Below are 72,089 nucleotides of genomic sequence, written 5' to 3'. Positions count from 1 at the left end.
GAGTTGGTGTTTCTGAGTTTCCATATGATGAATTTCCACACAAGTCACTGTACAGCTTACGAACAACTACGACTTTATGCTGTGGTGAAGATGGCAAGAAACAATTGGCTTGAGCTGTGCTTTACCCAGAGCACTATGTGACTTACATGGTGACGAGCCAGCTTTCCAAGGCTGCTGATCTTGCATCTTACTTTGCAAATGTTTTCTAACTCTCTTGCTAGTTTTGGCCATTATTTCTTCTAATAACAATTGTTGCTTATGTTGACTCAACTGTAGGAACTTTTGTTTGTGCTTGTGTTGACTTTTTCTAGCTTCTTCCAGATGCGGCTTCTTAAATTCTTCATACTTTCCTTCACTCTTTACACTTTCCCTTCTCCTTTCCTGTCTTTCTACTGATGCTAAAGGCATCCTCTTTTTTTAACCTTAAAAATACATATCTCTGACTCAGATTGCGTGACTTATGTTACAAATTTAATTTTTTGTTTTTATAATATTGGTTGAAATTGGTAAATTATAACAGCAAAATTAGTTACATTTTCACACAAAGGAGTAAATTACTGAACAAGATAAAGTTAGCTCTTACATTCCTCTTAATATAAAAACTTAATTACATGAAAGTAGTGTTACATGAAAGTATGAACTTTCATACTGTTGTATTATATTATTTATCCTACCTATAATTAACATACTTCAGTTTTATGCTGTTTATGCAATACATTAAGTTATGTAACTGTAAATAAATAATGATATACTAATTATTACCTGCCAATTAGTTGAAATGAATGTCCAAAGTCTCCAATAGTTCACATTCTCATCACATAAAAACAAATGGCCTTATAAAAATGCCCACAAATTATGCATGGAAAGCAATAATGGGCAACAAAACATTGTTGCCATACAATAAAAATCTAGCTTTTTCAAACAATATATAAAAGTACCAAAGTTTGAACTTTTAAATATCATAAGTGTGACCTACTTTACACAGAATACCCATTAGATTTTAATAAAATAAGGGAAAATTTTTCTTGTTGATAGGAATTAATGCAAAAAATTAAGTTAATACCTTTAAAATTCAGTTGGTATGTATTATTCTTTCTGTTTCTTTTATTATGATCTTTACGACTACTAAGGAGTTGAAATACTTTTAAAATGCTTTCATTTTGAACATGATCCTTTGACACATTTTGTCCTACTCTAGCAATTGGGCCAACCACTATGCAGTACTGCAGTATACTAACTTCAGTATCTTGAAAATTTCTGGCAAATTAAAACTACTATATGTGACAGTCAAAGACTGGGAACTTTCCTTTCATTGCCACTATTGCTTCTAACTCCGTTACACAGTTACAGTTCACAGCCGTTCCTCACTTTGTGATGTCTGCCTGCCTTACTTTTTCGTTGATAGGGCTCGGTGTTGATGTACTGCATTGTTATATTGACTGAGAAATGGGTGTGGAACTTCAACACTGACTACTGTAAATGATGTAGCCGACAGTTGCACAGTTACTTTTCACAGTCCTTTAATTTCACTGTTCACAACCCCACAATGTTGCAGAATTATATGGTCAGTTCACTATTGGTTAATGTTTGATAAGTCTCATTAATAGTTTGCAGGCAAAATGTCAGCATACTGCTACAATAGTTTACCGTAGAACATCTATGAACCGTAAAAACCTAACCACACAGTTCTTGCAGAATAATACGGTACATGTGAGACTATTGAACAGACACTGTCATTGGTTTAACTCATGGCCTATTTGTGTTACACTTATTTCAAGGTTAAGTTGATGCACTGTTGTTGACTTAACCAGTACAGGTTCCTCATCTGAAAATTGGCCGTGGACTGACTGTCTTAGGACCAAAATTTGGGTCTTTATATATCCTCACAATAGTAGGTACTGAAACTATACAATGTTTGATGTTTAATTTTCAGAAATTACAATTAAAACATAACTCATTCAATTAACTGAATATATCGAAAAATTCCTTCTTTTTAACAATTTCTTCTTCTACAAGGGTTAAGCCGAATTATTTATTTAAATGATGAAATTAACAGGTATACAAACAATACTTTTGAAAAACTGGTAAATACTTTGAAATTAATTAAGGGCTGGCTTTGCTAATATATTTTTGAATAGAGCCAAATAAATACTTTAAGAATCCTAGTGGTTCGTTTCCAAATGTTTATAATTATTTCGCCCTATAACAAAAGATAATAACTAGGAATAGTCAAAATAAATTAGGAAATTAATTACATTCATAAAACTAAGCACAAAATTAAAGACCTGGTGGTATATTTCTTAAGACTGAGGGCCAATCATTCTCTTTTGTGAAAATGCAGGTTATACTCATGTATATGAATGGTAATTAGACAAAATTGAAAATAAAATGAATTCAAGGAGGCAAATGGCAAAACAAGAGAGGAATTAAAGAGATCCCAGCTTGCTTCGTCACAACAGCTTCCCTTCATATGAATTTCTCCGTTTCGTAGTGTGTTTTGTGATAAGTTCATTATTTGTGTCATTTATTTGCTAGGAAAATGTAAATATTTATGAGTGTATTATGAGATTAAACCTGTGAAACATGCATTGAAAAAATATCTCACACGATGAACAACATGTCTGTGGGGGCTGAATCTAGTCAAACAACTGGGTGCTGAGGAGATATAATATTTTATTTTCTATTGTCTAAGAAATTAAAAGAGCTGCTGTATTCAGTAAAAAACAGTTTTGGCATCAGGGTACCCAGAATTTATAATATTCCGAGTGGAACTGCAACTACATTGGTCAGTCCATGCATACAATTCCATTATGTTGTGTAGAAAGCCAGTGACACTTTAAATATAAACATTTGGACAGATCAATAATTACTGAGCATGGCCTCAGAAACAAGTATGAAATTATGTTTCACCAAACTTCAATTTTAATGTGTTTGTAGAACACAGTACATCTTTGTGAGATTATGGCTTAAATTATAATCTTGTTCCGCTGTCATTTGAACTGTTACTAATTTGGTTATTTTGGGTTCTTGCACTTGAGTTGGAAGGTTAATTATAATGGTTAAGGACTGCAATTGACTCAGCAGTGGCATTGTGGAACTCCCACATTTTTGTTCCTCTATTATGGATATATTTCTGTGCTGTAACATCTCAATGTGACTTTGTGCTTTCTGTTATGGAGTTCAGTTTCTATCCAGGCTAGAATGATATGGTTGATTCAGTAACTATTTTTCTTTCAAGTAAAGTTATATCTTCAGCACAAAAGAAATTGGTAAAGCCACAGAATATACAAGCATGATAGCTTTTGTCATTTAACTTTGACGGGAGTTTAGGGTATTTATTTTAGAGTAGAGAAGTATACAAGATTGCATTTTTCAAGAAGTCGGGACTCTTGAAAAAGAAGAAATATCATAGTTTAACATCCCAGCAATGACAAAGGTGTTGGAGATAAGAACAAAGTCGGATTGGGAGGGAAATAGGCTGCCGCTTTGTCAAAGAGACCAGTCTTACATTTGCCTTAAGTAATTTCAGGGAAACCATTATATACCTAAATCTGATTAAGTCAGATTGACATCTGAACCTTTGTCTTCCCAAATGAATGCCCTGTGTCTTACCACTGTACTATTTTGAGTAGGCACCAAAAAAAAAAAAAAAATGGAATGACACAGATATTAACCAGCAGGTGAGAGTTTCTCAGACACAATTATAAAAACATGATACAATGTGCTGAACTGAAATATCTATTCATAAATGTCTCCAAGAGGATGTGATAAGGTACAGAAAATGTGATAAGAGAAACAACTGAAAGCAATAAAAATATGTAGAACATGAAAAGAGAACTTATATTAAGTTGATGCCTAATTTCAACAGTTATATTGTTAAGAGACACAGTACTTAGCAACAGGGAGGAAATTGTATAAGTATTCCAAGATGTCTTTAAAGGTACACATAGTTCAAGAGGTGAATTAGCAACACAAATTATAGCAGAAGTAATACATCTTCTGTTATTCCTGATCGGGATTTGTTTTGCCATCAGAGCTATGACAATAAGCTTATGTGAGATGTAAAATGCAATTTGCAGCTGCACTGAGGATTTCTTGGTAGGGGGAAAGCACCAAGTTGGCTTGGATGGAGAGACATTGACAGAAGTAGAAGTAACTGCAGGCATACACTCGGGGAGGTATTGGGAACATTATTGTCCATGTTATAAGTTAATCAGTGTGCAGACAATACTTATAGTAATGCCAGGATTTTTGCATTTATCTGTAATTAAGTACTTAACAACCTGAAAACACTCCACAAATATATAGTCAGGTCTTGATAAGATTTCAAAGTGGTGCAAAGATGCACAACTTGTTTTAAATGTTCAGAAATGCAGAAATCTTCACACAATAAAGAATCCCATGACTATGATATCAATGAGTCACAACTGGAAGCAGTCAACTCATATAAATACCTGGGTGTAAAAATTAATGAGTGTATGAAGTGGAATGAACACACAGGGAAGGCAGGCAGCAGACTGCAGCTCATTGGCAGGATAATGGGAAAACACAGTCAGTATACAAAGGAGACTGCTTATAAATCATTCATGCTTCCTTTATATCTGCATAGGAATGACAATGCCACTACACTACACTGTCAGCATGGATACTTCAAGGGCCATTGGCAGTTCTATAATAACTGCAGAACAGAATCCTATGAGAGGCGATGAAACTTGCCGCGGAAGTCAATTTATGGGGAGCAGAGAGACTAAAAAAATGTAGAGACATGCAAGGGAATGAACTTAGCCCATGGCCAGCTTGTATGGCTGAGTACTGGCCAAAACACTCCACATGGAGTGTGGGTTGAGGTCCATGGTGGTTGAACTTAGTGTCAGCATAGACCTACTCGGCTTACTGTCGCCTGTCCATACCATGCAATGTGTGCACCCTCCACGACAGGTTTCTGCACTGTTCTGCTGCACTGCCCAAGCCAGATCATCTGCCTTGATCACAATGTCTGCTGGCAGGGGTACAAAATCTCTCCCCACTGAAAAGGCCATGTAGAACTGAAAATGGCCAGGCTTGGGCCACGACCTCTGGCACAGAACCAGAGAGGGCACTGGAGTATTCGACAATGGACCAACCACCAAAGGAGGCAAGGTTGACACCACCATTTCCACTTAAAAGTGGAAGGACTCAGAGGCTCAGGCAACAATGGGTCCTCGAACGGCAGTGACAAGGCCACCTCCAGCGGTGGAGGGCGGGTGGGGTGGGGGACAAGTGGAAGGGGAGAAGGATGGGTTGAAGTCCATGGGCTCCACATCAGCAGGTGCAGATGCGAGCCTGACTGGGGTCCAAAGTTGCAGGTGATGGGAGGATAGTGGAGGGGGTGGCAGTGGAAGGCATGCCCCTGCGTGTGAGAGCCCACCCCTGGGACAGCATCATGATCATTCTTGTCACTCAGTTGACCTGAAGGCTGTGGAAGTGATGCCCATCAGTGTGTGGGCTCAAGTGATTTGCACGATGGGTCAGATGGTCCCTACTGACTTCCACCATTAACAACAACCGAATTTTGTGACCCACCACAACACTCGGCAGCAGCCGCAGCCACTGGTCGAAGGACTATGTCCAAACAGCGACCCTGGGAGGGAAACAAAGTTGGTCATGGTGGTCCATGGCATATGAATTGGTGCAGCAAATCCAGGAGACCCTGTGTCTGACACCCATTCAAAAGTTCCACCAGACTGCACTTGTTGACCTGTGTCACCTAGTATGTAGCCAGAAAACTCAACACATCTTCATGGGAAGAGACAGGCACAGAATTCTCCATTTTGGTCTTGAATGTATTCACAAAGTGCTCCACCTTAGAGTTAGAAGCCGAAAGAAATGGGGCTGTACTCAGTTCTTGGATACCACTGTGAATGCAAAAGTCTTCAAACTCCTCTGGCACAAATTGCCTACTGTTATTGGACACAAGGGTCATAGGGGATCCCTCAGCGGCAAAAATAGCCAACTGCATGATCAGTGGCAGTTGATGACATCAAGGGTAGCTTGGTTATGTATGAGAAACTGGAAAATGCATTGACCACCAACAACCACATGTTGCCCAGCAATGGACCAGTGAAACTGCTGTATACCATCTCCCAAGGGTGCTTTGGGACCAGCCAAGGAGAGGTCAGGTGCAATGGCTCAGCCTGGTTCTGTGCACAGGCCCCACAAGCCTGCTCCAGGAGTTCGATGTTGTACTTGATCACCAGCTTGTAGACATGATGTCACGCCACCCCCTTCAAATGAGTTACAACCCACTGTGATGCATACAGCAACTGGAGTATGCAAAGATGCAATGCCGGAGGATGACCACTCAGCAGTGTTGCTCCTCTATGCCAAGCATGAGGATCTCCTGGACAATGTTGAGTTGAGCACGTAGGAGAAAAATGTACGTCATGCTGGATCTGCATTTGAAGAGATGTTTTCCCGTTAACCCAACTGGACAGCCAAAACAATTTTCCAGACTAGTGGGTCAGAGATCATGGCGGTCATGACTTCTTGTGCTGTCAGCAGAAAATCTGACAGAGTTTGCAACAAGGCATCATCCAGTGCAAATAAGAAAGCCTCATGCTGATAGACCTCCGGATGGTGGCACACTGGTAGCCACGACAGAGCATTGGCATTGGCATGCTTTATCGTAGAGTGGTAACGAATATCGTAGCAGTAGTTACTGAGAAAGAGGGCCAACCTTTGCAATTGGTGGACAGTCGTATCTGGCAGCTTGGAATGAGGACCAAATATGAAAACCAATGGTCTGTAATTGGTGCTGAGGGGGAAGCTCACCCCATACAGGAAAACATGGAATTTTTTTTAACTCCAAAAATAATAGCAAATGCCCCATTTTCCACCTCTGAATAACTATGCTGTGCAGTGGAAAGCATGTTCAATGCATAGATGATGGGCTGTTCAGTGCCACCCACATCAAACTGGACAGGACAGCACCAATGCCATACTGGGACACGTCACAACAGGCCAGGGTTAAAGATTTACCTGACATAAATGAAGCCAGGCAGGGAGCAGAGCACAAATATTACTTGAGAGACTTGACGATCTGTAGGCCAGACAAACTTCGTGCCCTTCTGGTGAAGCTAGTTAAGAAGCTGACAGATGTGTCCCAGGCAATGAACTGAGCATTATACAAAACCTAGCCCAAGAAAGACTAGAGCACCTTCAGGTTCTTTGGCACTGGCAGATTAATGATGGTTTTGATGTTGTCATCTGTAAGGATGAGGCCATCTTTCCTAAGCACATGACACAAAAATACAACTTTGGGGAGAAAAAGACTGCACTTCTCCATCTTGGAAAAAAGGCCACTCTCCAGGAAGCACTGGAAAATGACTGAAGGTTTGGCAGATGCCCATCTTGAATATGCCTCTTACCCAGATGTCATCAGGGTAGCTGATGTAACAGGGAATGTTCTGAATTAATTACTCCAAGTACCATTGATAAATTCCAGGCACAGGTGGCGTTCCAAAAGGCAAGCAATTAAATTGGTAAAGCCTAAAAGAGATGTCGAGGACCAAGAAAGTCTGAGAAACTGCATCCAACAGCAACTGCAGGAAGGCATCGTGCAAGTCAATGCCCAAAAAATACTGGTCCCCCAACAACTTTGCCAACAATTCTGCCTACCCTGAACTGGATGTGAATCTGTGACAGACTGCACGTTGATCATCAGTTTAATATCACTACAAAGGTGGTCCACTGACTCAAAGAAATAGGAAAAATGACACCTTGGTCCTGCCTGCAAGTTGGTCTTTACCTTGTCGCATGTGGTGAAGGGAATGGCACAGGGACGACAAACTTTACGTGCCATCCACCAACAGATTAAGAGAAGCATGTGCCTGCCAGCTCGAAGTATTTTAAAATAGCGGGCTGTATGATCACATGATCAAACTCATGAAAGGGAATGGGCTGAGATACTAATTGCACCTTGTCAAAGGTCTGAAACCCAAAGATAGAAAATGTGTCTAGACCAAAACTATTTTGCACCAATGGTGAATTGATTGCTATTATACGAAGACAGGTCCTGTTTACTGTAAGATACCTGACGTAGTGTCTGTTGCAACTCTGGGCACCTCAAGAGGCTAAACATGTTAAAATTATTGAGGCAGACTGTCACTGCCGTGTTGACTTGAAATCCAGTCAGTCATCTATCCACTGCCAGCGTCAGCAAAATATGCAGGGTGACATGTGTGGGGTGTTGGAGACAGCTCCAGAGTCCAGTGAAAACACAGAAGCATCTGACGACTGTCTCAAGGCTCACTGACTGTCACAAACTGTTTCCAGATACCCTGTCCATGGCCTCCACTTGTGGGCAGACATGATGAACAGGCAACAAATGACAATCAGGGCTGGACCGCTGGTTCATCCAACAACCAGAAGAAAAATAATGCTGAGGACTGAAAAACCCCTGTGGGCAAAACTTACAGGACTGCAACAAATGCGAACCTGTCTACTCGGCATGAGCAAAGACTGGCAGTATCATGACACCACTGCACTGGAGTCATCAACGGTGTCAACACATGGCAACTCATCGGGAGGCGAGGCCACCTGAGGTACCACAGGGCTGTGGAGGCTGTTTAGCATGCATACCTGACTGACTTACCTAATTACCAGAAAGGATACCCTCTCATTACCACTGTCAGTTCATGTAGTATGGGCAGTAGGAGCTAAAAAAGAGTCAGACAAGGTCAGTGCCTGAGTGGGAACCTCAAGATTAGGTGCTAACTGGACAGTCACATTCCAAATTAGCAAGTCCACATAAGAGGTAGCATATCTGGGACACTTCAGAATGACATCTCTGTGAGAGGCCCTGCAAATTAGTGATGCAGGCTGCACATGACTGCCCAGGACACTTGTAGTGCTGATTAAACTGCAACCAACAAAGCTCATCAAAGGGAAGTTTTTTGGGCTCAGTTGAGGGCTTCAATATTTGGACAGCTCGTATAAACCTGCAGCCTTATGAACTGGATTGATGCTACACCTTGCCTGGCAGTGCAGCAAGAACTGGCACAGTTTATTCTCCCACCTCTTTGCAAATTCATTAAAACTCTCAAACAGCAGTTAGAGCAATGAAGAAAACTGCACAATGGCCACCTGGCCCACTGCTGTCAGGCCAAGAGCATGAAACAAATCTGCATTCTGGTTCAACATGACCTGCACCTGCTCCTGCTGGTGGTGTACCTTATGTAGGCATGACGGTTGGTTGGTTTGTGGATTATTAAAGGGATGAAACTGTGTGGTTATAAGTCCTGCACAGTTGTTCCTGCTAGCATTGCAGAAATGCTGGGTCCATGGTGGCCCAAAATTAATGCTAGGTAAAGGGAAACAAAAAATAGGAACATCACACATGTAAGGATTTCTTTCATCACCACCATTTTAGTGTCTACACAGATATGATAATGTTGCCACACAATACATTCAGTGTGGGTGCTTCATGGGCCAGTAGTGGCTCAGTAATAACCAGGGAACAGAACCCCATGAGATGAAGCAAAACTCGCCAAATGATTCAATCCATGGGAAGCAGAGCGTTCAAAATGACTTATAGACATGCATGGGGATAGACTCAACACATGGCTGGTCATGGACAGGTAACAAGGAGCACTTGGCAAGAACACTTGGCATGAACAAAAGGCAAGGTCCATGGGGGTTGAACTCAGTGTAAGCAAAGGCCTGCTCAGCATACTGCCTCCTGCAGATAAATACTTCTGTCAGTGGGTCTACTGATACTATGTGTAGTGTACACCCTCCATGACAGGTTTCCACATTATTACATTGGGCTACCCACACCAGCTCACCTGCCTTCATTTCAGTGTACAATGTTGGAGACTCTAAATATCCTGTCTTAGAATATTGCTTAAGTGTATGAAATCCATACCAAATAGGCCACAATGGAGATATTTAATGTAAACAAAGAAAGGTAACACAAATGACCACATACTTGTTAGACTCACAGGAGTGTGTCATGTTAATACTGAAAATCTTGGAAATTGGCAGATGCTTACAAACAGATGCCAATTACCACACAAAAGCCTACTTAAAATTTCAAGAGCCAATATTAAGTGAAAAATTAAGAGTTCTTGAGTCCCCTATGTGTCACTTCTATAGGGACCCCAAAGACTAGACTAATCTAATTACAGTGTGTACACAGACATTTAGACAGATATTCTTGGTACATTCCATACACAACAGGAATGAGAAGGAGGACTAACATGTGATATGCTTCTAAATACCTCCACTACACATTTCAGCTCACAGTGGTTTGCAGAGAATGTACCTAATGTAGAGAGCATCAGAAAACATGCAGGAGTGATGCAGATACATATAATGGAAGTCATTTGTGGAAATGTTTAGAGCAGGCCTTTAACAGGCTGTGAGTATGAAATGCCTGATGGTGGTGATGATGATGATGATGTTGATGATGTTGATAGTGCAGTAATGATAATTTTGATTTGTATTACACATGTAAATGTGTGTTCTTGCACAAACTAATGAATTTTGTTCATGATCTGTGTCCACCCTTTAATTATAAAAGTAATTTTGAGATTATTATTATTAATAATAATAATGTTGTTCTAGTATCATATTTATACTAACATTCTTTTTCTTCCATGTCACGACAGCTCCACCATTGTGGTTTTGAACCGCATGGATTACCTGACAGAGGTCCTCTGCCAGCTGTCAGATTCATCCACATGCAAACTCTGCCACAGTGTCACCATTCCAGATATCAAGCAGGATCTCCAGTCCCTCCTCAAATCCTTAGAGCTATCCAGAACCTCTCCCCTGAGTCTGTCTCTCTCCCCAGCCTTACCATTCTCAGCCCTTCTACCATCTATAAGCTTTCTAAGATCCATAAATCCAACCATGTAGGTTGCTCCATTGCGGTTGGTTGCTGAGCACCCACTGAGGGAATCTCATGGTTGTTGTATCTGTAATGTATAATCCCTCACAGAGGCCTTCACAGACTGAAATTACCTTCCCAACCTTGTACAGAAACAGATCTCCCAAGCCTTGCCTCTCCAGTCACTTACAACCTCCCACATACTCACTGTCCAGCCACAAAGGGGCTCTCCCCTCATGACTCAGTATCACCTAGGAGTGGAGCAACTGAATCACTTGCTGCACCAGGGTATTGACTACCTATCATTGTGTCCTGTAATGAGGAATAACCTCCCCGCTATCTGTACCACCCCTCCCACAGTGGTATTCCACCACCCAGTGAACCTAAGCAATATCCTTGTCCATCCCTTGCTCCCAACCCTTGCCTCATAGCTCATAACCTTGGAATAGATTTAGATGCAAGACTTGTCCCATACATTATCCTGCCACCACCACCTACTCCAGTCTGGTCACAGACACTTCCTAACCCATCAAAGGTGTCATGTGACCTACACACTAAGCTGCAACCACTATGTTGCTTTCTACTTGGGGTGACAATGAACAAACTGTCTGTCCACATGAATTGTTACTAACAAACTGTAGTCAAGAGACAGCTGCTGAACATGCTGCCCAACACAGTGTGCTGCACTTCAATGACAGCTTCACAGCCTGCACTATCTGGATCCTTCCTATCAATGTCATATTTTCTGGACTGCGCAGGTGGTAACTCTACCTACAAGATATCCTATGTTCCTGTAAACCCCCTGGCCTTCATTAGCCCCTGTCCCCCACCTACCTGACCCTTTCTCTGCTTCCACTCCAGCACTACACAGCCTTCAATTCCACTAATGCAGCCACTAGCCCGTTTTCTTTTCTATAATACTCTCCTTTCCTGCTACCATTTCTCCCCACAGCCCTCCCCATTACACCTAGCAGCTCTACACTGTCCCTTTCATGTCCTTGCATACTCCCACAAGCAGTACTATATCTTTCTCTCCTCGCCTCTCCAGCCAACCTCAACCCTTTCATCCCCCCCCCCCCCCTTCCCCACCTCGTGCCACGCCGGATTGCTGCTCCCATCACACACAGAGGCTGGAGACAGTGATCATGTGTGTGAGTTGTGCTCGTGTGAATATGTGTAAGTTTTTTTCTTTGGAAGAAGGCCATTTGGCTAGAAGCTTAATTATATAGCAATCTTTTCATTGTGCTGTTTTGTGACTTAACGTCTCCTCTATATGGTAATTAGCAATCTGCCCTTTACATAATATTGTTCTTTTTCATTTTCTGTTATTTGTTAGGTTGTGTACTCTCCATATTCCTTGTTTAATGTTTGATGTTTTAACTGAGTAGTGATGTTCTTGCTTTAATACCTTTTTTATTTGGGTCTTTTGTTCTAGATCATTTCTTGTGTTCTTTTGTTTATATCTTTACCTGATTATCATTATTTTCATGTGAAACTTTCGTTAATTTCATTTTGTTTCTTTTTTACATTTTATATGTTTGAATACACTCCTGGAAATGGAAAAAAGAACACATTGACACCGGTGTGTCAGACCCACCATACTTGCTCCGGACACTGCGAGAGGGCTGTACAAGCAATGATCACACGCACGGCACAGCGGACACACCAGGAACCGCGGTGTTGGCCGTCGAATGGCGCTAGTTGCGCAGCATTTGTGCACCGCCGCCGTCAGTGTCAGCCAGTTTGCCGTGGCATACGGAGCTCCATCGCAGTCTTTAACACTGGTAGCATGCCGCGACAGCGTGGACGTGAACCGTATGTGCAGTTGACGGACTTTGAGCGAGGGCGTATAGTGGGCATGCGGGAGGCCAGGTGGACGTACCGCCGAATTGCTCAACACGTGGGGTGTGAGGTCTCCACAGTACATCGATGTTGTCGCCAGTGGTCGGCGGAAGGTGCACGTGCCCGTCGACCTGGAACCGGACCGCAGCGACGCACGGATGCACGCCAAGACCGTAGGATCCTACGCAGTGCCGTAGGGGACCGCACCGCCACTTCCCAGCAAATTAGGGACACTGTTGCTCCTGGGGTATCGGCGAGGACCATTCGCAACCGTCTCCATGAAGCTGGGCTACGGTCCCGCACACCGTTAGGCCGTCTTCCGCTCACGCCCCAACATCGTGCAGTCCGCCTCCAGTGGTGTCGCGACAGGCGTGAATGGAGGGACGAATGGAGACATGTCATCTTCAGCGATGAGAGTCGCTTCTGCCTTGGTGCCAATGATGGTCGTATGCGTGTTTGGTGCCGTGCAGGTGAGCGCCACAATCAGGACTGCATACGACCAAGGCACACAGGGCCAACACCCGGCATCATGGTGTGGGGAGCGATCTCCTACACTGGCCGTACACCACTGGTGATCGTCGAGGGGACACTGAATAGTGCACGGTACATCCAAACCGTCATCGAACCCATCGTTCTACCATTCCTAGACCGGCAAGGGAACTTGCTGTTCCAACAGGACAATGCACGTCCGCATGTATCCCGTGCCACCCAACGTGCTCTAGAAGGTGTAAGTCAACTACCCTGGCCAGCAAGATCTCCGGATCTGTCCCCCATTGAGCATGTTTGGGACTGGATGAAGCGTCGTCTCACGCGGTCTGCACGTCCAGCACGAACGCTGGTCCAACTGAGGTGCCAGGTGGAAATGGCATGGCAAGCCGTTCCACAGGACTACATCCAGCATCTCTACGATCGTCTCCATGGGAGAATAGCAGCCTGCATTGCTGCGAAAGGTGGATATACACTGTACTAGTGCCGACATTGTGCATGCTCTGTTGCCTGTGTCTATGTGCCTGTGGTTCTGTCAGTGTGATCATGTGATGTATCTGACCCCAGGAATGTGTCAATAAAGTTTCCCCTTCCTGGGACAATGAATTCACGGTGTTCTTATTTCAATTTCCAGGAGTGTATTTTTTGTATATTACTGGTTTTATAAGAAACTCATGAATAAATCTCTCTTGGTATTTTATTAAACTAAAAAAAATTGAAGCTTTATAAACTAAGTCACCAACATCGTAAGAAAGAAGGTAACATTAGATATAAATGTAGCTCAAAGCATTTTTCACAGTGAATCAGTGTGCTCTTAATGAACTTCTCTCCCTGCCTAAGGGAAGGAAAGAAAGATAGAAAAAATATAGCAATTTATGCATGGGCAAGGTACTGGTAACGTAATTCATGCAATGTAATTCATACAATTGTGGGCACTGTTTCAATCCCCGAAAATAGCCATTGGCTGTGCAGTGTCCATTTTATCTTGCTCTACATCCATTATGGTTGCAGCTATCCAGGAGTTCTTGTCTGATTCTTGAACTGAGATAAGGAAATGGTTACTTGAATGGATGTTGTCTGCAACTTCTCACTGGACAGCTTCTTTCTTGAGATTTTTAGTACTTGTTCTGTGGCACTGGCAGTGATAGAGACCTGTAATAGATACTGACTGAACAGCAAAAGTTGGTAATAAGCTGGCACACAGTCTCTATGTAGCTGTATTCATTTTTTGCCAGTATACCATGAATTAAATATTCTCACTCTTCTTTCAGTATCTGGTTTGGCTGAGAACTTGGTGCATTCAGTGAATTTTTCCAGTGACAGCAGGAGCATCTGTATGTTGAGGCAGCTAATGCTGACCTGTGTCACCAACACCTCACACAGAAGTAAAAGAATTTGCATATAGTGCCACAGATTATCTTTATGGTGGTGATAACAATATGTGACTTTTTCTTTGGAAAGTAAAGAATCTGTAAATTTCTCTGAAGTCTTCTAGTTTGAATGCTTGCTTACATGCACCACTGACATCATAGCCACTGCATCAGTCGTAGCTGAAGTTGCACACTCTGACCTCCTTGATTAAGTAAATTGATAGGTCACTGCAGAGGACAGAATTTTTGTATTCTCAAATATAATTTCACCCTTGTTTGTAAGGCAGTGCTAATCAGCTACATTTTGTCCAAATGTTTATATCTAATGTGCCATTGATGTTCTGCACAACTTTTCAATATTCATGGACTCACCAATATAACTACTGCTCCTTTCAGATGGAATGTTATAAATACTAAGAACGTTGATGCAAAAACTGTCTTTTCCTGAGTGCAGCACCCCTTCTAATTACTTAGGCATTAGAAACTCAAATAGTTTATTTGCTCAGTGCTGTGTCTTATTTACCAGATTCAGCCCCCACAGATAGGTGGCTCTTCTTGTCAGGCTTGACTATCCTCATGGTATCATTTCTAAGGAAATGCTAACTTTGTCTCATTCAGCACAGCCATTCTTTCAATGCATGTTTCACTTGTTTAATATCATAATCCACTCACTAATATTTATAGTTCCCTAGCATGAAAAATAACATAATAAAGAAAGCTTATTATAAAGCAGTCAATAAAATAGAAAACTTCATGTGAAATGAAACAGTGCATGAAGTTGATCAAAAATATGCAAAGAGATAAAAAATGAAATGGTGCTGCAAGTAGATATCAACTGTTGTCCAGTAAATGCACCAGTATGTGTAAAATTAGTTTGGGTTCAGCTGAAAAACTTCCTAAATTAAGTAAACACTCAGATTAACATATCAACACAAAATGCTCAGATTATCGTATTAAGGATCTAAAAACACCTCACATTTCATTGACTTAAAGATTTGGCTTTTAGCTAATTTTGCTTACCTGGCATCCCTGTTGTCTTATAGAATCATGTTTTGGCACAATGCAGGTAAAGTAATTGTAATATTTGAAATAAAAGTGACTAATAAGAATATTATGTAATGAATATAACTACACTTTTAGAGAAGCCTTTCTGAAATGAGGGAATTGGTACACTTGTTTCCCAGCACTTCTACATGTCAACAGTATTTGTCATTAACTGTGAAAATCAATTTCAGTTGAACTTTGATTTGCATAAACACGACATAAGGTACAAAGTTAATTTAGATATGGATATTGTGGTCTTGGGATTCAGAGAGAGTTCTGTGTTTTGGTATAAAAGTTTTCAACAGGCTTTCAATGTATGTTATGCAAGAAACTGGTTGCCTCTAAGAATTCAAACTTTAAAAAAGGAAAAGAAAAGAAACACCTTATTAGGTGCTAGTCCTGCAAGTTATGTGACCTCCTAGATTTAAGGGTTGGAGATTCATACATTAATTTCGTTTATACTTTATGTGTTATAGCTCCCACAAAGAAAGAAACCTTTAGAAATGTAAAACGAGTCCCATTATCTGTGTGGAAAGTAGCAACATTCTTTGTAAGCTGGCTTCTATTTTTTTTCACTTTGATAACTGATGTTCCATCACAAGCATGAAAGTGGTCATTTAGGTAATATGATAGCACTATTTAATACAAACCAGGAAGCAACAGCTTCTTAAAAAGTACTGGCTTTTCTTCTTTGCTAGTTTGAGTTAGCAGAAATATTTGATGGCATCTTAATGCTGGTTTAATATCAGTGCATTTCCTAAAAACTTCTTCTCTTTTCTAATGTTTAACTTGATTCATTCAGTTGTAACTCACAACATAAAAACACAAGACAACACCCCCAGAACAAGTATATCTAACAATCTCACAGGACAATAATTCACAATGAATACAATGTGTGGCATAGTCGTGTGACAAGATAGGAACAGTACAGTTCTATTGAGTGTAGTAAATATCATGATAAGTGATAGCAGACTGAGGGCAATCACTGGGCGGTGATCACAAGCATAGATTCCATGTCACAGGTGGTGCTGGGGAGTATCTGCACAACCATTGTGCATTGTTGCATGTCATGTCTTATGTGCCAGTTGTGCGTCAACAGCCAATGCTGGAGACACTGGCTGGTGCCTGATGTATTGGTGGCAGCCTAGTGGGTTCCACATTCCTTCTTCTGTGGAGAAGCAGTGAGCTGCATCTTGGTGAGTTGATCCTGCTTGGCTGGGCGTCCAGGCAGTGCTCCAACCCAGGATGATGTATCAGAAGGGTTGATTGGCCCCTCTAGTTCTACCAGCCCCAGTCTGTGCAAATGGGAGCTTATGGCCACAAGGTCACCACCTGGCAACGCAGGCAGAGCCTTAGTGCCTCTGACACTGGTAGCAGAGGCCACTTCATGTCTACATTGGGTTCTGCTGCAGTGGTGCTAGTAGCGGGGAGTGTATGCCCCAGGACAACCAGGAAATCTGAGAAAAACCTGGGAATTTTTTCCTCTGGGAGAAATACAGGAATTTTTTAAAATTTTGTGATTCTTTTAGAATTCTGGGAATTTTTCATTGTTTTAGTTTTCAATAAAATTCTTGTAATTTTTACTGGTAAGAATTGATACTCTAACAGAGAATTTTACTTTAGCCCACTAGTGCAAAATAATACTGCAGTAATAAAACATAAATGAGACAATAACACCAAAATAACACTTTAGTTGCAAAGAAAATGTTCCATTTGCAACAAAAAAACACAGTGCTTACACAAGCCTCTGCCAACAGCAAAATGTGTTAAAGAGTGTGCAATACTTCCTAACAATAAACTGCTTTCAGTGCATCTTTCTTGTAGGGCTATTTTGACAAGTGTGAGATCACAACTGTTTACATTTATAACAGGTCACAGGAATAAATTGTGAATAGTGGTTTCAGAAATGCTACTTTAAAAGTAAATTTCCTTTTACACAAGATGAGTTATGTTGTGTGTGGGAATGTGTGATGAATTTCTTAAGTCACATAACATTAGACTCACATCAGAATTTAACACTGAGCACTAGCCACTTCGAAAAATTTTGGGCCTGGAAGAGCAGTGCTTTATGCCGTTATTTAAAATTTTGTTGGCACATTTGTGTTTGATACATCTTAAGGAGGTAACATACACTAAAAAGCAAGTTTCAATGTTCGTTTTTCATTTTCATTTTAGTTCTCTCATAGATTACAAGTTATACAATAATGATGGCAAAAATTATAATTATCCTTAAAAAAGAAAGTCTGAGGTCAGTTATTGAGCAATTTTATATGTAATTGGCTTTACTATGGAAAAGTCAAAGTGCTCGATGGAACATGTATTCAGCCAGGTAACCCATGAAATGTTTGGTGCACAGCTGTGAAATTCATAATCCTACTTGTCAGAAACATTCAGCCACTGCAATTTAAGCTGATGCTCTTAGGATTCTGCCTAACCACACAATCAGAAAAGAAACAGCAAAAAATTTTTGACAACCAATATTATATGTGAAAGCTTAGCTTTTCTTGTGGTTATACTGTATGTATATTAATTTATGCCATTAACTTTTTCTATTTATGTGTTCACATTACAGTGATGTTGCTACTGGCTGACTGCATCATGTGTCTTATGCTCTGAATATCTTCTATCATTGGTTGGCAAGATCATGTGACATGAGCTATGACTGGCTGACAACAATGCATCACACACTCAATTTCAGTACTTCAGAAGTTACTGTGCTGTAATTGCTGAAATTCATGTTTATACTCCTGTGATATGAACATATACTGTGTAAATGTTGCCACAAATTGAAGACATTTCCAAAATGCATTGTTTTTTCTAGGTTGCATTTCCCTAAGTGCTGGGAAATTCTGTGCCAGTGTATAAAACCTTCACCACTCAAAGGATTAATAAGTTTTACAGCTCTGAGGGAAAGTATATTGTTAATTAACATGGAAAAAATCAACTTTCATCCAGGAAGAAGTTTATTTTCACCCAAGAAAAAGTGTATTTTTAACTGGAAAATCTGGGAAAAATCCGAGAATTTTCTTTCTAGTCCACGTATACACCCTGTCAACGTGAGATGAGGCCATGGTTGGTATTAGCAAACAGGGATGAGAACCAGAAAGCAGGAACAACTCAGAAGCAGGAGGAGAGATAGCAAATGGTCCAGCAGAAGAGAGCCTGGCGGCTGTGGTGGCCATTGCAGGTGGAGCTGATGTTGATGGCATGTCACTGTCCAGTCACTTGTGGCCAGAATGACATGTGGCATCCCAGCTACTGCTAGATGACTGCTGGAATCAACTTGTCCTGGTGTCTGAAGCCCCATGCCCACACATGGGTGCCCAGCCAGAAGTATGGAGACAGCACCATAGATGGCCCCATAGGCCTTGGCAGTATGAAATAGAGGAGTGTGCTGGGCTGATGGCCATGGAGGAGTTCCAACAGACTCTTCTCCCCTATAGACATCAATCTGTAGGAATTAAAAAAACAGTGTAGCACCACATCTTTAGGAGCATTGACCACACAATTCTTCATCTGTGTTTAAAAGTTCACATGAGTTTTTCAACCTTACCATTTGACTGGGGCTGGTAAGACGGATATAGCAGGTGTCGAATGTGATTTCTGTGGAAGAGCTACCCGAAAACCTGGGAGCAAGATTGTGATCCATTGTTGAAGGCCGCCTGAGAGGAAGTCCTCCAATGGCAAAAATTCTGCTGAATGCTGCAACCACAGTCTCTGAACTTGTGGACCAACAGTTGTCCATGTACAGAAAGTTGGAGTATGCGCCAGGAACAATGAGCCAGCTAGTACCCAGAAGGGCCCCCATAGTTGACATGAATCCACTTCCATAAGTGTAAGCACATCAGCATGGAGCTGCTTGCTGTTGTTCACACTGATCACAGTTGCAGACAAAATGTTTAACCTGCCGGTCTATGCCCAATGAGTATGCATTGTGTCAAGTGAGTAGTTTAGTTTGTGAGATATGCCAGGAACCTTGGTGCAAGAGCTGAGAGGTTGACAGGTGCGCAGTTTCCAGCAAAAATACATGGGGAGACTGTTGATCTGTGGTTGGTAGGACAACTACATCCACCTTGATTAGCTGGTGGTGGAGGTAGAAGTACTGCTGCAATAGGTTAGAATCCTGAGTGGAAATGCAGTCCGGCCTGCCCTCCTGTATGTACTACCCTATCTATCTTAAGATGTTATCCTTGGCTATCGCAAAGCCACCTGCTCCCCCACCCTGATGGGAAAGGTGTGAATGTCCAACTGGCAACACAAGATCTCATGTCAATCGAAATTCAAGTTAGGGCACACTGGGAGTCAGGAAAGGGCGTCCCCATTGGCATGTTGTGTAGTACTGTTGAAGTGAATTTTGTAATGGCACCTGCGGAGAAAGAGTGCCCAGTGCTGCAGTTGGCAGGCAGTCCTCTTGGGTAGTTTTACTGCAGGATCAAAGATGGAGATTAACTTTTTGTGATCCATAATGACATGAAACTTTGTTCCATCTAGGAATACTTGAAATTTCTTCTGCAGAAAGATGATCACAAGAGCCTCTTTTTTGATTTACAAATATGTCTTCTGCACTGCATTGAGTGTCTTTGACACAAAAGAAACCAGACGTTCAAAGCTGACCATGTCTTTATGTGCCAGGACGGCCCCCAGGCCCATTCAGAGGTGTCCACCACCATTACCAACTGTTTGCCCAACTGAAATGTAGCAAGACGTGGTGCCGATAGGAGGGCCTACCTCAGATTCTGTTCACAGGCCTTTGACCATACAAAATACATGCCCTTCTTCAGCAAATTGTTGAGCACCTGGAATAAATTTTCCCAACAAGGACTGATGGCTTTGACCAGCTTCTGTGTGGGCTAAATACCTTCAAAAGAAATTATGCATCATAGTTATTCCACCAACAGTTGGAGAAGGAGAGATTTTTTGAGATTGCATTTGAGGCCTGCGAACTGGAAGGTGTGGAACAGCTGCTGCAAGTTTCCTAAGTGTCCTTACACTGTGGCCCCCATCAGCACAATGCCATCTATGTAATTTATGCAGAGATTGCTGGGGCACTGACCACTTTGAAGACTACGTGTCTGAAATGATGTAACCCACGTGGCATGTTGACTGTCAGGACTTTCTATTACTCATCCAGGGATACCTGTAAGTAGGCTTCAGAGAGATTAATTTTTGAAAAATACAGCCTCCTGTAACTGCAGAGGAAAGCTCATTTGGTTTCAAGATGGGCACATATTGATCTCTGATTCACACAGGCATAGACTATTGTTTCACAATAACCAAAGGCATTGCCCATTCACTTGCAGACACGAGTTCTATGACTTCCAAGCCTGTCATTCTGTCTAGCTCATTCTCAATGCCATCCTGCAGTGTGAAGGGTAAGGAATGTGCATGGAAAAAATTAGGGTGCGCCAATTTCTTGAATGTAATGTGGACTGTAAATTCTTTGCTTTTGCTAGACCCCCAAAGAAAATGTGAGAGTATTCCTTACTGAGGGTTTCCAATTCCTGAAACAGTACTTGGTCTGAGACCAGGTGGACCATGTCATGGATGACAAATCTGAAAGCAGGAAGAATATTAAAATAGATTCCCCGTATCTGTGTTGTTAACCCCAGGGATAGTGAAATGTAGTATGACATTTTTATATGTTGTCATGATTGTGAGTTGTCCTTTGACTGGAACATATTGTTTGTTGTATGTCACAAAGCGGTGAGCTGTGGGTTGAAGGGGTGGCGTCCCCAGCTGGAGATACATTTGGAACTTTAAAAGGGATGCAGAGTGTCAATCTTTAGTTGAATTTATTTATTGTGCAAAATGAGCATGATGAACAGTTTCTTAGGTGACACCACTGTGGCATGAAACTCTGATGAATTCACATTAATGTCCATTATGTCCTGTTGAGCTGAGTGTTTTTTGTCCTGAACACAGCAGACAGACGCAAGATGTCCTTCCTTCTGGCATCCCTCAGACTGTGCTCATATGTCAAGGCTGTCTTCACTGGCATGTTTTCAGATACAGTCCAGGTGTAATGGAAACAGGCTCTGGTCAGGGGGCCCATACTTCTTTCCTTGTTTACCAGGTGGAATGAGGGTGCGGTGGATTTTGCACTCTATTGTTATCACATTTGCTGAGTGGCATAGTTGGATTCCTCGCCTAGGTCTGAGATGACGGCTGCTGCCATGACTCAGAATTCTAGTTGATAGTCTGCAGCGTGGGAAACTTGGAAGGATGTAGGCATTTTTAAACTGTCCTTCAAAGTAGGGTCCTCAAATTGTAGAGCTTTCTGATGCATCTCCTTACCCAGAGCCTCCAAAATAATTGCATTCCTGATTATCACTGCTGCATATGATTCCTTATTGACTGGAGTCACATTGTTGCATTTCTTACTGTGCCCCTGCAGTTCAGCCACCTAGGCATGGTATGACTGATTAGGCCATTTATGTCATTGATAAAATTCCAGGCGGGATGCAATGACATGGCAGAGTCAATGAAAGTAATTAGTTAATAGAGCTCACATTTCATCAAAGGTCAGATGTGGTAGTTCTGTGAGAAGGATCAGTTTGCAAAGATGCAAGAACGTACGGGTTGAGAGCCATGAAACGAAAAATGTTTTAACATGGGTGGATCCATTCCCTGGAATGCAGCAAAGTGCTGCTGGAGGCACTTTTTGTGTGCTTCCAACTCTTCTGCTGTCTCATTCTAAGGCTGGAACAGTGGTGAATTTGCAGCTGATGACTATGAGAGTAATGCAGACAACTAGGCTTCCTGATATTTCTCTCCCTGTAACTGCTGTTGCAGAAATTGCTGTAGCAACTTCCATCAATACATCTGGTAAGGTAGCCTGTTGCACAGGGTCAATGGTTATGTAATGAACAAGAAAAATGCCCTCAACCATTACCAATTATGCTATAACTCACAACATAAAAACATGAGTCAGGACCTCCAGAACAAGTATTAGGTTGATGAATAAGTTTGTAACATTTTTATTTTGCATGCTGATATTACAGTTGCGATGGGTTTATTTATCAATTGTCATTTTTAATTTGTAGTTCATTGTTGATATTTGAGACTACATATTGCCATTTCATCATATGGAGATAGTGAGTGGAGCTGTGGACACTTGAAAATGGAGTGCGAAGTCGAGAAATCAGAACATATCTGACACATTCTTCTGAATGAGTTCAATAGAGGGGTGACAGCAGCAGATACAGCCAGAAATGTTTATGCCTTGTATGGGAATGATACCATTTGACAGTGCATGCAAGAAAACAGTTTTCTCCTTTATCGAGGATCATTTTGACATTAGTGGATCTCCACAAAGGAAGATTTTCAGGGTTTGATGAAGATCATTAATCCACAATGATCCATGTCACTGTACTCAAGAACTGGCAAATGTGATGAAATGTGATCATTTCACCATGGTGAGACATTTTCATGCAATGGGGATGGTTCAAAAATCAGGTGTTTGGGTCTGCATGCTCTGAGCCAAAATCAAAAAAATCGGTGAGTGGCCATATGTGCATCTGTGCTTGCTCGTCGTCAATTGGCTCCTGAACAGCACCAACCTTTCCTATCCTGTATCGTTACCAGTGATGAGAAATGGTGTCTTTAGGCTAACATAAAGAGAAGAAAGGAATGGTTGTTACCAAACAAAGCAACACCTCCCCATTCATAGATCTGTAAGTATCCACAAAAGATAATATTATGTATCTGATGGAACAGTGACAGTGTGGTGTGCTAAAAACTGCTTCCCTAAGGTGTACTGATCACTGCTGGTATTTGTTGTCAACAGCTGAGACATCTTGCAGATGCAATCCAGGAACAATGGCCAGGAAAACTGCATGAAGTGATTCTGCTCCACAATAACACTTGCCCGCATTCTGCTAGATTGACAAAATACACTTTACTGAGTTGCAGTGAGGCACAATGAGAAGACTGTGACAGACACATCATATGTGCCAGTTGTGTGTCTATGGTCAATGTATAAGGTGTCAGCTGGTGCTTGATGCGTAGGTGTTAACACACCTGGTTTATCACACATTTCATATCACGAAAGTCTTTGCTTCATTATGAATATTTTTTTGTCATACAACTCACTACAAATTGTATTGAACTTTGTTTTGTACCTGCAGGATTGTCCTTTTTGTTGGCCAGTTATTCTTTAATGTTTCATGTATATATTTTACCAAATGATTTGCCAATAGCATTTTCCTTTAGAGCCAAGTTCCCTAGTTTGAGACTACATAAAACCTTTCCTATACCACTGAAAACATATTTACAATTTCAGCAATTGAAAACTGAAATTCATTCAGTTAGGATTACAGCACACCATTTGAATGAATTGTAAGAGGCTTTTGAAGCCCTTTAAAGTCAAAAGACAAAATTTTTGGTTTGTGCAATGCTCGCTTAATGCTTCAACTTGTATATGGTATTTTTTCATAAACTGTCAAACTTTATCATCTGTTGCATTCCTTCATTTGATTTTCAGCTCAAAGATGTCTTTAATGAAGATCTATCACTAATAGTAACAATGACAAATCCAATGAAACAGGAAAGATTTAAGTTTTTTGAGCCATTGTTTGAAAGGAAGATGTTACATTCTTCCAGAAGTATGCAAGAAGCAAACTGTAAGTACTGTAAGTAGGCCTATGTGAATTTTGGTGTTTTGATTTTTGTACAAAAACTATGTAATTATTTACAGTAACATTTCATAGTGTATGTTTATATATGAAGGGTCCTCTACAGCAGGGTCGTTAGCACTCTTGTCAGAAAAATTTAAGATGAATGTCGTTAAAATATAAAAAAAACTGAAATATGTGTGACATGGAACTCAGTTAAAATAGTGCTCCTTCTCTCCCATTTTCTCTCACATTAATGCATCCAGTCACAATCAGTTTCACAGAAGGTGAAATTGTAAAAGAACTCAGCAAACAGTGGCTAGTAGATTACTTATATTATCTAAATGTAGAAGATGAGTCAGTGGTCTGGATAATGGATTAACAGGTCCTGCTTAATGATTTAGATGGAAGGTCTAAATCATGAAATCTGTATCACTTCATCTCATAATCTGATAAAACAGAAGGCAAATCAGCTGACAAACTAACCTTCACTCTTGAGTCGGAAAGTAAAACACAAATGATTAAAATGTAACATATCACAATCAACATATGCACAGTCCAGTCACGTTAATGTGACAACTGTCTATGTTTGGCATCAGCTTGCCATACAAATGGCAGGTGGCAGCACTAGCAGTGGAGGGTATGTAAAGCTTCTGGGGTTGGTGGTGATGCAGAAAACAGTGCAGTCATTGTCATAATGCAGAAATGGAACAATTTATCTGACATCGAAAAGGACATGATCATTGGCTTCCTGAACAATAGTAGAAGCATTTCTGAAACAGCTAAGTTTGTAAACTGTTTGCATGCCATGCATGATAAAATGGCGCTATCCAAAACTGCCGCTGAGGCAACTGTGGAGTGTCATGGGCCATAAATGACACAGTGAATGGCAACTGTGGAGATGTATATGACACCTGGCTTATGTACCCGTGTTGAGACCTGTCTATCAGTGATGAAGGCTGGAAATTTCACAGCAAAGCCTCAACTGGACATCCTCAACATGTGTGGGCTGACGAGAATCCGCACGCAATTGTGCAATCACGTCATCAACACAGATTTTCTGCGAACGTTTGGGCAGGCATTGTTGGTGATGTCTTGATTGGGCCCCATGTTCTTCCACCTACGCTCAATGGAGCACATTATCATGATTTCATACGGGATACTCTACCTGTGCTGCTAGAACATGTGCCTTTACAAGTACGACACAACATGTGGTTCATGCACGATGGAGATCCTGCACATTTCAGTCGAAGTGTTCGTACGCTTCTCAACAACAGATTCAGTGACCGATGGATTGGTAGAGGCAGACCAATTCCATGGCCTCCATGCTCTCCTGACCTCAACCCTCTTGGCTTTCATTTATGGGGACATTTGAAAGCTCTTGTCTACGCAACCCTGGTACCAAATGTAAAGACTCTTCGTGCTCGTATTGTGGACGGCTGTGATACAATACGCCATTCTCCAGGGCTGCATCAACGCATCAGAGATTCCATGCGATGGAGGGTGGATACATGTATCCTCGCTAACGGAGGACATTTTGAACATTTCCTGTAGCAAAGTGTTTGAAGTCATGCTGGTACGTTCTGTTGCTGTGTGTTTCCATTCCATGATTAATGTGATTTGAAGAGAAGTAATAAAATGACCTCTAACATGGAAAGTAAGCATTTCCGGACACATGTCCACATAACATATTTTCTTTCTTTGTGTGTGAGGAATGTTTCCTGAAAGTTTGGCCGTACGTTTTTGTAACACCCTGTATGTCAATACATCAGTAGTTCTAATTTTGTGCTTGTAAGTTGTAGATTAATTAAAGTAAGTATATTTCTTTTGAAAGGAATAGAGCATTGATAATAAGTGATTACTGAGAACCATGTTACATGTAGCAGTATATCATTGTATTAAGTACAGGCAGAAAATATTACTAGCAGCAGCGCGTATGAATAAATACATTGACAATGGGTGATTAAAAGAATTATATTGCATGTAACAGTATATCATTGTATTAAGTCTAGATATACCAGATTAAACAGATGATTATAGTATGCATCGTATCATGTAAAGGTAGTTGTCAAGCAATTTACAAGAAACAGTAATTGTTAGCCTTTCAGACATCTATTTTCATGGAAAAATTATGTCAGTTTTCAACTGTTGAAATGCCCATAGACATAATGACTGTACCACTTGTAGCACCAAACATCATCATTTCTTTATAAGTCAAACTCATACTTTAGAGCAACTGAAGCGACATGAACATTTCAAGTCAGGAAACCATAAGGACGGATAAAGGGATTTGCCCACAATAATTGTCAAAGGCACCTTGTTCTCATAACATGAACGTCATCATCCCAAATTTTTCAGCAGCTTCTCGTAGAGACTGAGAGCCACCATGGCCACATGCCACTGTAGAATCAGATTTACATTGGCAAATTAAGTACCAGCAGGTTACTTCCAGAATACATACTGCGCAACAAGTGACAGATTTCTCGTTGGTCATCACCACATTAGACTTGATGTAGCAACATCAGATCAGACAGTAAATAAAATTGGGTACAGATAAGGGTGAAGTACTAGTGGTTATTATGAATGGGTTAATATTAGGAGTAAAATGGTTAGTTCAGCCACTCTAAAGGTATGATAAATATATATATTTCCTCATCAATTACGTATTAATGATTCAACTAGACTTCAATTGTAAGTAGATGTCTGCAAGAACCACAACTATATCATGAATTTGAATCCTCAGTCTTTATTTTTTCCTGTGTTACTCATTACATATGAATCGTTAGTGCTCATCAGAGTATCCTCAATAAGATATTGAGAAATTTAACCACTTTTCATTAAGAATCAGATTGTAAGCTATCATTTGTATGTATTGAAATCATTGACTTAACATACAGCAGTATTGAACAGTACCTAACTCAAACATTTTGTATCACTTTAAGTTGAAAGCTGAGCTGATTTTTCAGATTTGCGTAAACATTGTGACAAAGAACACCACGTATCTATACTAAGGAGATATCATGACTTATACAGATACCAGACATATAGCAAACCTTATCCCTATTTTATAGTACTAAGATGGCAAAAGAATAATTAAATAAGACTACCAATGGTTGATCATAATGGTCATTGAAGCAGTAAAAATAACGTGAAAATAAAACTGTGTGAATCTTAAATCCTGGGAATCTGAACACTTCTGTCCCAGTAACTATCTCCAACATAAAATTCCAATTTCTTTATGCTCCACAGAGGGATTACAGAAGTAATACAAACATAATAAATTTCTTTCTGATAAATGTTCCTTTGCCAATTACACAGCAGATCTGATACATGTTAAGGACAAGATCATGACAGAGTATTTTCATACTTGATAGTAAATCAATGTCTATCCAGTGACTTTCACATAATAGGTATAGTAAAAAATGGAAATGTCGTGTGGCTAGGGCCTCCCGTCGGGTAGACCGTTCGCCTGGTGCAGGTCTTTGATTTGACGCCACTTCGGCGACCTGCGCGTCGATGGGGATGAAATGATGATGATTAGGACAACACAACACCCAGTCCCTGAGCGGAGAAAATCTCCGACCCAGCCGGGAATCGAACCCGAGCCCTTGGGATTAACAGTCTGTCACGCTGACCACTCAGCTACCGAGGCGGACAATAGGTATAGTAACAGGTCAAACCGAATGAGAACACATATATAAGACTACAAACAGTCTAACCTAATTGCAATCACAACTCAGTTGTAAAGTGATAGAATGCACTATAACAGCACAGATATCTTAAGTAAACTTCTCTCCAACTCTAAACATTTTCTCAACTTTTCACAAATCATCAGTACATTGAGAGTATAACATTATCAGCATAGTGAGAGTAACTTTACAGACATCATTAGTAAATATTACACCAACTCTCCTCAAAATCCATACTCTGGTTGTATTATCAAACCACACATTATTAAACCTGCCCAAAGTTTGCACTCATATCCACATAACCAGAAAAAGGCAGCTTGCTTGGTATAAAATATGTGCACCAGTTCCTTTTGGCATCCAGTCTCTAACTATTTGTCTGAATCAGAAAGTGGAAGAGCGTGAGTTTGTACAGAAAAGTAAGAGAGGATGTGACTTGAAAAGAAAAGAGTCACACCATCTCGGAGCCTTGGGTTTGCCACCCCCAAATTGCAAAAAGAGCTTGCAACCTCCTGAGGAAGGACAGTTCTCATAATGTTATATGAGTGATGAAGACTGTTTGTATAATTTAAGCTCCGTAACATTCCCGAGTCCAAATAATCTTTTGGACTTAGGATATACAAGTCTATAAGCATTTGGGCATGGGTTTTCAATGATTTCAAATGGTCCTGTATAAATATCAAAAAATGTCTCCATTTCTCTTTTAGTGCTTTAGACTTGGTGTAACTTTTTGTCAAAACTAGATCCCCAACTTTGAATTCCATGTTTTTTATCTGTTTGTCATGCCATTTCTTTCTTTTTTCATAATAATCTTTCATAGTTATTCTACTTTTACAAGCTGAAAACTCTATAAGTTCTTTGATTAAGTAAGGTGGTTTTTGGTCAAACATGATCTCATAAGGAGAGTATCCTGTGGAAGTATGTTGTAGGCTATTCATAATGTCTTCTAATTCATTAATATAACATAACCAATTTGTGTGATCTTTCTGACAGTAAGTTCTACACAATCTACCAATTTCCCTCATGTACCGTTCAGTTGGGTTGCATGTAGGTGAATGGGATGATATTAAGATATGTCTGATGTTATGTTCTTCTACAAAGTCCTTCCAAAATTTTGAAGGAAATTGGCTCCCATTGTCAGATAAAATGGCCTTAGGTGTACCCACTTTAATGAAGTAGCCCTTTACAAAACTAGAAGCTACTTTCTTACAATTTGCTTTCTTTAAAGGATAAAATTTCACATATTTAGAAAACAAATCTACAATGACGAAAATATACTGAAAACCCCCTTTAGCTCTTGGAAGTTAATCATACAAATCTATCCCTACCGAATCCAACTGTTTATGTGGTACCACATTTTGTAAAAGTCCCTTGTTGGTTTTGTTACTAACTTTTGTTCTTTTACATCTATCACAGCAGTCGAGTAAGGTCCTAACTCTCCTAGACATATTATGAAAATATATACACCCTAGTATCTTTTGAATACATTTAAATGTGCCACAGTGTCCGAAGCTTTCATTTGTGTACTTTATCAAAGTATTTATGTGAGAATCTGCCCAGAAAACTTTCCAGGCATCACTATCTGTGCTGTGTCTATAAAACAGAGAATACCTTTGAAGACCTGATAGTTCATTTGTAGTTTCTCATGACCTTTCTTCCCTAAATAACTTTTAACAAGCTTCCAATGATCATCACCATTTTTATATCTTCGCAATTGATTACAGATTTTTCTAATTTCACTTTCCTCTTTGACATCTTTAAAATACATTATTTTAAACTTTCCCTCCTGACTATTGTTTCCATTATCATTTCCATTCCCCACTGGCATTCTTGACATGGCATCAGCAGTGACATTTTCCTTACCCTTTGTAAAATGAACTGTGTATTTAAACTGCTGTAAGAACATTGACCACCTGTTAATTTTCCCATGATACAATTTACACTCTTTTAAGTAAGTTAATGCTTTATGATCTGTATAAACTTTGACTTCATGCCCAAACAAATAATTTTTAAATTTTTTGAATCCCCATACAATTGCCAAAAGTTCCTTTTCAGTTATCATGTAATTTCTCTCATGTTTCTGTAAGGTTCTGCTTGCAAATGCTATAGAATGATGTTCAATTTTCCTGTTAATTTCTTTCTCTTGGAATAATGTACCCCCAGTTCATAATCACAACTGTCTGTCATCAAACAAAATGGTAAAGATAAATCAGGTCTATGGAGGATTTCACTTTCTGCCAGTTCTTTCTTGATTCTGTCAAAAGCTATCTGGCATTCATCAGACCAATCCCACACTGCATTTTTTCTTAACAGGTTGTTCAAACATGGTGCATTAAGTGCTTGTGTTTTCACAAATTTTCAATAGAAGTTTACTAATCCAAAATAAGACTTTAAATCTTTTTTATTTCTAGGTTTTGGGAATTTTGCGATGGCCTCAACCTTTTCTCCATCGGGCAAAATCCCTTTTTCATTTATGTAATGGCCAAGAAATTTTAATTCTTTCATTGCAAACTTACATTTTTCTAATTTCAAAGTCATACCCCTCTGTCTCATTTCCCTCCAATTTCCTTTAAACTTTCAATATGTTCCTCCCAGGTCTTACTTGATACCGAAACGTCATCCACATAAATAATTAACTTTTCTATGAGTTCTTTACCCAAAACAAAGTCCAATCCCCTAATAAATCCTGCCACAGATACATTCAAACCGAATGGTACAACACAATATTGAAAACATTTCCCATTAAACAAAAATGCAGTATATTTTCTAGAATCTCTTTCTAATTAAATCTGATGAAATCCAGAAGTCAAGTCAAGGCTAGTCACATATTTTCAAACTTATTTAGTAGTTGATCTATACTTTCAGGGTGGTCAGTTTCTCTCTCCAAATATTTATTCAGGTGTCTAGAGTCAAGCACTAAACGAATATCCCCATCTCATTTTGAAACTACCACTAATGGGTTATTGTAAAAACTACAACTTCTTTCTATTATTTTCCACCTTTCCATTTTCTGAAGTTCTCTTTTTACCTCCTTCCTCTTACAGATAGGGATAGCATACGGTTTTATGAAAAACGGGTCATGGGCTTTCAATTTTAGTCTACATTGATAACCTTTTACTCTCCCTGGTTTTATATCAAATATGTCATTATAATCCCATAAAAAATTTTCAAGCTCTCTCCTGTTCTCTGCATTAAGGCTACCAGTTTCAGATACCTTTTTAGCCACTAGTTTACTGTAATAATTAACACTACCCTGATCAATACGAAATTCTTCCCCTTCCTCACAATAACCATCACTTTTAGTCTCTTACATCTCTCTAATCGGAATACTTAGACCATGATCTTCCATTACAATACTCGTTTCCCCATGAATTCCTCTTTTTGGTTCAACAAATGTTATTTTCATGTCATCCCAGATAAAATTTACTTTAGCCTTAACAATCCAGTTCATACCTAGTATCAAGTTTTCATTCAAATCATCAGTTACTAAACATCCTTGTATAAATTGTACATCATTAATCTTAAATTCAAGTAAGACTTGTCTCGTAATCAACTTACTGCTTTTTCCTGTTGCCCCTTTTATCCTTACCCTTATTACTGGAAATTCTGTGAAATTTTTATTATTTTTGATCCTGTCTCTTAGTTTTCTCGATATTCCTGTAATTGGGCTGCCTGTATTCGGAAGACAGTTTCCTATCCAATCATTAATCTGTACTACAATATATGGACTTCCAAATTCTTTACTCATTTCATTGACCTAATTTTCAAATAAGAAATCCTCTTGTATGTCCCAAAAATTCACTCCTTTATCAAAATAACTACCTTTTATTACAGATTCTGCGTATTTACTAATCATATTACCACCAGGAGACTGTTCCACATTTTTCATGGCAATTTTATCATCTGAGTGCACACTTTGACAAATTTCACTTAAGACCTTACACTTTTGATCACCATATTGACATTTGCTACTATAGTCATTGACTACATTTAGTACTCTATCACTAATTAGCTCTTCTTTTCCATTTTCACAAACACATTCAGACACAACATCACTAACATCAACTGGTAACATTAATCTATCAGGCACTGCTCTACTGGTTTCTAACTCATTACTCAAACACACACCAGAAATTCCAGAATCATTCGGCATCAAATCATTAACTTTAACTTCTACATATACCATCCCATCTAATTCTGTAAGTTTCATATCATCATCAACATCATTATCATCATCATCTGAAACATTCTCATTACAAACATCATCATCACACTTAATACTATTTTCAATACCAAACTCATTTCTCTCTTCACACACTTCTTCAACAACCACAACACTGTGACTACTCTGTTCTACTGCATCCTCATTTTCCTATCTATTGTCTACTGCAATTTCATCTGGACTTACTCTGTCATTCTCATTTCCATTACCAAGCACATGAACATCAGCTTCCACACATACAGCACCAGTATCAGCATTTTCACTCATTTCACAGTCACTCAACATTCTCACTAAACCATTCTCATCAGATCTGTTCTCATCACTATCAACAACTACTACTGCATTACTACTGTTAAAGAAATTTGTCAAAATGTTTTCTTATAATTCAAATTCAGATTTTCTACTTTTTTCTTCATTTTTGTTTTCAGATAAAAAAATTTCCCAAAATTCCTTATCAAACTACATTCTATTCACTTCAGGTTGTATTCTGGGTACAAAATTTTGGCATGTCCTATTTGTTCTGCCCCTTCTAAGATTACTGCAATGTGTCTGATTGTAATTCTAATGTCTATTTCCTCATTTCGCCAGGCTCCGAAAGAGGCAGGTCTTAGTTTACCAGGCCATTTCTTCTATTTTCAAAATTGTTGCTATTGTTTCCCTGATTTTGCCCTCACTGCCTATTTCATGGTTCGAAATTCCTGTTCTCTGGTCTCTGCCTATCATTTCTCTCCCCATTTCTTCTGTCATCATTTCTGAATCTGCTATTAAAATGATAATTGAAAGCTCTGTTATTGTTATTCCTGCTATCATCAGGCCTGTCATTTCATCTGTCATTTCTCTCCCATACTAAATCTAATTTATCTATATATCTAAGAAATTGTTCAATTGTATCATCAGGTCTGTAGACAAGACTCCATTGTACCCATTTTGGCAATCTATGTCTTAATGCATCTATTTGGATCATTTCATCAAGTGGTTTATTAAGATGTACTAAAGTTCTTAACTGTTGTTCGCAAAAGGTTTTCATGCATCCACTACCCGGTTTGAAATTTGGCCCATTCAAAAATTCTGACTTAATTCAGGCTTGTTTAGTTTCTGACCAGAATTTGTTTGTGAAAGCTCATTCTACCTCATTAAATGACATTTCGGGATTGGTTCACCCTTGACAAAGCCTCCCCATCTAAAAACTTATTAAAAAATTTTATTTTCAGACTATCACTCATTTTATCACTCAAGTTGTCTTTTATCTAGTACATGAAATCAACTGGATGTATATTGCCCTCCCCTGAAAATGTTTTTATGTTAACATTATTCCACAATGGACTGTAACTACAGAAAGATTTTACAGTAACGGAATCTTCGATTTCTTGAAATTTAGATTTGAAGTTTGAAATTGCACCTAAACAAGTGCCTACATCTTCTTCCAACTCTGCAAAATTCTCATTTGCAATTTTAGTGAAATTTTGTATATATTGGTCTGTTTCTGTGAATTTCTTTACGAAATCTTTGTTGAGCTTTTTTAATTGTAACACTTCAACAGTAGCAACTTTTTCAAAATTTTCCATGGAATCTAGCCTTTCTTTGTATTTTTGGTATTCCTGTTTTAAGGTAACAATTTCCCCTTCTATAGTCGACACATTTTTGGTATTCTTGTCTACTTTTTCCCCAACACCTCTCTAAACTCTCTTTTTGTCTCGCAAATTTGATTTCCATGTTTGTCTAATATTTTGCCGATAGAATCAAGCTTTTGATCAAAAAAGGTTTTGTGTTCATCAAACAATTTTTCAATTGTCTATTTCTGTTCTTCCATTAACTGAACTAATCTATTCAAGGCTGATACATTACATTCAAATCTACAAAAGGGTGAGCATACACTACTGTGGCCACTATCCTCTCGGATTTCACTGTCCCGATTAACAACATTATCATCAGTAATATCTACGCTGTTTTCCAAGTTTCCGTTAACCTCCCTGTTATCGTCAACTTCCCTATTGTTGTTAATCTCCCTATTATCCTCCATAATGACAATCCAGATGAAAAAAATTTCCAAAAGTAAAAATTCAATTAAATTTTGCACTTACAGTTGGTTCTTCAAGTTGTATTTTCACATAAGTATCATTACGTCCTTTGTAGTGTTACTCACTTCTTCTTTGTCCTGTCCTCGGAAAAATGGAATATTATTTCCACAAGCGGGTTAACTCTGAAACAAAATACAAGATTAGTTTACAGACTTACATTGTATCTCAGCTCCATACACCAATTATAACATTCTATGGGTTAGTTTGACTCATCGTAGCTGGCAATCTGTCACAGCAGAAGTCCTGAAACAGTAACTATAGGTTTTTACTGTAAAGTAAAAACAATATTTCATCAAGTATAGTATTTCATCTAAATATTTATTACAGTTTAAAAATAAAGGTATCTTGACAAATCTGAAATAAGTTGTAACATACTTACAATAATGAAATAAATTATGCACAACAAGCTACACGCTCTCTGTCCGACATCACACAAAGTACTGACATACATTGCCGAAATGGCTGTAACTATTTATACTTTCTTAACAATCCCGAACAATCCTCAGCATTGTTTAGAAATATATTTTGATTAATTAACAATTAAATCTCTCATCCTAAAACAAATGATATATTTCAATGATTACCTTGACTCTTATATATAAAACACATGAGTGAATATAAATTAAAGATGTATAAATGCATAGGTATCAAATGTTAGCAATACACTTGTTATATTTACTAATTACAGAAGATTAGTATCATATAAAATGTTCCTACCAATTAATGGACTTCTACACATTAGTGTAATTAAGATTCCATAATTATTTTCTTCATAACTTTTTCATATTTCCGTACACCTCTATGTCAGAAATTACTATTTATGGTTAAAATTTACATGTTTAAATAGGTTTTTATTAGACTGTTACATTTCACAAGGGCATGCAGCTTTGCTGTGTGTTTAAATGATGATGGCGTATTCTTGGGTAAAATATTCTGGAGGTAAAATAGTCCCCCATTAGGATCTCTGGGTGGGGACTACTCAGGAGGATGTTGTTGTCAGGAGAAAGAAAACTGGGTTCTACGGATCGGAGCATGGAATATCAGATCCCTTAATTGGGCACGTAGGTTAGAAAATTTAAAAAGGGAGATTGATAGGTTAAAGTTGGATACAGTGGGAATTAGTGAAGTTCAGTGGCAGTAGGAACAAGACTTCTGGTCAGGTGAATACAGGGTTATAAGTACAAAATCAAATAGGGGTAATGCAGGAGTAGGTTTAATAATGAATAAAAAATAGGAATGTGGGTAAGCTACTACAAACAGCATAGTGAACGCATTATTGAGCCCAAGATAGATACGAAGCCCACGACTACCACAGTAGTACAAGTTTATATGACAACTAGCTCTGCAGATGACGAAGAGATTGATGAAATGTGTGATGAGATAAAAGAAATTATTCAGATAATGAAGGGAGACGAAAATTTAATAGCCATGGGTGACTGGAATTTGGTAGTAGGAAAAGGAAACGTAGTAGGTGAATATGGAATGGGGGAAAGGAATGAAAGAGGAAGCCGCCTGGTAAAATTTTGCACAGAGCGTAATTTAATCATTGCTAACACTTGGTTCAAGAGTCATTAAAGTAAGTTGTATACATGGAAGAGGCCTGGAGATACCAGAAAGTTTCAGATAGATTATATAATGGTAAGACAGAGATTTAAGAACCAGGTTTTAAATTGTAAGACATTTCCAGGGACAGATGTGGACTCTGACCATAATCTATTGGTCATGAACTGCAGATTAAAACTGAAGAAACTGCAAAAAGGTGGAAATTTATGGAGATGGGACCTGGATAAACAGTCAGAGCCAGAGGTTGTAGAGAGTTTCAGAGAGAGCATTAGGGAACGCCTGACAAGAATGGGGGCAAGAAATACAGTAGAAGAAGAATAGGTAGCTTTGAGAGATGAAATAGTGAAGGCAGCAGAGGATCAAGTAGGTAAAAAGACGAGGGCTAATAGAAATCCCTGGGTAACAGAAGATGTAGTGAATTTAATTGATGAAAGGAGAAAATATAAAAATACAGTAAATGAAGCAGGCAAAAAGGAATACAAATGTCTCAAAAATGAGATCGACAGGAAGTGCACAATGTCTAAACAGGGATGACTAGAGGACAAATGTAAGGATGTAGAGGCATATATCACTAGGGGTAAGATAGAGACTGCCTACAGGAAAATTAGAGAGACCTTTGGAGAAAAGAGAACCATTTGTATGAATATCAAGAGCTCAGATGGAAAGCCAGTTCTAAGCAAAGAAGGGAAAGCAGAAAGGTGGAAGGAGTATATAGAGTGTCTACACAAGGGTGATGTACTTGAGGAGAATATTATGGAAATGTAAGAGAATGTAGATGAAGATGAAATGGGAGATATGATACTGCATGAATAGTTTGACAGTGCACTGAAAGACCTAAGTTGAAACAAGGCCCCGGGAGTAGACAACGTTCCATTAGAACTTCTGATAGCCTTGTGAGAGCCAGCCCTGACAAAACTCTACCATCTGGTGAGCAAAATTTATGAGACAGATGAAATACCCTCAGACTTCAAGAAGAATATAATAATTCCAATCCAAAAGAAAGCAGGTGTTGACAGATGTGAAAATTACTGAACTATCAGTTTAATAAGTTGTGGCTACAAAATACTAATGTGAATTCTTTATAGACGAATGGAAAAACTGGTAGAAGCCAACCCTCGGGGATGATCAGTTTGGATTCCGCAGAAATGTTGGAACACGTGAGGCAATACTGACCCTATGACTTATCTTAGAAGAAGATTAAGGAAAGCAAACCAACATTTCTAGCATCTGTAGACTTAGAGAAAGCTTTTGATGATTTTGACTGGAATACTCTCTTTCAAATTCTGAAGGTGGCAATGGTAAAATACACAGGGTGAAAGGCTATTTACAATTTGTACAGAAACCAGTTGGCAGTTATAAGAGTCGAGGGGCATGAAAGGGAAGCAGTGGTTGGGAAGGGAGTGAGACAGGGTTGTAGCCTATTCCCGATGTTATTCAATCTGTATACTGAGCAAACAGTAAAGGAAACAAAAGAAACATTTGGAGTAGGAATTAAAATCCATGGAGAAGAAATAAAAACTTTGAGTTTCACTGATGACATTGTAATTCTGTCAGAGACAGCAAAGGACCTGCAAGAGCAGTTGAATGGAATGGCCAGTGTCTTGAAAGGAGGATATAAGATGAACATCAACAAAAGCAAAATGAGGATAACGGAATGTAGTTGAGTTAATTCTGGTGATGCTGAGGGAATTAGATTAGAAAATGAGACACTTAAAGTAGTAAATTAGTTTTGTTATTTGGGGAGCAAAATAACTAATGATGGTTGAAGTAGAGAGGATATAAAATGTAGACTGGCAATGGCAAGGAATGCGTTTCTGGAGAAGAGGAATTTGTTAACATCGAGTATAGATTTAAGTGTCAGGAAGTTATTTCTGAAAGTATTTGTATGGAGTTTAGCCATGTATGGAATTGAAACATGGACGATAATAGACAAGAAGAGAATAGAAGCTTTAGAAATGTGGTGCTACAGAAGAATGCTGAAGATTAGATGGGTAGATCACATAACTAATGAGAAGGTATTGAATAGAATAGGGGAGAAGAGGAGTTTGTGGCACAACTTGAGTAGAAGAAGGGACCGGTTGGTAGGGCATGTTCTGAGGCATCAAGGGATCACAAATTTAGCATTATAGGGCAGCGTGGAGGGTAAAAATCGTAGAGGGAGACCAAGAGATGAATACACTAAGCAGATTGGGAAGGATGTAGGTTGCAGTAGGTACTGGGAGATGAAGAAGCTTGCACAGGATAGAGTAGCATGGAGAGCTGCATCAAATCAGTCTCAGGACTGAAGACCTCAGCAACAAAAACAACAACAACAACAACAACAAACACCTGTATAAATTTCTCAAATAATTTAAAGGAGAAAGGTAATCAATTCAGAAGTGCAGGTTAACTGGGTGAGGTGTTGTCAGGTGATTCCTCCCCCTCCCCATCTTCTCTTGGCAATACCAGCTTCAACCAATATAAATAGATTGGAATTATGCTTAATCCTTAAAACACACCCTTTGATCCCACAATACTCCTGGCTTCAAACTCTGCTAGTCCCTGTCTCAAACCCTCCTCCAGCCTGTTCATAAAATATTCTGCCTTTGCCTCATTCAAAACCCACAGTGTTCTGCATGCAGTCCCCTTTCTTATCTGGTCTACCTCTCCTAAATGTGGGTTGTCTTGGCTGTCCTTTTGTAAAATTTTGATTAATTGGGCATATTGAACACTATTTGAAATTGCCTGTAATGCCTACTGAAAAGCTCAAAGAGGCCATAAAACACCACAGATAAAAACTCACACATTATTTGTAACTGAAGACAGCTAAACCATGTATTTCTCATGAATGTTATATAGCCACTAGTTACATGTTATGAAATGATTTAACTTGAGGAAAAAATGCATTTGAAACCATCTGTGATTAATCAGTTTTTGTAGTTTGTTCTATATCTGACAGTGTTACCCATCACGAGCAGTAGTAATGCATAGTCTGGTTTACAACAGATGAATGTGTGATATCTGAATTGATCCCTCCTAGTTTTGCAGTTGTTTGATTTGTTTCATAAGAGCTGCTTAAGAATTAGACGATCTATTGTAGATACTTACTGCTAAATTTGGTTTTTCCCTAAACTTTTGCAGCTGCTGTTAGTACAGATGATGCAGGATCAGCTTCACCAACGCCAAATGAATTCTGCAAAGAGCCAGGAATTCAAACACGCCGCTGTCGAAGATCATACAGTCAGGGTTCTATTCAGGATGTGTCAGTAGGTGACAATGTCAAAGGTATGCTTATAATTCTCGCACTTTCCCAAGATTTTTTTGAGAGCTTAAATACTCTCTTACACAATACATAAAATACTTTTCTCAAAAATACTTCAGTGAAAGTGGAATGGGTTCCAACAAGTACAGTGAGTGCATTGTTGTAGTGTGAATCTCAGAGTAGTCTCAGCTGTTGCAGCTTAAATAATGAGATAGAGTAAATTTATATGTATGTATATACGAAGATGGCATCTGTTCTTTCAGACATGTCCAAAAGAACAGATGCCATCTTCATATTTTAAGGCTAACCATCTGATGACCTTCTTTAGTGCAGATGCACACGACTTGCCTGAGCTCTTATGGGACTCAGTGGATTGTCTGCCGCGAGAAATGGGTATAATGACAGGGGCACTACGAATGAAGTGTGTGGACTATAAGTTGAGAATGTGGATCTCACGGGGAGCATGCTGGTGATAAGTCCCTGCAGTCGCACTATCCTCTGTGTCCTTGGTGGCTCAGATGGATAGAGCGTCTGCCATGTAAGCAGGAGATCCCGGGTTCGAGTTCTGGTCAGGGTACATATTTTCAACTGTCCCTGTTGATGTATATCAACACCCGTCAGCAGCTAATAGTATTGATTTAATTGTAATTACATATATATATGTCTGCTCCTCCTCTTCCTCCTCCTCCTACTGCTACTACCACCACAACCACCACCACTTTTAAAACTTATATTATTCCTTTTTATCCAGATGTTCTTGTATGGTTCCTTGTCTGTTGTTCTTCATCAAGCAAAACATTGTTCTCATAGGATGAAATTGCATGTTTTCCCTCCAAAAAATAATTTGTCTGGGCCTTCTCATTGGAAGGAGTCATACAGGTTGTTCCACTCTTTTTCATTCTTATTCACAGACTGGATGCATTGAACAGCCACAGGGGAAAGGATGCAAATATTTTATTCATCACTACCCTTAGAGCCATCTTATAAGCTGTAGCCAGTTCTATACATACTAGGTAAGACTCACATAATGAAGTTTGATTTGTTAGATACACATGAACCACAGAGATCAAGCAAGAGATGCCTTCAGGAAAACAAAAACAGCAAGAAGAGGAAAAGATCAGAGACACCAGAGCAAAGCACATCCCATGGATCAGTTCATGAAAGAAATACAAGAAGAGACTTGTCCCTTCCAAAGAAAGAAGGGCTCTTTTGGGCTAATCCTGCAGAAGGTTATACCTTTTGTCTGTACATTTAAATTACTCTCAGAAGTATTTCTTGTAAGTTTGATATTTTCAGAAAAGAATCCATGTGTATTGGATTTTTTTTATTATTTAGGTTGTGAAGTCATGCAAGAAGAAAAAATTCACCACCTACTAGAAAGATTAGTCAATGCAACAGAAAATAACACAGTCCATCACCTGGAAGTACTATACAACAGGATAAACATGGCTATCAAGAAGCATAAGTGCCCCCATAATTGCTCATATCTTGAGAAGGTAATAGCAATTTGTTGTTATAGTGTTGTAATTCATAGATTCCTACTTACATAGAGGCTGGCTTTACGCTGTGCTCTGCTCTTATGTATGTTATGAGTAATCTACTTGTTAGATTTAAAGAATTTCTTGATATTTTTGTTGGCCTATGTATGGATGAACCATCTTGTCTTTCCTGGCTGTCTTCACAGTAATATATTGAAGATAATTAAATAGTCACTAAGTGTTAGTGGGCTACATGCAATTGATGTGACTGTCCTGAGTACTGTGTTATTGTTTTGCATTATTCAGATTACAATCTAAATCTGAATGTCTGCTATGCATTAATTTATCAAAAGTTTTCCATTCCACCAGATTATCAAAATGATCAGAGGTTTTTGCCAATAGATCTACCTTATATAATAGTTTGAAATATTCCTTTGTTGTCCATACCTTTGATTTTGTAAGTATCTCTCTGCTTTTGCAGATGAACTTGCAGTAAGGAGACAAAAGATTTACTCAGAATAGCAGCCAGTTCACCATGCAGAAAGTGGGACTTATCACATCACAGTGGGTTCCATTGTGTATTACACGACTTTTTAATTTCAGTGGGCTAGTTAACACAGGGCCATCTTTGATCATAGTATGGGCATTGTTCAGATAACCTAATGATTTCAGAGTGGGTTGGGGGTCATCAAATCAAACAAAATTTTCCAACTAACCATACACCAAAAACAAACTGTTGTGGATTTACAATGTAAAAAGACAGCTAATAGCAATGACAGAAGTGAGTGCATTTAAAGTAACTTGCCCCAGGTTTCACTTGAACTGACAAAGCTAGGCTATCTTTAAATTCCTGTTCATGGCTGGTTATATTAGATGAAAATTTTCTGTGTAAAACTTGATAAGTGCAGTGAAGCACAACAGCCACAGCATAACACAGCAGCAGCTTAGTCAAACAGAACTACATTATTATGCATATGTTTGCTTACCAGACAAACTTCTGCTCATGAACATCATATGGGTTTGGTTACATATACAATAATGAAATTGTACATTAAAAGTCAGACATTACACATATTGTTTTACATTAAAAATACTATTATGGAATTCTTTTATTTCATAAACTCAGCTGTCAATTAGTGGATTCTGTACATACCTCTACAAGAACTGTATAGTATGCTCTCACTGCCAGTGGTAGTCTATTATACAGCTTTCTGTCAGTATATTTGAAACTATTTTGGGACTTACTTTGCCTAGTATATTCCAAGTCAGTGAGATTCCTGTTCCATGTTCCATAATTGTTGTGGATAGAACTTCTGTAAATTAAAGTCTCTGGCTGTCTCTCTCTCTTTCTTTCTGTCCTTTTCTTTTTCTTTTCTTTTTTTTGTGTGGAGATAGGCTTTAAGGTATAGAGAAGGAGCAGTTTATATTTTTAATTCTTTGAAATGTGGCCAGCATGACTCTTCTGTTTGGAATGCCTATAATTGTTCTTATTGCTTTTCTTGCCACACAAACATTGTTTTCACATCAGAAGAGTTGCATCATAGAATATTTCTGTAAGTTAAATGAGAATGGTAGAAAGTATAATATGAACACTGAAGGCATTCCTTACAGACACAGAGTTTTTATTTGCGTAGTAAGTAAGTCACACATGACTGTTTTATGAACAGTTGGTCTTGCTGCATCCCATGTCAGTCCTGGGTTCAGATGAATTCCTAGTAGCCTGACTGATTTCTACTTTAAATCATTTCATCAGTGTTTTCCTTTTCACTTAATCTATATTAAGATCATTCATTGTGAGGGTTGTACCATCAGCGTATATTATTTTCTTGTGGGGCAAAGAAGTAAGTACATCGTTGATTTAAGTAAGAAAAAGAAAAGTGCCCAGAACAGAATTTTGTGCACTCCTACAGTAACAGGTAGGGTAATTGATCTACAGTTATTTACAGTGACAACTTCTTTTCCGTCTAAGAGATACGATTTGATTAATGATAATTTGTTATAATTTATTCCATATTTTTTTTCAAATTTATGTGGGGAGAAAGATATTACACCCTTTTAAAGATTTCCAATTCACTCAAGATGTGCTGTTGCAACATTCCATATGGCATACATGAAATGATTACATTTACATATCAATAGCACAAATGGTTCCGAGGTCCCAACAATTGATCCATTCTGAAACACCCATATGAATATGTGGTGTAGCCTCCACGGACAGCAATTCAAGCACTGACTGGCATCCAGTCTATCATACAGATGGCAAATACTGTCTTGGGATATAGTATGCCATGCCTGCTTGACCTGTTCATTTAGTTCTATAAGAGTTGTTGGCTGAAGAGTTGCATGAAGCACTTCTTGTCCCATCCTATTCCACACATGTTTGATTGGAGACAAGTCTGGAGATCATGCTGATCAGGGAACTAGCTGCACATCTTTCAGAGCACATTGAATTTCATGGGCAGTGTGTGGATGAGCATTGTCCTGTTGGATGTACACAGCACCTTCCTGTTGCAAGAACGAGGCTGACAACATTCTGCACATACGGAGTGCAAGTTAGCATCCCCTCCAGAAACACCAAAGGTGGGGTAGGGCCAGGGTGTCTTGCATGAACACATTTTATGAGACAACATTCACCAGGTCTAAGTCATGTGCATAAATGACCATCATTTGCATGCAGAATCTGCTTTCATTGCTGAAGGCCACAGCATGCTGTTACATGTTACAAATGACCCTTTGGTGGCATCAGATGCTATTGTGTTAGTGGAAACAGGCTAGAGGTGTGTGTGCCCCTAGTCCCACTGCTAATAGCCAGTTCACAACAGTTGGTTGTGACACTGCACTGCACTGTGACATACCTGGTCATATGTCAGATTGTAGATCCTTGGTGGCAGCCATCATGACAAAAAATTGGCTGTAAATGTAGGTCAGTACAGCACTATCTACCTCCAATAATGTGACTGAGACATACATTCGGTTTCACAGGTTTTACTTCCATAAATGTCGGACCCCCTCACAGAGTTAATTATGGCCATTCCATATCTTAATTATGACTGAAGTCCCATTTACCAGGTAAGCACATACAACTCCTTCCAAATATATGACAATAGTCACTGTGCAGTATGAACTAACCAACCAACAGCAGCCTCACTCAGATGAACAGTATGTGTGGCACTTTTATATTAAAGTTAATCAGCAATAATTGTTAATTGTCCTACTTCACTGTCCGTCTTCTTACTCAGACAACACATCATTGCACCATTATATTATTATGGTTCAGATTGACATGGGTTCCACATTTGGAATCTAGGCACTGATTGTCTGTCTTATTCAAGGTAATCTGCAAATATTATTAACAGTTCTAATTCACAGACCAGTTCCATATTAAGTTAAACACATTATTACACAAGAACATTATGGCTGTTTTGACTGACATGGGTTCCACTCTCAAAATCTCGGAACAGACTGACTTAAAACGGCTTCAGGCCCAGTGTTTATGTAGTTTTGCAAAAATTGCTACAAAAGTTTCACAGTGCTAAACACACAATTTCGATAATTTAAAATTATAATTTTACATCTCAAATTAACTGAATAGTGAGGAAAAATTGGTTTTGGTATGAACTTTATATTGCAATAAGAGTTTCAACTGAAATTAGCCTTCCTGATGACAGAAGTGCAAAAATAGCTACATAAACAATAACTTTAGCAGTAATATAGTAATTATACATGTTTACATGTCTTCACTGTGAGCTGAACTGAGCTTTAGCATGGCACATCTCTCTCTCTCTCTCTCTCTCTCTCTCTCTCTCTCTCTCTCTCTCATTCTCTCTCTCTCTCTCTGTCTCTCTCACACACACACACACACACACACACACACACACACACACACACACAATTAAGGAGCAATACAATACAACAATCAAGGTGGGTGTTTGTGCTGTGTGGATGCCCAGAACCTCATCTACTGGTGGGAGAATGTTCACCTGACCACAGATACCAGCATCATTGTACAAGTGATGCAGCATGTGCAACTTGTGTGGCAGTTCTCTGAAAGGACCATCCTGCCACTCGAAAGGCAAAAATTTGACTCCCTTCCAAGCTCACTCAGTTGGCTGTAGGAAGCTCAAGAGCATCCCCATGGCTTGGTTACCTGCTTGCTTTACATGTTTACATCACAGTTAGCCTTCTAGCTGTGAGCATTCCCTGTTGAAGGGTAGAAACAGATAGCACTCTCGTAGCTATGCCACTATTCTATCTAAAAATATGGCATTTCAGTCTTTGATCGCTATTTTTCATTTTCAATGACTGGTTTCAGGCTAGCTGCCCATCTTCAGATCATGTATTGCAATTACAGAGTAACTTGTCAGTACTGACAAGTTATTCTGTAACTGCAATATATGATCTGAAGATGGGCAGCTAGCCTGAAACCGGTCACTGAAAATAAAAAATAGTGATCAAAGACTGAAATTCCATATTTTTATTTAATGAACGATTGTGGAATTCCCATTAAGACAATCATGTCTAGTTTTGATAAACTATGCTATCTGTTGGCAGATGACATTGAAACCAATATCAGTACATCTACTATCCCCCAGGTGGATTATACCATTGCCGAATCAAAATCGATGTTGTCTTTCTAGGTGTACTAATATTTTTCTGGCAGTATATTAGGGTATCATGTCATTCAGTGTAAAATACTTCACTCAGATCAAGGAGCATAGCACAGACAAAAAAATGCCTCAGAACATCTGTAACCAGATATTTTATACGTTCTGTGGTGAGGATGTTGCAATTTGATGTTTAATTTAGCCCAACATCCCAGTAGCAGAAAGTAAGCTCTCTGCTCACATTCTACAAGATAGACACACACACACACACACACACACACACACACACACACACACACACACACACACACACCGAGCGAGGTGGCGCGGTGGTTAGACACTGGACTCGCATTTGGGAGGACGACAGTTCAATCCCGCGTCCGGCCATCCTGATTTAGGTTTTCCGTGATTTCCCTAAATCACTCCAGGAAAATGCCGGGATGGTTCCTCTGAAAGGGCACGGCCGACTTCCTTCCCCATCCTTCCCTAATCCGATGAGACCGATGACCACGCTGTCTGGTCTCCTTCCCCAAAACCAACCAACCACACACACACACACACACACACACACACACACACACAAAAAGAAGGCTTCATTAGCATCTTGATTTCTTGCTTTCTGATGCACGAATCCGGTAGGTGTACATGTGGTGTTCCCTCTACCATTTGCCTGTGACAACATGAGAAATCCATCAAAAACCATTGTGACAGGGCAGGTGGTTAGTCAAGCGTAAGCCACTTCCATCTCCTTAGCATTTTACAGTTTCATAATATGTACATGCAGTGATCTGTGTACCACAGGAACTGACATACCCAATAAGATTTTATACTTGACAGGCACGTTGTTTGATGAAGACATGCACAACTTATGCATCTGATGATGGGCTATATACCAAAATACTAGTCTGGAATACAAATACTTTTGAAATGCTGCTCATGTTCTTTAAGAAGATGCCTCTAATCAAATACATATAAGCTAAGGTACACCCTACATACAAAATCTAGATATTAATACCTCCTTCAGCTGTACAAATGCATCTTTGCACTCCATAGTCCAATGAAACTTGGCATTCATTTTCAGTAGTTGTTTGAGAACACTTGTAATTTTTATATAGTTGAACACAATATTTTGATAGTATTTGCCAGACCAAGAAAGGTATGTAGCACTTTTACCATACTAGGTACAGGAAAACTGCACATGTCTTTCACTAGCCACATTCCTCATTTGATTGATAGGACTCCTAATATCATGTCGAACGTCTTTCTGTCCAACGTTGTGCAGCAACTTGACATGGCATGGTCTCAACAAGTTGTTGGAAATCCCCTGCAAGAATATTGATCAGTGCTGCCTTTATGGTCATCCATACTTGTGAAAGTGTTGCCAGTGCAGGATGTTGTGAATGAACTGACCTCTCAATTATATCACATAAATGTTTAACGAGATTCCTATTGGATGATCGTGGCAGCCGAATCATTTGCTCTAATTGTCCAGAATGTTCTTCCAACCATCATGGACAGCTGTAGCCTAGTGACATGACATCACTGTTTGGGAACATGAAGACAGTCTGGCTGATGATATGAACTAATAGCAAGCCTCTTGTTGAGGAATTTGACATTACTCTAGGCACATGATATGATGAGTGGCCCTGAGCCCCTCTAACACATATCAAAATTTTGCAAGGTGTTTGTTGGTGTTCCAGGAAAAAACAATGATTTCATTTAGATGAATGGTATATTGCTTGATTTGAATCCTCACCAGATAATATCTAGCAGATGGTGGAATAGTGCCGGGGTATTTTTAATCGAAAAAGCATGCGATGATGTTGAGGGTGTCCTGAGGAAACTATAAATGCTGTTTTAGGCCTACCCTCCAGTCTTACTGGTGGTGTAGACTCTCTAAGTGAAATACTGTCCTAAATTACCCAGGGTCTTGTAGTGTTTGGTGGTTATTTGTGTTGGCTACTGAGTGCTATTTGAGCATGCTACAGTCATAGCAGAAATAATATAATTTGCCTCATCTGCACATGTCTTGGATACTGTCCTTGGGGCTTTTACTCTACTCTGTAATTACATTTTGGAATTGCTGGCCTACCAATTCCTTTACAAAGGGTGTAAGTTGGTGTAGAATATGATGGGGCATCCTGGAGACTTGTAATTCTCCAGAGGAAGTCAAGTGATATGTAACAGGAAACAGTTCTACATACTCTTTGAGGAGACAGTATTATTTGTCCATCTGTTTTCTGAGAAATGTGAAACATTTGTCCATAGTGCTCTTTGTTGACAGCTACCCTTGGTTGTGACTCTGATAACCTTTCCTCTTTTTCCAGATCTTCTTCATGTAATGCCTGCAAACTTTGCAATGAGTGTTCCTTAAACTAATTTCTCTTCCACTTCTCCAAAATTATCCATTCCAACAGGACACCCATCATACTTTTGAGCATATGACATGCTGTGTTGTACCAAGCATTGCACCTTATTCAGGTCATCTCTATCGACCAATGACTCAACATGAACAGTCTGTCAGTCAACAGCTCAGCCCTGTAGTCGACCCAGATTACCTCACCGAAGTTACTCTTGCTCAGTGACGACAGATCTTTCATGTCTGTTTAATTCATGGATGGCACCACACATGCCACCATTAGCAGACATTTACTGCTTTGGACAATTTCTTTTCCATTGCCCCACCTGACAACAGTTCTCACACCCAATTCTCTGATGTTACTTTGGACATGTTTTTCCATTCTCATGGTAGTGTGTTAGGTGTTAGATTATATTTCTTTCAGTGTAATGAGAGATGTTACTGCTTCCTACAAATCATATGGGAATCTGTTCATACATTCCTTGACATCTTGGTCATTAGTCCACAAGGAAACATGCCCAGTGCACACTATTTGACTTATTGGGTCACTATCTGATCCATTTATACACTCGCTGTTTTTATGTTTCCTTATTGACTTTGGGAAAGCAGCCCAAAAATTCTTCATCTCTTTACTTAAGCTCCATTGAGATATTGCATAATTGTCGGTGGTGTCTAGCAGCACACTTAGACTCACATACCAGTCCAAATTCAAGGAAAGACCAAATAGGGCTCAATATGCTTGCAGAAAAATGTACATCTCAGAACATCTGTTGATGAATATCAAACTAAGAAAATATAACACAATAGCCAACTGTAATCTTCTGTGCAGCAAAAACAGGGTGCCTGCCTCTAGCCAAGAAGATCCCAATAAGAGACCTTGAATTACAAGAAAGGAAATTCCTTCTAAGATATATTGAGATCAAGGATCCTACCAGATAGGAGCCAATCAAACAAACCTAACCATGAACTCTACCAACACCAAAACAGCCTCACCATTGACATCGGAAAAAGATGACTAGCTTTCTCTGGTCACCTGTACGAAATGGACCCCCCCACCCCCATAGTACATCCTCAAAGTAACCAACAACGGTCAAGCCACTGGACCCATGTGAATTAAGCAAATGGGGAAACATGTTGGAGAACTTCATATTAGGAAAGACATAGTGACTAAAAGGGATGACCAGCATTTGGCAGTTGAAACCAGACCCTTTCTAACATCATGGCCTGAGGAATACAAGACAGTGTTCAACAGGAAAATGAAGGAATTCTGGGCTAACAGGAGAGATCAAGGCACTAACAAGAAAGCAGCTACTAAACTTCACCAAGAATATCAGAAGAGGCAGACAACAGTACAGCTAAAACACAAGCACTGTGGTCCACAAGTGTTACAAATGAGCTAAAAAGACTCTTAGTGTCTGGCCCCACTATCTGCATGTTACACTTCATGGCTTCCGGACCATAATAATAATGATAATGATAACTGCTCGCTTGACCATCGAACACTGCTGTTCCCTATATCCTATTCAAAAGTCATTATTACATAACTTTATTAGAGTAAATTGCGTTTCTTTAGCTAGTTGAATCAGCTATGTAAATTCATTATTACATGTTGTGGGAAACAGCCATGTATAATAACAGTTCTGAAATGGTTGTTGCAATAAATAGGAAAGTTTTAACACTCATCTTGTTTTGTCAATATATTTATGGCTTCAAATATTGTTGTGTAGGGAATGACATTAAGGCCCAGATTTTTAAATGTGAGTGAAGATACCTACTCACATTTTCTTGACGTTGTGGTTTATTACTGATCCACTCAAGACAAACAATAAAATTCATGAATCAGATTTTTTGCACAATGCTCATGAGAGTATACTTGCCAACTTCCATAGATGTCACAATAAACACTGTCCTCAAATTAACAAGACTGTAAAATGTTTTAGATGCATTTTCAGTTATAAATCACAGTCTCAATAAAAAGGATGTAAATGGTGCACACTCCATTCACAGAACGAAGGCAAAACGTTCTATGATGCAGCTTCGACTGCCCAACTTTTGGAACTTACCACAATGATATATTACAGCTTGGAGTTCTAGATTGTTCCAGAACCAGTAACTGACCAAAAGAAAGTTTGTGCAAATTTTTCTGCATATATGAGTGAAGTGTTGCAAAGAAAACACATTCTTGAGATTACAGAGTTTATAGAAATAAAAACAATTATATACTGTTGAAGAAAAAAAAATTGAAATAGAGTTTTTTAAGATTTATGGAGTATGTCACATAGCCAAAATAATAGACATTTTAAATTTTCTTTTAGATGACTTTTTTTTTAAATGAAAAATTGGCTTCATTTTTGGAAAAAAGATAAACATTTCTTAATTTAAACAACAATAAAATGTTATGAAAAAATTTCATAATCAAATATTGCAAAGTGCAAAATATATGCCAAAAGTGGTCAAAGGAAGCAAATGGAATTAATAGGATAATTAACTTCTTTAAAATCAAGTATTACAGGAAAACTTGGATAAGACTGAGATTTAAATGAATATTTATGTACAATATGATGGTCCCATGGGCTCCCCATTTGGACATCAGAGTTGCAGTTTCAGGTAAACATAGCTGAAAAAGGAATGGAATCCCAAATTTTGTCAGTCAGGCTTGTATCATAATCTACTATTGCTCATAGGTTCCTGTGATTCTGGTTCACTATAGCCACCCTCGACTGAAGGTGTCAGACTCCTGCTGCACTTTCCATTTGATTCTGTGGGTAATACAGTAAATATTTTCCCAGAGTTCTGCCCATAAAATTTCTCTTTAACACTATGACTGAGACATTGCTTATGACTCTGTTTCAGAATCCTCTTTTCTCTTACCTTTTTTATGGCTGAAACTATCCTCCCAATATATTTTATTGTTAATATTTAACCATCTTTGTCAGGTAAACCATGTATTATTGCTGTCAGCTAAACCATTTATTATTGTATTTAAATGTAACTCACTGAAGATAATTGGATTAAAAATAATGTATTAATGGCTATTAGTCTATAACCTCCAATCCTCTTTGTGTAATTTACCATGGACAGTCATCCAATGCTGGACAAAAGCTTTGGCATCTACACACATGATCTTCCTGAAAATCTATATTTACAGAATAGCCTATTCTACTCTCCTGCTGTCATATTGAATTGGCTTATGTTTTGCGTATGTCCGTATGATGGATTATGTCATTATAACTGTAATTCATTTTTCATGGCACCTTAATATCCACAGTAAAATTGTTAACTGAATTATACTATAAGTTTCTTGTTTGTGCATAGTTGGAAACCATGATGAGGAACAGACATGATAGTTGCTTGTAGCAAGAAATGTGTCTTTTGTAGTTTCATGCTGTTATTTTTCTAGTGTCCACTCCTACAGAGAAATGGAGGTAATATATCTGATGTGGGAAGTGAAGAAACACATCATGGGATACAACTGGGGAAATTGTGTGAAGAAAGCACTTTTAGTTTTAGCAGCGAAGGGGTTTTACATGATGCAACTATTGTACCATTATGATCTCTGTCCTAGGGGAAAAGTCAGCAGTTGTATTCACTCATTATTCTTTGTCAATGATGCTATAGGCACTGACAAATTTGTCAGATGATTAAATGACCATACATAAGATTAAAAAAGTAAAATATGGCTCATTCAGTCAATGTCAATATGGTCAACAATATTATGAAAACTACTCTTTATAAGGATGACACACAGACTTGCAGACAGGTGCAATGAAAAGGGAGTTACAGTTTTAGCTTTCAGCCAAACCTTTTTTCAGGAAAATACACACACACACACACACACACACACACACACACACACACACACACACACACACACACACACACACACACACACACAAGCCACATTGAATGAAAGCAGCAATCTGGAGTGGAGTGGAGAAGGGGAATGGCAGCAGGGTGTAGGCAGAGGGAGAGAACAGTGCTATCTGGGTCAGAGTGCAGAGACTAGAATGCTGCAGGACAGGGATGCTAGGTGCAGCATTGGGAGGCTGTGGTGGAGGGGGGGATGAGGGGAAATGAGGAGCGGGAAAGGAGAGGTGCAGAGAAGGGGAAAAGCACTCATGGTTGTGTTGGCAGACAGCAGTGCACAATGAGGGTGAGGGGATGGGATCTGGTAAGAGCTGTGGAACAGAGGGGATGGAAATGGTTGGGTGGTTTGTGTGGGAACATTAAGTTGCTGAAGGTTGAGGCTCAAATAATGTCAGAAGGAGAGAAGTTGTTGTATGGATAACTCCCATTTGTGCAGTTTGGAAGACCTGGTGATGGAGGAGAGGATCCTGATGGCCTGGGTTATGAAACAGCCATTGAAATCAAGCATGTTATGTTCAGCTTTTTTTGTGTATGGTGGTCCACTTTGCTGTTGGTCACAATTTGCCAGTGGCCATTCATCCTGGTGCACAGCTGGTTGGTAGTCATACCAATATAAAAGACTGTCTGATGGTTACACCAGAGCTGGTATACTGGTTAGGGGAAATTCCCAATACAAACTTTGAGGACTTGTAGAAGGGAGTGAGTATCTATTATTTATAGGAATCCTTGTCCAGAAATGTACCATTCCCATGCTACAGCCATTTGAAAACATGTTTGCTATGTAGGTATGCAACAGGGTAGTCATGGTGTGGTGGAGGGGATGGTTATGTCATATAGGCTGATGCTGTTTGATGTCTCTCCTGCCTTACTGACCTGGTTGGGGCCTCTTTACATGTCTGTGAGTGTTAGAGCAACATGGCTGAGTACACATTTGTGGAGTACATGGACCAGATCCTTCTGAGTAGCTCTCCACAATGTCCGACTTCATCACATATCCTTTTCACCACAATTATGCAATGGCTTTGAGAAAGGGTACATTGGCTGTCAGCAGGTGTGACTGTGGTGCTCCAAGAAGATGCCACACAGCCAATCTGGAAGAAGCAATATAGTATTATGTTGAAGAGAACCTGTCAACAAGTACATAAACATTTTCTTTGGCTATTAATGAGTCAAATTGCAAAACAAGTTATGTATCAGATCATGCCTAATCAGTAACTTGTAAAAGTGGTCACATTACCAACATGTCTTCGAATAGTTGTAAGATGGAAATGGTATGTTTCTCGACATGGGTTCCAATTCAAAATATTATCTACCCACTCCCCTCTACAACTCCTAGAAGTTTGTAATGGGACTTTCCGAACACTCTGTTTGATATGGCTGCTTTCACAGGCAGGCTGGCCTGTGATGGGGTAGGGAAACCTGTGACTGGAATAGGAAACACTGTGTGGGTGGATAGGGCTGATCTTGCACCAGGGTCTTCCATGGAACTATGATCCCTGTGGCAATTGGCTGTGATTGTGCAATGTGTAGGGATGGACTAGTATGTTGTGGAGGTTGGGTGGGTGATGGAACACCTTAGGATGGGTGAGAAGGAGCTTTGTTTGGATGTCCCTCATTTCAGGGCCTGATTGTAGATAATAATCAGAACCTTGACAAAAGCTGTGATTCAATTGTCCAGGATCGTACTGAAGATGAAGGGGGCACTCCTTTGGACCTGTTTCTTGCAATTGGTGGGACGATTGGGGGTGTATTGCGGTATGACACAGGAGATCTGTTTGTGGGCTAAGTTTGGGAATTAGTGTCTGCCTGTGAAGGCCTTAGTGAGACCTTCAGCATACTGGGCAAGAGAGTTCTTGCTACTGCAGATATGGTCAGTAGATCATTTGTTACCATAACTGGTACAGAATATGTTCTAGCAACATAATTAGAGATGTATTTTTTTCATGTGTGAAATAAATGTCAGTTCTTTCATAACATCATACCAGGATTGAAATAAATGTAAACATTCCTATCTTTCGTTATTTTCAACAAATTTTTCAAAGCACATTTTTAATGGTTTGTGTTATTTTAGTATGAGCCTTATGCAGTAGCTAACAGAAAATCACAAAACTGAATATTTGCTATTTTAAAGGGTGCTTGAACATAGCAAATTTTCACAGTACTCAACATCTCCATTTTTCAAGATTTCACAAAACTCAACTAATTTTTTATTTATATTGTGTGGTTGAAACTTTGAACATAAAATTTTAAAGTTAATTTTAATAGTCTCTACACTAGTATGTGTTAATTGTCAGGAAATCACACAACATGCTGCAAGTCAGGCATACAGACCAAAGATATAAGCTGGAGGCTATACTACATGAGGAGAATCAAGGCGAATGAGCTTGCTAGCTGCAAGAAAGGGATGGAGAGCAGACACAGTTAATTAAGAAGGATATACTTAAGTATAAATGTAGATCTTCTCATTACTGTAGCAATAAAGTTAAGCAGTCATATTTTCCACCAGAGTTAAAAAAGCTTGAACAGTACAATGCTGTTGGATTAAGCAAGTGTTGTTGGGATGCTCTCTATCAGACTGTATTAAGGCACTTACATATGTTTCAACCTGGGTGTTGGAAATCCTCATACTGATATTTGAACAGCTTGTACACACTTTGTTGTAAAATTAAAGTCAGCTCAAGATATAGAATTAAAGAAAACAATATAAGAACCAGTTATTAGCTATGTAGAATAAGATCAAAAAGATTTTTCAATATTTTAAATGGAAATACAAAAAATTCTGTGTCAGTTTGCTTTGACTGGCAGCAGAGTCTAACGTTTGTTAAACTGTACATCAGAGAAGTATTTTACTCCTGATGGGCCTGGTTTTATAACTAGAAAATCTTAAAATATTCACAAAAGAAGGTGCACAAAATAATTAACTCACACGGTTAGAGACTGACTTGGAGAGAGGGCAAATGAAATTGTATCTCCTGTGAGGGTTTTAAATTTTGTAAGCAAGAATCAAAGAAGATGCAGAAAATCTTAGTCTCAGATTGTATTCTGAGTCTTGTGCCTACCAAAACAAAAACTGTACAATGACAGCAATGCTTATAAGTTATATTGAAAGCTCAAAGGTAAGGAATTTAGCATTCGCAGAATGCAACTAAAGGAAAGGTAGTTTGTTTTTTTGGCATATCCATTTTTCTTCTTTTCTTTCTAAAAAGTCTTCAAGGCCTGTAATATAGCTGGGTCATTCCACGTGAAGTGTCCTAGGGCTCCCAGCTCCACCATCTTCAATTTTGATGAAATTTGTACAGGATGTACCTGAGGGCCCTGCATGAACATATGCAAAGTTTCAGTCTCATCTGTAACTTCGTTGAGGAGCTAGAGCCATTCTCATGAAGACCACTTTTACAGAGACTGAAAAGTCATGAAGAAATCAAGTTTGGCATTCCACTGTTCCTAATGTAAAAGAGCTAGACTCTTGCTTCTGGTTATAGTGGTACAACTTTGTGTTCTCTGTACACAAATGTAGCAAGTAGAGTTCAGAAAGAAATGCATTTGGCATAATCTAAGTTCAAAGTGGGCAACAAATCATGTTGCGAGAAATTTGCCCCCATAGTTTAACGAGGCATAAGTAGTGGAGAAAGTGCACTATGGACCTGATCTTTTGCCAAACTACTGTCTATCTGGGTGTTAAGTATATCACAAATTTTGGCCTGGCTTGTGTTTTTAATTACTGTGCTACCATCCTGTAAATTTGCTAAAAAACATGAATGTATCAAAATATACCCATGTTCAAATGTTGAAATGTGGGCGAAATCTTATGGGACTTAACTGCTTCCGGCCAGGGGGGCCAAGCGGCTGTAGGTGCTACAGTCTGGAACTGCGTGACCGCTATGGTCGCAGGTTCGAATCCTGCCTTGGGCATGGATGTCTGTGATGTCCTTAGGTTAGTTAGGTTTAAGTAGTTCTAAGTTCTATGGGACTGATGACCTCAGAAGTTAAGTCCCATAGTGCTCAGAGCCATTTGAACCATTTTTGAACTTAACTGCTAAGGTCATCAGTCCCTAAGGTTACACACTACTTAACCTAAATTATCCTAAGGACAAACACACACACCCATGCCCGAGGGAGGACTCGAACCTCAGCTGGGACCAGCCGCACAGTCCATGACTGCAGCACCTTACACTGCTTGGCTAATCCCATGCAGTACCCTTGTTCAAAGTCATGTATCTCAAAATGGACACTTACCACATTACATTCATTAACACCATTCACAGGGCACATTTAATTCTATTAGAAAAACTTATTTTCATTTCGGTGTCTCTTTGGGTAAGGTACAAAAATGTCACCTAAAATTTGGAATTTTGTTGATTATGTCTTTATTGTTTAAATATTCATTATGCTGTTTATTTGATGATTTTAAACCTGTTTGTGACAGATTCATTGCTAAATTTAACCATTTAACTGTACTAGAGACTGCTACATAATTTTTGCGAAGCTGAATGCTTATTAATTTTGTTTCTTTTCTGTATTTAGGATTTGACAATTTGATTTTAGTGTCTGAAGCATATCAGCTTAATACTAAAATGGAAGAACAAGATCCAGTTAATGTATGCAGCTTTGGAAATACTGATTCCCCATGTCTTTTAACGACATACAGTGCCTTAAAAGGACTGAAAGCTGTAAAGCAACTTTCCTTAGAAGAACAATAATTACTTACTAGACGGAGTGGTTTACACTCTACTGAAAATACTCAACTATGCTTCCATCATGAAGCTTTATTCCTAAAAAGAATTGAATTTTTGCAAAGATCATGCTGCAACCCATTTGTCAAGAAAAACCACACTGCACGAAGAAGCTTGTGCTCAATCAACATAGAAACAGCTGACCTACTAAAAAGGATAACCATCTCTGATATTAAACCAGGCCAAAAAATGTGCCCTTCCTGTAGAAAAGAATTTGATACACTGAAATATTCACAAATAGACGTTAAATATGTCAGATGAAGATGATGAGACTAATTTGGTCGCAATTTGAATACAATCTTAACATCTGTTGGAATATCACCACTAAAATTTCAAGGAATTGGTGCAAGGGATACAAAAGGATATGCAAAGCACAAAATACATCAAGTTGAAGGTGCAATTATTAAGGAAATTGCAGAAGTGGGAGGACTTGATTCCAGTGAATTTGAGCAACCATCCACAAGCAAGCAATGCTTGACTTGTTCAGATTACATTGAGCTGATCCAAGAATTGAAAGAAAAATTACATATATCAAATAATAACGAGAAAATTCAAATTTTGACCTTAGTTCCCCAGAGCTGGTCTATCAAAAAGACCATGGAAGAATTTTGTGTTTCGGAAAGAATGGTAAGGAAGGCTAGAAAGTTAAAAGCTGAACAGGGAATATTGGCACAGCCCAAAGGTAAATGCGGGAAAAAGCTTTCTGAGGATGTGAAGACAAGAGTCATAGTACATTTGTATGATGATGAGTTTAGTCGGATTTGTCCAGGAAAAAAGGACTATATTACTGTTTGAATAGATGGAGAAAAGGTTAAAAAAACAGAAATACTTATTACTGAGCAACTTAAAAGAAATATTTATTGCGTACAGCAATAAAAATGGACCGAAAATTAGATTTTCCAAATTTTATGAGTTAAGGCCAAAGTGGTGTGTGACTGTAGGCACAGCTGGTTCACATTTAGTTTGTGTCTGCACAATACATCAAAATGTGAAATAATGTTGGCACGTAGCCCAATAAAAGAAGATTACAAAATTTTACTGAGCAAAATTGTCTGTAATTTGGAAACAAAGGATTGCATGCCTCATCGCAGTGAAGTATGTCCAGGAACAGAAGCTCTAAATGAATATTTGGAAAGTGCTTTTGCAGATATCCTGAGGATACACTTGAAACCAGAGAAATGACAGTTGAAGAATTCATTGAACTATTAGTTACAAAACTGTTGGCCTTTTATACTCACCACTACATCGCAAAGTATCAGAGCAAGCATTTGCAGTTCACTAAAGAAGGTCTCAAACCAGGAGAATTGGTTATATTAATGGATTTCACTGAAAATTACTCCTTTATTGTCCAAGACGAATGCAGGGATTCCATTGGGAAAATAGTCAAGCTACAATACATCAATTGTCATTTACTACAAAGGTAATGAAGACCTAAAGAGTGTCAGCTACTGCATAATCAGTGACTGCCTCCAACATGACACAGTTGCAGTGCATGTGTTTTTAACGTACTTGATCAAATCACTTAAGTGCATTTTTAAATAAATTAAGCATGTTCATTATTTTAGTGATGGTTCTGCAGCACAGTACAAAAATTTTAAGAGCTTCCTAAATCTTTGCCATCACCAAAAAGATTTTGGCATTACTACAGAATGGAATTTGTTTGGAACAAGTCACTTAAGCGTTTAGCAGCAAGAGCTGGCCTTCAACGCTCAATTATCAACCAAATCTGTTTGAATATGGAAAAAAATGTTCATGACATTGAATTTATTTATATTAAAAAAGAAATTATTGAAGATGCAGAAATTGATCAAGAGAAACGTTTTGAGGTTGTCTGGTACAAGAGACCATCACCATTTTGTGCCAACTGATGAAAAATGACTTAAGATTCACAGAGTATCAAATGATACATTGTCCTTTATAGCAAATGTTAACTGACATGCTAAAGTTGCTACTAAACAAGTTGCCATTAACGAACTACAGCCTGGCCAGTATGTTGCTTGCATTTGTGATGGAAAATGGTGGATAGGAAATATCTGTGAAGTTTCATGTGAAGAAAAAGATGCCTTGATTAATTTCATGCATCTTCATGGAGCTGCTTAATAATTTTATTGGCCTTCTAGAAGAGACATATGCTGGACCCCAGAACAACAGACAATTGCAGTCATAGCAGTCCCAGCTGCTTCAATGATGGGGTGGCAATACAGTTTGCCGGAAGCAATAGTTTTGGACATAAGCAAAAAATTTAAAACATTTAACAATTGTAGAATTCTGTATTACGGCTTGGGAACCACAGGGAGACCCAAAAAAGGCTTGGGAACCTGCTAGATACCCACATTCAGACTTGGGAACCTGCTAGATATTCACATTCTGGCTTGGGAACCAGCTAGACACCCACTTTCAGGCTTAGGAACCTGCAGTAAAGAAACCCATCTGTGGCTGACCTTGCGTGGCTACTGGGCATGGCCCCTTGGCAATGGGGTTACCAGTTGGTAGTGGCACAGCCACCATGGACCAACACAAGGATTTTCCGAATTACGAAAAAAGTCAATAGTTTAGGCGAATTTTTTGCACCTTACCAAAAGAGACACCAAAATGAAAATAAGTTTTTCTAGTAAAATGAAATGTACTCTGTTGAATGGTGTTAATGAATGTAATGTGGTAGGTGGCCATTTTGAGATACATGGCTTTGAACACGGATATATTTTGATACATTCATGTTTTTTAGCAAATTTACAGGATGGTAGCACAGTAATTAAAAACATAAGCCAGGCTAAAATTTGTGATATACTAAACACCCAGACAGACAGTAGTTTGGCAAAAGACCAGGTTCATAGTGCACTTTCTCCACTACTTATGCCTCATTAAACTATGGGGCAAATTTCTCGCGACATGATTTGTTGCCCACTTTGAACTGATATTACACCAAATGCATTGCTTTTTGAACTCTGCTTGCAACATTTGTGTGCAAGAGTCTAGCAAGCAGGCAGGAGTCTAGCTCTTTTACATTAGGAACAGTGGAATGGTCTCTGTAAAAGTGGTCTTCACGAAAATGGCTCTGGCACCTCAACCAAGTTACAGGTGAGCCTGAAACTTTGCATAAGTTCATGTAGGGCCCTCAGGTACATCCTGTACAAATTTCATCAAAATTGAAGATGGGCGAGCTGGGATCATCTTCTAAGTTGGAACACTTGACATGGAATGACCCATCTCCATTTCTCTCCTCATGCCTAAACCACCCAGGATGCCCCATTGTGGCCAGTTACTGTGCCCCCACTGAGAGAATCTCTGCTGTCAGAGACAAACACCTTCAGCCTATTGCCTGCTGTGTACCCTCCTTCATATAATAGTAACTATTACCTCCATCGACTCTCTACAGTTCCCCTTCCTTTACCACATGGTGACCTGCTTGTCACTGTTGATGCACCTCCCTTTACATTATTATCCTTACACTCGTGGCCTTACCACTATTGAACACTACATTTCCCAATGACCAACAGATTCCAAACTTAGTCACCGAGGCTAACTATATCATCAACCACAATTTCTTCTCCTTTGGAGGCATGAACTACAAACAAATCTGGGGTATGGCTGTGAATGCCTGCATGGCACCATCCTATGTCAACCTATTCATGGATCATCTGGAGTAATCCTTCCTGAACACCCAGGACCCCAAACTCCTCACCTAGTTGAGATTCATTGAAGACATCTTCATGATCTGAATTGAGGGCGAGGACACCCTATCCACATACCTCCAGAACCTCAACAACTTTTCCCCCATTCACTTCACCTGGCCCTACTCAACCCAACAAAACAACTTCCTTGATGTTGACTTCCACCTCAAAGATGGTTTACATCAGTACCTCTGTCTATATCAAACCTACCAACCACTGGCAGTACCTCCATTTCCATAGTTTCCACCCATTCCACACCAAGAAGACCTTTCCATATAGCCTAGCCACCCATGACCATTGCATCTGCAGTGACCAGTGGTCCCTCTCAAAATGTACTGAAGGTCTCATCAAGGCTTTCACAGACCGTAATTACTGTCCCAGCATTATACAAAAACAGATCTCCTGTGCCTTATCTCTCCTGTCACCCACCACCTCCCAAAGTCTCATTGACCAACCACAGAGGAGCATTCCCTTCATGATTCAGTACGACCAAGGAGTGGAGCAACTGCATCACATTCTCTGCCAGGGTTTGACTACCTCTTGTTGTGCCCTGAAATGAGGAATGTGCTACCCACTATCCTTCTCACCCCTCGCACAGTGGTATTCTGTCACCTACTGAACCTACACAATATTGTCATCCATCCCTACACAACACATGCTCCCAACCTCTTACCTCATGGCTCATATCCCTGTAATAGATCTAGATTCAAGACCTGCCCCATACATCCTCCCACCACCCCTACTCCAGTCCGGGCACAAGCATCATCAATTCTATCAATGGCAGAGCTACCTGTGAAACCAGTCATGTGATCTACAAGCTAAACTGCAACCACTGTGCTGCATTCTATGCAGGTGTGACAATGAACAAGCTGCCTGTCTGCGTGAATGGCCACTGACTGGCACCAAGAAACAGCTGGACCACCCTATTGCTGAGCATGCCACCTGACATGACATTCTTCACTTCAGTGACTGCTTCACAGCCTGTGCCATCTGGATCCTACCCACCAACACCATATTTTCTGAATTGTGCAGGTGAGCACTCTACCTACAATATTTCCAATGTTCCTGTAATCCTACTGGCCTCAGCCTTCATTAATCATTGTCCTTACCCATCTAGCTCCTTGCCTCTTTCCATTTGAACACTACACAGCTCTCTATTCCACCAATGTACCCACAGTCTTTTTACTTCTCTCCTTTCCCACCATTCCCTCACCCTCCCCCTGACCTCTGTCTAACCTCCCGACTGCACCTAGCCACCCTACCCTCTCTCCATCTCATCCTTGTATGCTCCTACAAGCAGCACTTTACCATCCCCCTTCTCTACCTTGCCATCCCTTCCCCTCCCCATTCAGCATCCTCCTTAACCCCGGTTGCCTCTCCCAACATGTGCTGCTGCTTGCAGTCGGGCCTCAGTGGCCAGAGACTGTAGTCATGTGTGTGTGGGTTGTGTTAGTGTTAGTATTTGTGTTGTCTATTTCTGTTGAAGGCCTTGTTGGTCAAAAGCTGACTTTCTGACAGTCAGTATCTCTGCTATGTGGTGAGTAGCAACTACCCTTTTCATAATACTTTTACATTCCACACTGGTTTTTCCACTGTAATATATGTTTGTGCATTTATATAAACAAAAATTTATCACCAACCACTGAAGATGTTCCAAAAATAAAAGAAGTGAAATGTGTATGGAAATAAACAAACTGTGTTTCATTTAGTTGCAAAGGTGGAACATACTTCCATGAATTCTAAAGCAACTAAGGAAGGACGGATAATGGAAAAAAGTGATGAGAATTCAGCATGATTTCTCAATACATGTGTCTCCTGCCTCCTGACAGGGTTTTTGGCCTTATTGAAAAAGGACTAAAAAACATGAATCAGTCACTCTGCTTACAGAACAGTGTGACATTTTGGGAAAGCTTGGGGCAGTTATAGTTTGAGGTAAAGACAGGTATAGCTACAGTATGAAATGCAATGAAAGCCAAATTGCCTTTTAATATATCTGAAGCAAGAGTACTGAATTATATAAGAAGATCCAAAACCAGTAATTTTTGAAGCACCTCAACTTCCATTAGTGAATCACATAAGGAAAAATAGAAGTAATGATGTGAATAATTTGACATCTTATTTTGAAAATGATTTAGAGGAAAGTGAAAAGCTCTATTCAAAAGTAGTACAAGGGAATGCTAATAATACTGTGGACAAAATTTTGTACTATGAAGAACCTTAATGTTAAAGAGGAATATATTTCAGTAATGTTTTTGATTTCACACAGCATTGAATCTAAACATTGAATTAAAATATGTACTGTTGCTTTTGTTGTCATTTAAACATATCACTATGATTTTCATAGTAGGTTTATGATGTGAGAAGCAAATTTTGTTAATGTGAAAACTTTTGCTCATGTGTTAACTTACAAAAAAATATAAATTTATTAATACATTGTTACCTTCTTACTATGAAATTACCTAAGAATGTATTATATGTAAGAGCTCAATGAATTTAAAAGCTTTGACTGTATGTTTGTAATACCTAGCTTAATAAAGTAAAGAAGAAGCTCCATGAAAAAGTGGGTATGTTGATTTCTGTAAAAATTGGTAATTTGTAGTTTTTTCCTCAATAAACACTGTTAGTGATGATCTTCAATTATTCCATCATCAGTCCCTGTCTACATGGATGGTCAGTATTACATTTTTTTTTTAAATTTTTGGAATCATTCCTATTAAGTACAACAAAAAATACCTTTCCTGTAAACTTTTATGAATGACATTTGTTGAATTTTGTTAAAACAGTCCTCAATTGCACTTGTATGTAGTATATTTTTTCACTGCTCCTTTTGATACATTAATGCTTGTTTATTTCTAGATTACTTATGTAATGTAGAATACTCTCCATTACGATCACAGTTTATGAGGCAGGAAATCTACTTACACATTACTTCAGTACACATTAAAATTGTTGAAATTTAATGTAAGGAGACATAGATCTTTAAAATTATGTTAAAAACCCTTATTAACATTTTCAGGATTTAGAAGACATTGTCACACAATGTGAAAGAGAGAACTCAAATGTAATTGAATGACTGACAGTTTGTTCTGAAGATTTTGCAAGAAGATGACAATGAATCGTTGACTTGTTGGTGTGCAATTTCTGTCTCTTGTCAGCTTCTTCGTGTATGTTGTAATGTGTGTGTGGGGGGTGTCACTGGGTGACATCTGTGTAAGTTGATTTCTGTGTGTACTAAATATTGTTGTCAAAATAGTATTTTCTCACATAAAGATATATTTACTGACAAAAAATGTATGTGTCATTTTTTTACAAAACATATTTGATTATCAAATTAGATATGATATTCACAATTTTAATGGAAGAAAAACAAATTTCTTTGATTTATGAAATGAAATATCAGAACAATCGATCCCAACTTTATTTTCACATCTCCATGCTAACATTTTCTTTCTGCATGCTATGTGCATTGTGGAGGTGCACCAATGACACCTACCAGAACCACATTGAAGTTTTATTGTGAAGTCAATGGGTACTACTTACACCAATTTCATCTACCCACACCGCAGTGAACTTATGTGATGCTAAGCAAGTACTACAAGCAATGGAAGTAAACATGTCACATAACCCGCCATCAAACAACAAAGATTAAGGATAAATACATTAAAGAAAACACCAGGCTTATGCTGTGAGGCATTCGTACTTGTTTGGATGCATATTAATTTCACAACATTTAAGAGAGGAGAGGAGAATTTACTTAAAGAAACCAAGAGGGGCCAAGGTCACTTGGACAGACACAATAATAATATAAATCTGAAAAGAATGTATGATACAATCTTTAGCAGGTGAAAGGAAAATACAATAAATGTGAAGGATATGTTGGAAAGGTGCTGGAGGAAGGAAAAGATACAATGAATCCTGAATCTGCAGAAAGACAATAAACCATAAAAGGGTTGAAATTAACAAAAATTAACAACCAAGATTCAAATTCCAAAATATTAATCACTGATAGCAAGAGATGGTTAGATACAAGAGGAGACAAAACCTGGTGGAAATCATAGTGTGCAAATGGAGAAAAAAGATGGAAAGAGTGTCCGCAAATGGTGTACAAAACTTTTTCTATTTGTGTGGTGGAAACCATGATGTCACACACAGACCTTTTAAGGTTGAAACAAGTGAAAGTTTTACACAGCATAGTCAGAATATCTCTGCAAGTGCACCATTGATAGATTGTAAGATATCCAGATTTTATAAAAGCTGCAAAATGTCTTATTTTAAAAGTGTGAATGGAGCAAGTGCTTTCTCAAGGATCACTAGTAGTCAGTATCCTTAATATGAGCACACAGGTAAAGATCACAAGTCATGGGAATCAGGTTACATTGTATCATATAATCTTGTTCAATCCAACATGGCAGATAATGATCATCTGAAACTGCTCGAACGTTGATAACCCAGAGGAGTGGTCACCACCCCACCAAGACAAGATATCAGGAATAACTGGAATTTGTCGATTTCTCTTAACATATTTTGGTATGTTATAGCTGCAATAGTGAGGTTTGCAGAAAGAGGGGTCCCACCAGTCACCAGGTCACACCAAACTGTAACCTTGGGGCTATTTTGTTCATATTTTGTAGTGACATGTGGATTCTCTGAGCCCATATTTTGCAATTATAATCATTTAGTTTCCCAAATGTGTGGACTGATTCATTGCTGAAACAAATATCTGAAAGAAAATTCAGGCTCTTCTTTAGTGTGAGAAAACATGTCTGCAATGGATTCTGTCAAAAGAAGTTATGATTTGGTTGAATGTTCTGTCATAACTGCAGTTTGTGAAGATTAATGTGCCAATTTTTGCAAAGAAATGAGTATGTTATTGTTCATGGTATATTGAGTTTTCAACTGGTAGAATGGATTGAATTTTTTGAGATCTTCAAAATCCTGAAGTATTTCTTCCATATGTTGATGCAATATGGACAGTTTGCCACTGCTTATATCTTCTACAACACTTCCTGTTTTCTTGACCCTTGCCATCCTTGACAGATGCCGCTTTAAGTTGGAAGTTCCTGTGGATGTACAGTTCTGAACTTTTTCTGCACTTTGGTAACAAATGCTAAGTCTATAAATGATCATACCTTTCTCTTATGGAGACTCCTATTAATTTATTCACCCCCCTCCCACTCTCTGACCCCCCCCCCCCCCTCTCCACTAGAACTGCAACTCACTATAGGTGTAAACTAATGCAGTGTTCCTTAACTTTGACAGTTTCTGTTTACTTTTCCTGTGAAAGAAAATAAATATTTATTATAGCTTTTATTCTACAGAGAAAAGAAGTTAGAGACATTATTTATGGCCTTATGGGCATCTTGTGGAAAAGAAAGTGGTGGTGGAAGTGTAAATGGTGTAAGTTTACTTATCTATTAAAATTTATATCTGCATGGAGATTATCCCAATAAATGGGTGTGTTACACATACTAAAAGTAATTGAGAAACAAGTAGTACAACTGATTTTTTTTACTTACTCGGTAATTTTTGAAGTCATCAGTGGTCCCTAGTTGTTTGGTGTTGTGCATCTTCTACTATTTTCCTGAGTCTTTCAGTAAATTTGTACACACAATATGTTGCTCAGAAATTTAGGTTTAACCCATTGAATCATCCATTTTCTTTAAATTTTCAACAAATGCATGATTTATTTTCTTTTGTTTACAGAATGTTAGGTCTAGGTACGAACTTCAGTAACATGGCAGCCAATGTGGAAATTTGACCTGTTTATCCATGGAAAAGAGTAAATTTTTCCACTAAGAAAAAGGTGTGTACAAACTGTAATTATGAAATCACAAGGTTAAAGGAACGTGTGTCGAGCTTACAATTTATAACCAGTGAAATGAAAGTGGATATCTCAAATTTTCAGCTTGGTAAAAGTGAGCCAAATACTCAACAAGTTCTGCAAAGCATCATGCCTGCTAGCAAAAAGTGGGCTAAAGTGACTCACAAAAACAGCACCCAAGAACTGCAAAATTGTGTAAACAGTAAACATACCAGGGACACAATGTTTGTGCAGGAAAACCCTTCTGAAGTGCTTTCAACTGTACACTGTGATATCTCAATGAGCTGCATTGAACCGCATGGAAAGAAAAAGGACATGAGAAACAAAGAATGGCAGAGTCACTTTCAATCACAGGAGGGAAAAAAAGTGAAAAGAAAAAAAAAAAAGGAACAGTTCAACCATGAGTGTAGGTGCTGACAATGAATCAAAATCAAGTGTTCCTCAAGATGGATTATCGACTAATGTGTACAAAAAAGACAAAACTAACAGTGCCACCACACAACATCCAAGTACTGGCAGGCCTAAAAACAGTTATCATCAGCCAGCAACAACAGTAAAATAAACCTGTGTGCTGATAGTCAAGGACAGAACATAGCAGCCAAATTTCAGTATAGAAGCAATCACAAAATAACTAGCATAACGAAACAAGGCACAGAATTTCAGGCAGTGGCTTCCATGAACCATGACATGAAAACAGCAACAACAAATTATGACTTTTTCATGTTTGTAGTGTGAACAAATGATATAGCAAAAAACAAAATGAAAGATCTAGTGATCTCACTCAAAAGAAGGCTCCATGAGCTGAGAAGCTCAAACGTGATAGTCTTCTCTGTTCCACGTTGATATTACTTGCCAATCTGATTGTGTGTAAATAAAGAAGTGTGAAGCGCAAATTAACAGATCCTAAATATATGCACGAGATTCAAAAATGTTACATTTGTGGATATAAGCTGCATAGGAAGAAGATTCCACACATCTCATAGCTTACATCTCAACAGACTAGGGAAGGACTTAGTTATAACATGGATCCAAGAAGGAGTGAACAGCAAAGCAAATGTGCAGTGTTGTGGTACAGCAGCCATACCTTTCAAGGACAGAAATAACGAACATTTGGGAGTATCTACCATGAAATGCCAGATCAGTAAAACAATACTTCAGCAGGATAAGAACGATGTTTTGTAGCACACCAAAACCTTCCACCAGTGCAACACCAGATGCAAGTATATGTGTTTCATATTTGTCTCAGACAGATTTCATTTCACATGACAATAATTTATCACTTCTGCATTATAATGTACAGGGTTTAGGAAACAAAACAGATTCTTTTGAATCATTTATCACAGGACTGTCTCCACATGTAGTAATAGTTACAGAACACTGGAACACAGTGGACAACATTCAATATTGCAAATTAGAAGGCTACAACCTAGCTATGTTCTACTGTAGAACACACAATAAAGGTGGTGGTGTTGCCATTTACTCAAGAAAATGTAAATTCATAACCGTCACAAAAAAAGTGCTGTGGGGAATGATTTCTGTGTTGGCAAAGATTTTGAAATTGCAATTCTTAAACTCATATTTTGCACTGTTCCTTTCTATGTCGTAGGTGTACATAGATCCCCCTGTGGAAATTTTGGTACTTTTCTGAAATCACTTCACAGAGTTTTAAGTAAATTAGTGTCAGGTTGTAGAAGTATAAATCTTGTCATACTGGGAGATCTGAACATCAACACTTTACATGATGGTCAGGAAAGCAAATGTTTGACGGATTGTATGCTGTCTTATGGGTCTAAAGATCTTTTTGGACAAGAACCCACCAGAACAGCTAACACACATAGTAGTTCAATTTATCACATTATCACAAATTATGACCACATCATCTCTACAGACATTGTAAATGGCCACCACCGCTCAAATCCCTTAGACCAAACACTTGCGCTAAAATGTAATATCAAATTCAAACCCAGAAAAATGTATGAGCAGAGGCGAATACTATCTGCAAACAACATTGCTACACTAGGACATAGTTTCAGCCAGGAATCATGGGAATCAGTTATGACTAGCATTGGGGTCAACAATAAATGGAACATGTTCACAGAAATTCTGACTGAGCACTTAAATAGAGCCATGCCATTAAAAAAAGTGAGTATCCAGAAAAATCGACCATCAAGATTAAAATTTGTGCCATTAAATTTTAAAACAAAAGATCTCAAAGAAAGAGTGGAAAACATGTTTAGCTTACACAGACTGTCTAACTCAGAGGTACATAAAGAACTCTACAAGCACTTAGAAATATAAGTACTGCAAACAAGTCAGGAGATAAAATCAGCAGGAATCAGCCAACAGATATGAGGGTCATAATGTTTCAAAGACTTGCTAGTCAATTGTAAATAAAATCAGAAACAGTGAAACAGACACTGAAATTAATTATGTACAATTAACTGTGAATAAGATACTATCAAAAATGATGTGTATATGAAACAGGACATACAGCACATATTTGAGTCCAGTAACAAACAGAACTACAGTACACTACCCCCCAGTAAGCGCATATGACTTTCTGCAGCTTATTGATAGCCTCAGGGGGAAAAAAACCCAGCAGGATTAAGTGAAATTTCACCATATCTATTGAAGAAATACAGACATGTACTAATGAAACCACTAGTTCATCTAATAAACTGTGTTCTCGAAGACGATGTGTTTCCTGACAAGTTGAAACTGGCTGTAGTTAAACGAATACACAAAAAGTGAGACATAAAGCAAGTACAGAACTACAGACCCATTGCCATAATCTCAACTTTCAGCAAACTGATAGAGAAAAAAAAATTAAAAAAAAATCCTGGAACATTACAACAATGCTGACATAGTAAGTTCTCTTGACAGTAAGCGATTGATGACTATGTATGTAGATGATACATCAGGTGTCTGCTATGCAAACCATGAGGAGAGCCTATTTGAAGAGATATGTAACTTTGTTGAAAATACAAGAGCTCACATTGAAAGAGACAGCCCAAAAGTAATGATAGAAAAACTAATATTATTCATTTTAAACCAAGTGGTTCAAACAGACAGACTGTGATTGATGAAATTCTACCAAAAACCCATACAGATTGTAAATTCTTGGGTTTATGCAAGATGATCAACTTTCATGGAAGCAGCATGCTGATTATGTCTGTAAAAAAATAAAAAAAACACCCAGTCTATATGTATTAAAAAGATTATATTAATTCTGAAGCCATAGGGACTGTATATTATGGATTAGTGTACCCTTTATTGTCTTATAGAATATTACTGTGGAGTGGGACATGCCAAATTAATGTGAAAAGGGTTTTCATACTACAGAAGTGAGCCTTGAGGAGCATAGCAAAAGTAAAACCAAACTCTTATTCATTAGACACAATATTTTCAAAATTTATGCTGCGTATATACTACAAACTATAATACTAGTGAAAGAAGACACTAAGATCACAAAAAACATGGCTATTCACAAGTATGAAACAGAGCATAGAAAAGATGTTCATATAGTTAACAGAAGATTAACAGTGAAAAGCTCTGTGTCAAAGGAGCTGTTTTTAATAATTTGTTACCAAATGAAAAAATGGCTCTGAGCACTATGGGACTTAACATCTGAGGTCATCAGTTCCCTAGAATTAGAACTACTTAAACCTAACTAACCTAAGGACATCACACACATCCATGCCTGAGGCAGGATTCGAACCTGCGACTGTAGCGATCACTCAGTTCCAGACTGAAGCGCCTAGAACTGCACAGCCACACCGGCCAGCTGTTACCAAATGAAGTTAAGATTTTGACAGTGTAGTTTGGTAATTTGCCGATAATCAGCGCTAGTCGCAAACATGATGAGTTCAGGTGTGGAGCAAGCTGTCTGTGTGTCGGAGTTCACTGTTTCATGAAATGGCCTCCCTGATCACGAGATCTCACTCCTTGTGACTTTTTTCTGTGGGGACACATTAAAGATCTGGTGTATGTACTGCCTCTACCATGTGATGTAGCAGAGCTCCTGGAGAGAATATGGGAAGCGACTGCTACAGTCAACGATGCCATGCTGGGATGAGTGTGACAAGAATTCGATTACCTTATTGACATCTGCCAGGTCACTCATTGTTCGCATACTGAATGTCTGTAAAAAAAACTTTCAGAGTTTCTCTTCTTAATGCAATATTTATGACATCTGTACAATGTTTAGTTCTTGTGCAATAAATAGTTGAAAGTGTTCCCTGAGTTTATGTACACCCTGTACTTTGATGAAAATGCTCATGCATGTAAAATTATGTTTTATGAGCAATAAAGTGAAAAACTCAAATGTTCATATACATACGCAGATGACACTCAAACTTTATCTCTACATGAGACGTGTGCACCAGAGATAGTTTATTGAATCAAGACATACATTTTGGAGATGCAAAAGGAGTATTGTGAGACAGCTGGATAACGTGAATTTCATAATCAGACTTCCATATAGTGGTGGAAACCACAGGTTCATAATCTTCTGGACTAAACACACAGTAAACCATTGATTTCAACAGAGTCAGTTTGCATTTTGATTTTTAATATGGTTAATGTGGAAGTCAGATTGCGTGAATGAGTTTACAAAATGAAGTAGTTGTAAACCTTACTTCAGGCCACAACATTTATTGAACAAATATAGCTTCTGTAACAAGAACGTAAGTAGTCAATTACTTCATGAGCCAAGCAGAAACAGTTCTTGGTGAAATAATCGTATGTCCCACAACAAAATTATCCAGAGTTCATTTCAGAGTAGAAGAATAAAGTCCAAGTAGGACTTAGCTAGATAACATGAATTTCATAATGAAAGTTCCAAATAGGAAAGAGGTGGTGAAAGTAATTTGTTAATAATCTGTTACACAAACCACACAGTAAACAGCTGGTGGTACAGAGTCCACTTCTATTGTCAAGTCAGGTAACAGCAACTGAGGGAGATAGCAGCACCAGTTGGTTTTATATTGACCTGCTATTGTAGCTCACATAATTGGCTGCAATAGTGGCTGTGTTCCCATGGTAGGCATCTTTGTCAGATGTGTGCGACTTTACACATACTGGTACACTTGTATCATCCCTTTGCATATCCAGGGGTTTACCAAAGAAGTTACTCTTTGAAATACACACATCAAAAAAAGTTTTGCATCACCCCAGTTCCAAGAACTCCTGAAGATAGATGTTGACTGTGGATATTGTATCACAGACACAGTTCCATTGACTGTTCAGAGATGTCACTGAACCTGCCCAAAGATGTAAACAACCATGCATGAGCAGCACCTATTAGATGGAGGGAGTCTGACAGCTGATCAGTTCCCATCATTCCACCAGGGAAGAGGTACACGGCTTGTGTTGTCTGTAGTTCAACCGTGCCTAGATGGTCAATCATGTCCACATTGTTACTTTGTGCCAGGAAGGGCTCTCAACAAGGGAAGTGTCCAGGCATTTCAGAGTGAACCAAAGGGATGTTGATCGGACATGGAGGAGATGAAGAGAGATAGGAACTGTCGATGACATGCCTCGCTCAGGCCACTCAGGCCACCCATGGGCTACTACTGCAGTGGATGACCACTACCTATGGATTATGGCTTGGAGGAACCCTTACAGCAATGCCAACATGTTGAATAATGCTTTTTGTGCAGCCATAGGACATTGTGGTATGACTCAAACTGTGCGCAATAGGCTGTCTGATGCACAACTTCACTCCCGACATCCACAGCAAAGTCCATTTTTGCTACCATGACACCATGCAGTGCAGTACAGACGGGCCCAACATCATGCCGAATGGACCACTCAGGATTGGTATCACGTTCTCTTCATCCATGAGTGACACATATGACTTCAACCAGACATTGTTGTAGGTGTGTTTGGAGGCAACCCAGTCAGGCTGAACGCCTTAGACACACTGTCCAGTGAGTGCAGCAAGGTGGAGGTCCCCTGCTGTTTTGGGGTGGCAATATGTGGGGCCGACATACGCCGCTGATGGTCATGGAATGTGTCGTAATGGCTGTATGATATGAGAACATCACCCTCCGACTGATAGTGCAAACTTATCAGCAGTACACTGATAATGCATTCGTCTTTATGGATGACAATTCGCACCCCCATGGTGCATATCTTGTGAGTTACTTCCTTCCAGATAATGACATCGTTTGACTAGAGTGGCCAGCATGTTCTCCAGACATGAACCCTATTGAACATGCCTGGGATAGATTGAAAAGGGCTGTTTAAGGATGATGTGACCCACCAACCACTCTGAGGGATCTACATCAAATCGCCATTGAGGAGTGCGACAATAAGGACCAAAAGTGCCCTGATGAACTTGTGGATAGTGTGCAATGACGAATACAGGTGTGCATAAATGCAAGAGGACGTGCTACTGGGTATTAGAGGTACCGGTGTGTACAGCAATCTGGACCACCACCTCTGAAGGTCTTGCTGTATGGTGGCACAACATTCAGTGTGTGGTTTTCATGATCAATAAAAAGGAAATTATGTTTTACATTGATCTCTATTCCAATTTT

General features: G+C 38.9%; 1 protein-coding gene across 1 annotated transcript; it reads left to right on the top strand.

The window, feature by feature from the left end:
- Positions 1–24,118: 24,118 nt before the first annotated feature.
- On the top strand, positions 24,119–62,856 carry LOC126416371 (uncharacterized). The gene is made up of 5 exons (XM_050084052.1): positions 24,119–24,242; positions 38,894–39,037; positions 40,061–40,243; positions 40,350–40,510; positions 62,743–62,856. The coding sequence occupies exons 1-5, from the start codon at positions 24,137–24,139 to the stop codon at positions 62,797–62,799; spliced, it is 651 nt and encodes a 216-aa protein (XP_049940009.1). The 5' UTR covers positions 24,119–24,136; the 3' UTR covers positions 62,800–62,856.
- The last annotated feature ends 9,233 nt before the right edge of the window (positions 62,857–72,089 follow it).

This window comes from Schistocerca serialis, chromosome 8 (genome assembly GCF_023864345.2).
Source record: "Schistocerca serialis cubense isolate TAMUIC-IGC-003099 chromosome 8, iqSchSeri2.2, whole genome shotgun sequence".
Lineage (NCBI taxonomy): Eukaryota > Metazoa > Arthropoda > Insecta > Orthoptera > Acrididae > Schistocerca > Schistocerca serialis.
Note: the sequence above shows the minus strand (reverse complement) of the source record. Positions and strands in the feature narration are given on the sequence as shown.

Excerpts from the sequence above, each read along its gene's own strand:
- LOC126416371 (XM_050084052.1), top strand. The coding sequence starts at position 24,137 with ATGACAAATCCAATGAAACAGGAAAGATTTAAGTTTTTTGAGCCATTG. Across the intron at positions 39,038-40,060 it reads AGTAGGTGACAATGTCAAAG|ATACACATGAACCACAGAGA; the intron begins GTATGCTTATAA and ends TTGATTTGTTAG. Across the intron at positions 40,511-62,742 it reads ATTGCTCATATCTTGAGAAG|GATTTAGAAGACATTGTCAC; the intron begins GTAATAGCAATT and ends TAACATTTTCAG.